This window comes from Anopheles ziemanni, chromosome 2 (assembly GCF_943734765.1).
Source record: "Anopheles ziemanni chromosome 2, idAnoZiCoDA_A2_x.2, whole genome shotgun sequence".
NCBI classification, from domain to species: domain Eukaryota; kingdom Metazoa; phylum Arthropoda; class Insecta; order Diptera; family Culicidae; genus Anopheles; species Anopheles ziemanni.
Genome location: NC_080705.1, coordinates 48651034 through 48723122, shown reverse-complemented (window position 1 = coordinate 48723122; position 72089 = coordinate 48651034). Strand labels below are relative to the sequence as shown.

The 72089-nt window shown below is 43.7% G+C and overlaps 1 protein-coding gene and 2 pseudogenes across 1 annotated transcript; all 3 read right to left on the bottom strand.

The window, feature by feature from the left end:
- The window catches only part of LOC131293718 (uncharacterized), a 2935-nt pseudogene extending 894 nt beyond the window's left edge, over positions 1 to 2041 (bottom strand).
- Positions 2042 to 7202: 5161 nt separating this feature from the next.
- LOC131293717 (uncharacterized) lies at positions 7203 to 9563 on the bottom strand (annotated as a pseudogene).
- A 28994-nt stretch (positions 9564 to 38557) lies between these two features.
- Positions 38558 to 46033, bottom strand: LOC131293715 (uncharacterized). Its single transcript, XM_058321788.1, has 2 exons — positions 41474 to 46033; positions 38558 to 38587 (listed from the first exon to the last, which is right to left on the bottom strand). The coding sequence occupies exons 1-2, from the start codon at positions 46031 to 46033 to the stop codon at positions 38558 to 38560; spliced, it is 4590 nt and encodes a 1529-aa protein (XP_058177771.1).
- Between the last annotated feature and the right edge of the window lie 26056 nt (positions 46034 to 72089).

Here is a 72089-nt window from a genome sequence, read left to right as displayed (position 1 = left end):
ATTTCCTCAAAATTGCCAGCATCAAATCTAAATAATTGCGTGAAAAAAAGACCTACATTCCCCAAATATTTTAAAGCCTCTTGTAATGTTTTAAAAGAATCTAAGAAGCTATACGCTTCTGTCCAAAACTTTTCAGTTGGCCCTTCAACACCGGCTTCATTTCTGTGTCCAGCATTTTCTTCGGCACCATCAAAAGCATCAGCGTTAGTATTGCTATTTATACCATCTACCCCTCCACCAGTATTCTTAAAAACGATTTCAGGACATACGGTGTTAGTATTATTAATATTTACATCTACACACCTACTACCGCCACCAGTACCTTCAGAATCATCATCATCGTGCAAGTTATCTGAAAAGATAAAAACAAAAAGGTAGAATTAGTAGAGTGGCAAACAAAAGTTCTTTAACACATTTATTTGCGTATCTTGGAGCCTTAGGTAGTGCTGCAGAGTGTTATTCAACAAGTTTTATGCTTATAGTCAAAAACTTTAAATGGTTTATAATATTTGGTACAATGCACTGAGATATGCTTATCCATATGACTTCAAGCAGAAAAAAGAAAACACGACAGGATGCACAACTGTAATTCTATCTTCCGGACGGTTCTAGTGAAACGAAAGTCGAGCGGCCAGGCAGAATGGCTCCTAACGACTTTCAACTTAAACTTCGTGGAACTTAAACTTAAACTTCGTAGAACTTAAACGACGAACTAGCGGACTTAAAAGACCTCAAATGAAACGCGACGCGCGAGTTGATCTTATTCCTGGCACCTCCAGGTCAAAATTGCGAACCTTTATTCAACAGTTGATTGTTCTTATATACTAAAGTCATCCCTGTTGTCCCATCAGCTCTCCGCCCTCTTCCTTTGGTCATCACCTCGCCTAAGCCTCAACTTCGCCGCTTCGTCATCCGCATTCCAGAATGGAAAACATTCCTCGGTTTCCGCGATGCTTCTGTGATGTTTTGTCATCAGCTGTGCTTGGGTTGAACAACATCTTAACTTCCGCGATCAACATTTCTTCTTCCGCTGTACACAACTCATAACAGCTCGTTGGCATTGTTACGCGATCCTACCGTTCGGTGACTGTGTGTCGTAGGTGCGCCGCTGCATTCTGCTGACAATGGGCTTTCGGCTACGCCGAGCCATGCGAGCTGTGCGGGTTCCGACCTTGGCTGTGTTCTGCTGACGCGATGTTAGCGCTTTCGCCGCGCGCGTTCGCGATGTGTCATACCCAGCGAGCTTCCGTGGTTGCGGAGTGTTCTCTCTGCTGACGTCGATGTTTGTTGGCGATCTTGGCTGGCGGTTGGTGGCTTGAGGTGGAAGACGGTTGGGGCTAGCTGTTGGACAAGCTGGGTCGCTTCACTAGTAAGGGATTTGTTAAACTCCGTTTTTGCTACCCGTTACCGTAAGCTCTTTAAATAACACAGATAAACCACAATGGTACCAAGTTTCGCACATGACGCAAATTTTTTAAACTTAATATGAACTAAATTATAACCCAAAGCATCGGATATCACCGGAGAGGACCCGGGCATGAACATGGAAACATTACATTCCGTTAGACAACAAAACACAAAAACAAATCTTCCGAATGATGGGCACTCCCCGGATGGTGTTGAAAATCCACTTTCAATGTATGAAACAGGTACAAAATAAGTGAAACTAGTTAGCATCCTATGTAATTTTTTCCCAAAAGGAAAATAAACAAGATCTTTCACATAGTTTGCACCCCCGACAAGCTTAGCATTTTAATGCACAACAACGCCAACTAGAAATTCTTCACGGGTAAACGATTTGCGATCGAAAAGATAATATTTAATGTTTTAACACTACACATAAAACGCATATTCACGGTAGCAATTTTACAATAAAATTGTAAAACAAAAACACATAACACTTACCTAAGACTAAGCCAGCAGGTGCCGGAGCCGAACCGGAGCCCGACGGCTGCATTTCAATATATTCTGCATCGCAAGCTCGTTCTTCTTCCTCTAGATATCGGCGACGCTTCCGACAGATGGATGATTTCGAAGTCATGTTGAATTGTTGCCTCGGGATTGCTCTTTTCCTAAAAAGATTCAAAACATAGGCGGTGAATAAAATTTCACCACTTTGGTGAAAGTGGTGTATGAAGGTGAATATAAAAATGAATATTGTTAACGGTCTCTTACGTCACAAAAGGAACGTGCGAAAAAAAAGTTTTTTTTTTGTCGTGTTTGCTGCTGTGTTTTGTCGTGTTCTCTCCTGTGTGTCTCCCGGTCCTTGATTTATTGATAATCTGTGAAGGTAAGAGAAGAGAAGGAAATTTTTTAGATAGGTACTTACGTGAACTGTGCCTCGAGCCGACGGTGTGTGAATCATTGCTGCTATGCATCAGGCTGACTTGACTACGCTGCAATGTGAGCGTTATAGCCCAATAAAGTGATACTAAACTACATTGCTTTGTTTTAGGAATGGATCATAATTATTCAAACTCATCACGGATTCCAGCTCCTACACACAAGTCACCGTCATCCATTCCAGTTTCCCAACAACCCCTTCGAAAGTTACCTGTTAAAAATAATTCCTTTATTTCAAATAAACCTGTTTGCCAGCCACCTACGCTTCCTACTTTGCCTACAACTTCCGTTCAAGTGCCTCAATTACCTTCTTTACCATATCGACCGATTTCTGTTTCAAATACTCCCACTAATTCTTTTTAAAAAAACTTTATCATACCACCGATAGAAATCAAACTGCAAGTTGCGGCTATAAGCGCCCATGTCCTACTTAAAATTAGTTAGGTATTATTAGCTTCTAAATGGATTTTAATTAAGATTGATTATAATATTGAGTAGGTAATAGATTGATTACTACCAATGTTTTCTTGATTAATAATGAATTAAATTCAGCTGTGAATAAAAACTATGAAATGTTAATATTTTTGAATAAAATTTGATGCTTTTCTCATAGCGAAACTACACATTGAATCACAATTGTACTAACTCTAAAGCGCTCCCTAAACGCGGGGCGAAGTTCGCCCGATGCGAACGAATAAAAGTAGCCCGGTTTTGCCAAATAACCAGCGCGAACGAACTTATTCGTCCGATCTGTCAAAGTGGTATATGAACAGTTTGTTTACTTTACGTTAACGTTTACCAGCAGCAGGTAAAAGTGAAATTGTGAATCGTTACTAAATATACAGTTAAATACAATGTTACTTTCTTCTAGATTAAGAAAAATGAATCCAGGCAACGAAAAACTAATGGGTAGTGGAGAATATTCCGGAAGAAAGCGAGTAAGTATGTATGAAAAACAACACACGAACAATTGTTTGGTTGTAGGTACGTGCGGGTGTGATTCCTCGACGCAGATTGCATTTCGGAAGGAAGATAGGATATTGCGAGCGGCAACATATAAAGATGTGGTACTAATTTTAGTTTTTTTAAAGTATTCTCAATAATGCATTGTCGATTAGATGCTTGTGTAGATTTACGCTGATTAATTTTGCTTCATTTGCATTAATATTTCGGTCGGGGTCCGGTCTCATCATTTAACTGTAGCAGGTTAACAATGCACGAATTCCCATTCAGCTTGGTTATGCAAAGAAAAGGCTATGCACGAAGTTAGTTGTTTTAAACAGTTTATGAACTTGCTAGTAATATTGTTTGCTGAAGATTTGCTAGTAATATCGTTTGCTTTTCTTTTCAGACTGTTGATATGTCCAACGAAAAATGTTTAATATTTATAAGCAAACTACAAGGCAAAGAATGCATTTGGAACAAAAAACACGCAGGATATAAGAATGTATTGACGCAAAGAGATGCGTGGATGGCTCTGGAAGCGGAGCTGAAATTGCCGTACGAGCAGCTTCGACTGAAGTGGAAATCACTTCACAGCTCGTACCGGCATTACAGCAAGAAGCACCAAGACAGCTTGAGAACCGGATCTGGTAAGCTTAGCATTAAAAGTAATGTTTATACAATGTTGTTTATAATGTCCAATTCTATTTGCAGCCACAGAAGACATAGCCTACCCTACGTGGTTTGCATATAAAGCCATGAGCTTCCTGTCGGCGAATTACCATCCCGGATCAACTTTTGACTCGGTGAGTTTGTTGTAACCATTTAATTGTGTAATTTACCGTAATAATTGTGGCAAGCCAAAACTTCGTCATTTACCAACACGTAGCGAAGACTTTTCTAACTGTAGGTTTATTTGTTTCTAATTGGCATTGTTAACAAATTTATTCGCTAGATATAAACGGATTTGCATAAGCTGGTTGCTTGTCCGGGTTGAAATCCCACGCAGATCCAATGGACCGTGCATGTTTTGGCTTCTTTCTCCATTAACTACCCTGTAGATATCTCGATCATTCAAACGAATTGACTCATGCCTGCGTATAAAGTTATGCAAGTAAACAGTAGCGAGCACAATTTTGGATGCTATAGTCGGTTCTAATTCGATAGCTGTTTTAAGAACTCGAAATCTACTGCTTAGAATTCCAAAAGCCATCTCTACAGTACGACGAGCTCGCGAGTGTCGCTCGTTAAAATTGCGTTCTACTGACCCTGCATTGGTAATACCACCAAAAGGTCTTATACAATAAGTAGTAAAGGCGAAAGCTTTGTCACCTAGCAAAAAATAAGGAATATTTGGAGATGTCGGGTCCGATCGCAGAACTCGGGGCTCGGGAATGTTCAACAAATTATCCTCTAACAAGTTGAATAGACGAGAATGTCGTAAAACTCCGCCATCAGAAATTCGTCCTTTTGCTCCAACGTCGACAAACATAAAGTTACAATTGGCATCAACAATTGCCAACAAAACGATACTGAAAAATTGCTTGTAATTAAAGTAATCTGTTCCACTGTTCTTTGGAGCTTTGATCTGCACGTGTTTGCCATCGATAGCGCCGATAGCATGTGGGAAATTCCATTTAACTTCAAATTCATCCGACACTTTTAGCCATTCTTCTTGTGACTCTGGAAGCTGGAAAAGAATATTTGAATTATTATTAGTAAATATAGTAATCAATGTAGCGTTGATACTTAATGCTAGTACAAAAAATATATTTAGCCTCTTAGTGTGAGCCAATAATGTGATCCCAGGATTTCATTCAATATAGTTTCTGCCTAATAATATTGTTCCTTTTCATTCTAGCTCCACCCGCCTCAGCTATTGGTTGAACCAACAGGTAGCAAAGCTCCACCACTACCTGCAGCACCACTATCTACCTGCAGCACTAACTATCTCCGCAGCCAACCATCAACCCGCACTCCTTCACCGCAACCAGGACCAGCAACCCGCACACCTTCACCGCTACTAGGACAAGTAACCCGCACACCTTCACCGCAACCAGGACCAGCAACCCGCACACCTTCCCCGCAACCAGGTCCGTCAAGCCGTGCCCCTTCCCCGCAACCAGGTCCGTCAAACCGTGCCCCTTCACCGCCACCAAGACCGTCAACCCATGGCCCAACGCCATTGACCACTCCACCCGGTCAGCGCGGTCGTGGCGCAAAGCGAAGATGGGACGAGGCAAACCTTAAATATAATGAAAACGTTTTAAGGGCCTTAGAAAAAGTGTCGGAGACGTCCGACCGGCTTATGCAGGAAAGACGGATGGCTCGAACTGAGGGAGCGGAGTTTGGTCGGTGGGTTGGCGGAATACTCGACGAGTGGTCGCCGCAGAGGAGGCAAGCCGTAAAAGTGGCGGTGCGGCAGATAATCTGCAAGGCAGATGCAGCACGATTCCGGGAGAGGATGGGAAGGAGTGTTGAGGAGTTTTTCGAAGTAGAAGAAGACGTTTAGTTTCTCTTTTTTTAATTAGTTCAATAAGTTTTCTCATTAGATTAGGCTTTTAGATGTAGTTTTATATTACTCCTAGGCTATTTAGGTTAGGAATTTGCATTTTTAATATTGTTAAGTTGTAAATAGTTTTAGAATTTTGGAGTTAAGGTTAAGAAAACATAAGTTAAGGCTAGAATTATAATTTTTTTTCGTCTTCTTTCTTCTACCTGATGAAATAAAAAGAGTCATCTTAAAACTGCAACTTAAATTTCGGACTCGCCTATGCTCTTTGCAAAAGTCAACGTATGGCTGTCACGTTGATGTTGGGGATCGATTGATTGTGCTGATCTCAAGAGTGCACCATCAGTAGGTATTCACTTTTTCAATGTGAGTGCACCATCAATAGGTTTTTTTGGTTTGGTTAGTACCAATTCAAATGGCCAAAAATGGTTTTGTTAAAATATAAAAAACAAAAATATATATTACCTTCACGTAATCCCGAAGCAACAGCACCAGTGAGTCACAAACTTGTGGAATGAACTGAGAAATAGATTGCTCGGACACCTAAAAATGGATTAGCAGAACAAATACCATCATAAACTGAATCTAATTCGTATATGTATATTGTTGGTATCTCACCCTATATGGCTGCATACTCTAGGCTCTTGTAGTTATCTCCAGCCCCAAGAAACCTGAGAGTGATAATCAGCTTGTCTCGAGCTGTTATTGCCGGTCGCATGTAGGTGTCCTGTTTCCGGATCTTCGGCGTTATAATTGTTAACAGATATTCAAACTCCTCCCTGGACACCCTCATAAAATTAATTATGGTGTTGTCGAGTTCCTCCTCCAAAATTTTTCGGAGTAGGTTACCCGCATTTTCACTTCGCTCCAACAGCATCGGCCGCATCCATATTCGTTTTCTATATCTACGCTGTTGGAGCAAGTGCAGCCTCATGAACGAGCACCATGCTTCGGACCAGTCAATCAAAGCGTCGTCCGTATTCATTACACTCTGCTGTCAAAAAACACAATGTTGTTTTAACTTATTTTAATAATTTGAACATTATTACTTACCCTTATTAAAAATCAACGACACCTTCAAGCGTTCACAATCTCGAAATCAATCACTTGTTTACATTCGAATGACAGTTTCAGCGCAACTGAAGCGGTTCAAACCAAATTCAAATTGAGCAACTTCAGTTCAAACCAAGTTGATGATATAAAAACCTTGGTTAAAATTGAACGTTCGCCCTCGGTGGAGTTTCGCAATTTATAAACGCAGCGCGAACGAAATCGGTTTTTTTCATATGGAGTTTCGCGTTGGCCTGCGCAATTCGCGCTGCCCGGGGCGACTTTCGCATTGACAAGCGCAACATTCGCTCAAAGTGTAGGACCGGCCTAACAGATCCCTTAAACTAAAAGTGCGCTAGTCGATTAAAGTATGTAGAAGAGGACTAAAATGCAAAACATGTTCATCATCTAAGGAGACTGCCACTAACTTACATTTAATATCGCTTAAATTTATCTTAACTACTGTTGAACTTAAATGAGAACTGTAAGCTTTAAAATTATAAATTAAAGCTCCGCTGCACGGGTCGGTGAACATGGGACGTTTTTCTTGTAGACGTTGCCCATAAATTAAAACATTGCCTGATAATGTAGTAGCACTGTCAAATCTAATAATTTCGTTAGCATTAGTTAAAAACCAACCATTTCTATTTCCTTTTCTTAAAACGAATTTTGGGCCTATCTTTAAAATTCCGTCCTTTTTTGTACATTTTAATTTAGGATAATCATCATCTTTTTTTCGATCTGCTGCTTGCAACTCTCTCAGTTCAGTAATTTTGCAAACTAGCTGGTTTATACACCTAGGACCTGCTCTAACTAAACGTTTTATATATTGGAGCCTATTTTCAAATGGATAGGAAGAAATGGATGGAAGAGGGCCGAATCTATCTACATCACTTTCTGCGTGCAGTAGATTGTGCACATTGCTTGTCACATGACCACTGCCGTAAATGTTACTAAATTCGCTAACATATTTTTTCAAAAGTTGTCCCGCATACCCCAAAACTGTTTAAATGAACTTGATGAAAAAAGTGTTACAGCTACATGCAATAGTTTTAAATGTTGAAAAGCGTTATCAGGTAATCTATTTTCTAAAAGTGGGATACTAACGAAGTCCCACGATGTATCTCCGAAGGAAATTCGATCTTTAATAATTGCCTTGTAATTGCTTGCTGTTCATCTAGCCTCCATTTAGTGAACGGTGCTAGCGTGCCTGCAACGTATCCTTTTAATGTCTTTCTAGTTATGCCTAAATGTATTAAATGCAAGTCATCGGCTACTGTAATGTCACGTATTATATCTAAGTCCACAAGGTCCAATAATGGAGAAGGGCATTTTTGATGTTGCTGGTACGGTCCACTTCTAAATTCAGCATCTGTGCGATCTTCGGCTTCTCCTTCAAAAACTACCTTCCTTGCATCACGAACGTATCGTCCCACTAACTTGCATTTGATGCAACCATGAAAGCCATTGTGATGTACTACCCCTGAAAACAGAACAAAAAAAAAAGGTTTATTACATGAATATTAGTGAGTGTGAATAGTGAGTGCGAAAATTAATGAATTAGTAATATTTTCTGGTTTTTGTTACCTTTAATAAATGCACGTGCTGGCGAGTCGGCAATAAACGCTCGTAAAGCAATGTCGATCACTTTCCCATTGATTAAAATTCCTTGTTCGAGGCAGAAATAGAGATCGGTCACAAGTGGGCGAAGAAATTCCTCGGCACTGTCTGGTTTTGATGAGCCACAAAAGATTCCAAGAATAAATATTGGAGCATCTTGAATACCGTGAAGCTGCATCAAAATTGGCCAGAGTTGAGTAGGCCCACTGATGTACATTGGCAGACCATCCACGGAAATATTTATTTTGAATAATTTCACATCTGGAGTCACATTTCTGAAACGAATAAGGTGATTGAAAGCATAACTGGTTTTCCATGTTTTTCACAAACATACGTACCGATAGTAGTACTGTAGAGAATTTTGAATCCCTTGGTACCACATCTGTCCACCAGCAACGGTCGCTATATCCTTACACACAAGCACAGGTGTCTTCATAAGGGTCCTTGAATCTTTTGGCAGCGAAATGTCTGTTTCGTCTATCAAAATTGATAGCAGATCATCAACTGCAACATGAGTTATCTTATGAGATAGAGCCCATAATCGCAACCGTTTTTTTGTCGGGCTTTCCTCGGGAGTTGCATCATTGGACTCGTCCTCATCATCAGCATCGTCATCCTCATCATACACTTCACAATCGCCATCTATCCAACCGTTACATACAAACAAGCAAACATCAACATCAACAATTTAGTTTAAAACTATAAAGCAAAAAGATTAAAGACAAGAGAGATGAATGACCGAATAGGTCAAAATCTCTAAAATTAAAAAAAAAAAAATAAATAAAATCTATCCAACCGTTCAGTAAAAACTCGAGAAAATCCCAGTTTTCGGTGTCCTCGTCTTCCTCTGAAACTTCAAAGTGTTCTGCTTCGGTGGATGATTCTGCGGATGGAAGCTCAATTCCGAAAACAAATAAAAACAAGTAGTTTACTTAATACGTTCTATTATTACAAAACTTACCTTGATTTTCCAAACAACCGCTTGTTTCAGGTTGCGGCAGGTTTGCGTCTTCCCATTCTTTTTCATATTGGGCCCACATCGCATCCCAGCCTTGTTGATGGTTCCACTTTTCTTAGTACGCTTTATGTTATCCATTTCGAAAAGAAAACAAAATCACAAAACACTGATGAAAATTTGATATGATGATGAAAACTTTTCACTTCTTGCTGTACGGATCGTCACTGCAGCTTTTGTTGTTGTACAACACAATTTTGATTATTTCTTTCTGCTTCTTCTTTCAGTTTTGTTGTTTTTCCTTTGGTTAATTCATACTGCCATTCCCGCTCATTTTTTCACCAATACCTTTCCCTGTACGTTTCGCACCCCCTCGGCCTATGAACTAGTCATCGAAATTCACCATTGCGGATTTCTCTTCGTTTCCCACCCCCTCGGCCTACACTTTGCTTGTCTAATTGTTACGTGGGTTCTTTCCACGCACGGTTCCACTAACACAGACAAATTTTTGAATCGCTGTGTCCAGACACGGGAAGTTATGTTTATACCACCCGGGTTGGATCCGACAGAACGTTCATTTGTACAGATGAGCGGGACAGACGATGACGAGCTACACGCTAAAAAGAGATAGCATACTCGACAACTTGTGTGCAAAGACCAAAGTATGGGCCAACAGGGATCGGGGGTGGGAAAACTTGTATGGTAAAGGATAAATTGACTAGTGGGATAATAGAAGAGTTTGACACAAGTATAATCGACCAGTCCTTTTTTACCTGGTACCTTCGAATTGAAATATTTTTGCAAAATGATTCCTCCACATTCAAGATAACGGCCTGATGATTTCCAGAAGCTGTAAAGAACAGAGTACAATGATAGCAATAGTTAAAGTTAAACGCAAAGCAATCTGGCTATCCCATTTATTACTTACCATTATGTTGAGCATTGCATCGCAAATCCCTTTTCTTCTTCAATGGCATATCGGCTCAACAGAAGTCACCCTTTGCGTCCGTGGTTAGTCGGACCACTGGCACATGAGGGCAGTCGGGTATAATTTGATCAATTTTCGTGGATCTCTGGGAGAAACAAAAGTGTAATGTGATATTGATTAAATCATCAACAATAAGTATCAATTTTAACACACAAGACACTCACTTGAACGGGTTTGTGGTTAGGACTAACCATCACCGCAGGCGAAGGCCTTGATCGTCGAGCTCCAACGGAAGCCGTCATATAATAAAACTGTTAATCAAATTCCTGCGATATTTCCCTTTTTCTAAATGCAGCAAACTGAGTACTACTTACCAGAAGTTCTTTTAACTCTTTTTAAATGCAAAACTCGTTACGCCCCGGGTTTCCAGCCAATCTTTTTTTGGAATTACGCAGCCGGGAGCGTGCAACAGTTCCAACTACTTCCGCTGATGGCAGACTTCAGAATGTTCTTTAACGAACAAAAAGCTATTTATTGTGCACTCCGACTTTACCCAGTCCACGTGCCTTCCGCGAAGAGTTGCCGGCTGAAGAGGATATCTAAAACGCGCACTATGCGTGTTTTATGATCGCAATGTACGTGCAGTTGCTCCCGTGTTTCTAAATGCACGAATTCGAATTGCGAACAAATACTGCAGTCGATCATGAGGCGCTCGACGGACATTTCCAACATTATCCGAGTCACACCATGGTCGTTCCTCAATCTGTCCAACTTCTCGTCCATCCGCGTCAACTGATGGGCCAGGTCGGCGTTGAACACGTCGGGGCCCGTAACATTTGCTCCTTGACCAAAACACTGCACACTGGAAACTGGCGGGGTGTGCACCGGAGTGGGTGGCAGAAATTGGGCTTCGAGGTTTTCTTGGTCCAATCCCACCATGGCGGATGGTACGGCACTGTCTTTGTCACTTACCGTTACCGTTGTTTCTTGTCATGCAGCGGATTGATCGGCTTCTTCGATTCTTGCGGTGATGGTGAAATCTGGAAGCTTCTGCTTCAACCACTCGAGAGAGTTATAATATTTATATACCTTAGAATACCTGTACCCAGGTTGCTATTCGAGCAAATATGCGGAAACTTTCGGGCACGCACATCAATAATTCGATCGTTTTGAAAATTGATTAAAAATCGAAGTGCTCGAAAATCGTTAAAAACTGTATATTTATATACCTTGGAATACCTGTATAAATACCCAGGTTGCTATTCGAGCAAATATGCGGAAACTTTCGAGCATAAACGCGGAACTATATCATAATACACTCAAATATTTCAGGCGGCCGTCAGCATCTTACCAATGGATTGCGAAGCTGGACAAATGAGTTCCGTATACCTCAGGCCGCATTAAAATCATTGGTTGAACTTTTAAATACCACCCTGGATCTAAATCTGCCTAAAGATCCTCGTACGATAATTAGGACTCCAAGGGTTTTAAAGATTCTAATGGACGCTATTGGCATTAAGGCGTTGAGGCTTGCCTAAGAAAATCATTGGCTCAGATCGATCGCTCTTTAACCATTTCATTAAATGTCAACATTGACGGTTTGCCTCTCCACAAAAGCAGCTCTAAATTTGTTTGGCCTATTCTATGCAATATTTATGAATTACCCGCTATTTCGCCTATGGCAATAGGCATATATTGTGGATCGTCGAAATCGAATAATGCGGTTGAATTTCTAAGTCCGTTTATTGAGGAGTTATTATCAATTTTAGAAAAAGGATTGAAAATAATTAGTTTTGATGTTGCTGTTATCGTAGAATAATGTCGACTGGGAAGCGAGCGAGCGAGATGGAAGAGAAAGACGGATAGATCTTCGAGCGGATCGATGGAGGAGTAATAACGCTCGGAGTAGAGGCAATAGCAGACAAGATATCGAGAGTAGCAGAAAGTAATCCAACTAGAAAACAGTAAAAGATCGCGACAAAAAGACTAAATTTTAAGCCACCGTAAAGTGCTATAAAATAGTCGAGACGAAAAAACCGCTTCGAACAGTAATTAAAATTTACGCTTTAATTACTTACGCTTACGCTAGATTCGTTGTTTTGTGTGCGATGCTCCTGCTCGATCTTTTATAAAAGGAGTGATGAATTTCAACGGCAAACATCACATAACTGGTACAGTGGTTTTTCTGCAAGTAGATGCAAAAGCTCGCACAAATGAAAAATTTCGAATGAAATAATATTTAGAACATCAAATCGGCGATACCGGGGGTGCAGACGACGTGTGCGCGTTCTTCGGGGCCGAAGAACGCGCAGACGACGTGCGCGTGTTAGCAAAACTCCTCCCCGAAAGAAACTCCTACAGCGAGAGTGAGCGGCACTATACTACTTTCCTTTGCAACCATACAGGAAGCAACGTAAAATCTGAGCTGCACTCCGGATTTCAGGATGCTTACGCACACAATCTTAAAAACGCCTTACATCCCTAGATGCGCAGCTTTGGGTTTTCTCTAGTGGGTTGGCCATGAAGGAATTTTAATTATTTTGGTAGCTGTTATCTCTTGTAGAGCCAACAGACCAACAAAAAACATTTTATGAAAAGGGCATTTGAAAGCGTTATCGAAAAACATAAGCGCTGTCATGAGTTCATTGCAATTAAATAAAAATCATTGGGCTTATAACATTATGGTTGAAGGACAATAGATCATGTGGTAACCGAGAGGTTGAGCCCTTCAGACAATCGTGTAACCAATCTTCTCAAATGCCCTGTTTTCATATCACTTTCAGAGGAATTTACTGGAACTACAGGTTGGATCGCCACAGCTTTTCATGTATACTATGTAGGTGGTAGGGAGTACCAAAATGAATAAATTTTGAAGTTGATATAGATACACAGATAAAAGTTTTCCTTAAAATTCCAATCAAACAGGTTTTCTGATACAGGAATCGTATGATAGGTAACTGTTGATCAATATAGATGTGCTTCCCTGTTTCTATTGTTTTTTCGTTAAAGAACGGAATTTAAACGTTTATAAGGAATGTTTGCTTTGGTTATCCTAAATTGCAAGATAGCGCTATTTTTACCAGTTATATGGTTCTGTATGACCTTGCGGCTGATACAAAGTTCAGGCATTTTACTCTAGCGTTGGTCTAGTTTGGTGTGACCCATTTCGTACTCATACGAAAAGTCCTCTGAAGGTCATATCAAAATAGGGCAGACTTGCAACTTGAGACCCACAGGAGTACGAGAGGCCATTCAAAAGTTTGCATACACCGTCAGATTAGAACAGCAACCAGAAACCTTAGCGCCCAACTAGGGGCTCTAGTATTTGGTGACAAATTAAAAGAAACAATTGTAATACTCATTCCTTTCCGGGTCCTCCAACAGTAACAGAAAATCCTGCCTGCAGCGGAAGTGAGAGTTCAGAAAACCCCAACATTTTCTTATCCTGTCGCTCTTCTGGTAGGCAATGGATAACACGAAGGTTGCCGAAACCGGCCCGAAAGGTTCCGAGCAATTTTTTTCACTACCACTGCTTTGATTTGTGTACGTACACGCCGAACTCGTTGCGTCTCCCTTTTTCAAATAATCATTTTTGTTCTCTAAAATTCGCTTCCCTCAGGAACTTTATAGAGGAATACGTTCATTAAATGACATATCCCTATGGAAAGGTCTGGAATACCGAATTTTTTTGAATTACATTGGATTTGTTCTACTAAAAGACCATTTGTCAGCAAAATATTATCAGCTCTTCCTTTTACTTTTATATAGCGTAAGAATTTTTTCTGTTGAAATATATAGAAAATTCCGCCCGGTTGCTAGGGATCCTTCAATAATTTTATGACGGATTTCAAGATTTTGTATGGCATTGAATACATTACAAGCAACATTCATAATCTCTGTCACGTAGTAGATGAAGTGAACAGGTTTGGTCCGTTATGTACCTTATCTGCATATCTGCGTTTGGAAATTTTCTCCATAGTATTAAAAAAAATGCTTCGTCACAGACCACTTCCTTTGAGTCAGATAGCAAAACCGCTCACCGAAATTAGTTATGAAGGAGCAATAAGTTTTAAAAATACTTGCATAAATAATACTAGATCATTATTGCCTGTAGAAAAAACAGAAACAAAAACGACTGTAATTTTCTCAGATTTTGTTTTGAGTACAAACTTTGAGGATAAATGAGTCCTAACAAAGGTTCTTCGTAAAATTTTCATAAAAAAGATCAAAGAAATTAATTGGAATTGGCAAATTGATTGCCGTTTCCTGCTTAACATGTATGATTTTTTCTCAAAGCCATTTGAATCCCCTTTTATACATGTTTTTGCCAGTCACGATGAGAAATTTAATTATTCTACGATGCAAGAGATGAAATTGTTTTGTTCCTTGCTGTAAAATAAATATTGTATACCCGTTTATTAATGCCTCATAATTGTATACGAAACATTAATATTTAATTCAATGAACCTTTCTCTTCCGTGATTTCAGTTTCATTTAAGCTAGTTATTTTCTTGATTCCACTTTGCTGTTTGCTATATTGAAAAAATTTTTTGTTAGAAAAGTTTTTTGTTCGTATACGATGGGTCGCCATTACGAACAACTTCTAACATTATCCTACTCGTGACTCTCGACTGGTACACACGCACTTTTCTTCGCTCCGCGGTTTACTGCTTTCACTCGCTGGTTTTTCCTGGGAATCATCCCGATTTTCACACTCAACACGCCATACTGGATTGTGTTTCGATTCTTCCGCGTTCACCGCTTGATTACCCAAAGTTTGATCAAATTGCAAGCGCGTCGCGAGTTCAGTTCTACGTTGAGTTACGGTTCGCCGCGGCTGTTGACCCCTGGTGTTTTGGCGATGGCTGACCTGTGCTTGTCCTGCGCCCGTTCTTCGTCGCTGGAGGACCCGAGTTATACCTGTGATGGCTATTGCAAGCGATGGATTCATCGGACATGTATGGGTTTGAGCTATACAATGTTTAAAGAGTTGACCAAGGGCGGCTCGCAAATCCTGTGGCAGTGTACAGGATGCACCGAAACTCGCTGCAGCGGCAGATCGTTGGTATTGGAAGAGCTCTCGGCTGCCCTGGCGGCACTCAAAAGTCAGCTGAACGAGAAGCTTGAACTGTACGGAGCCAGACTGGACGCAGCCACAGCATCGATCGACATTACACTGAAAGATGCTCTCTACCAACAAGCGAAAGCCACTAAGACTGCGCCAAGAACTGCTGCAAACAGAGCCACCGATGGACAGGCTGACGCACTAACCCCTCAAAGCGTCGCCTCATGGACCGTTCCCCTCCATCACCACTGGTTGATGTCGACACTCTGCCCCTTACCGGCACTGCACCATTGAACGTAACTGCACCACATGCCACTATCTTGCTGCCACCGGAAGATGATAAGTTTTGGCTTTACCTCTCAAATTGCCGTCCGACGACAACGCCTGTGGAAGTTCAGGCGTTTGTTAAGCACCAAATTGGCGTTGACGATACCACCGTAGTCAAGCTTGTACCGCCCTCGAAGGATGTTAATACATTGACCTTCGCGTCATTTAAGATCGGAATGTCAGCTGAACATAGAGAGAAAGCACTTCAGCGATCCACTTGGCCTGTAGGAACGGTTTTTAAGGAGTTTGTGAATCGTAAGCTGTCTAAGAACGCGGTGCTTGCGGTCACGGACGATCGCCACCCTCCATCTTCAATCACAACACCAGTTAGTACAAGAACCGAAAATTCCGTACTATCCCAGAATATTACCGACACACTGACCACATGTAGCGCGAACTCACAAACACAGCAATAGCAGTTTAGTGCCACCACCACAACGTATCCTTCCCCAGCACCGCCTTCGATACCGTTATTATCCAACGCACCACTAACACCACTTACCGCTTCTCCTGACACGCCGCTTTCGCCGTCGCTAACGGTTTATTACCAAATCGTTCGGGGACTGCGTACCAAAACTACCGATTTTTTGCTGGCCGCATCTGCTGCCACCTTTGATTTAATCATCCTAACGGAGACATGGTTAAACGAGCAAATCCCGACGCCGCTCCTATTCGATGACCACTACAACGTGTTTCGGACTGACCGGAATGCTGTTAATAGCGCATGTACACGAGGCGGAGGTGTACTAATAGCGTGTACCGCCACACTTTTGGCACACGAGGTACCGGTTCATTCCAGTCTGGAGCTTGCAGTGGTGGCTGTGAAACTACCGGATCGTTTGCTCTTCATTTGCGCTCTATACATCCCACCTACACATGCTTCGTCAACGGATGCCTTCACCCAGCTAACAAATGTACTAAATTTGCTAACTGACCAGATGAACACAAAGGACATGCTTCTCATCATGGGCGACTTTAATCTCCCGGGGCTTATCTGGTCGATCGGGGATAACCATCCCTTCAAGCATTATACGGCCACGTCGACCTCTGCATCGTCATCCTGTTTTATTGACTGCCTGGCATCGAACGGTCTATTCCAGCTTAGTTGTGTCCGCAACAGCCTAGACCGTCAACTCGATCTGGTGATCGCCAACGAAGGGTTGGCCGAACTATACCCAGCAATCCAGAAAAGCGTAGTTCCACTGCTCCCTATTGACCCTTATCATCCAGCCCTCGAATTAACCCTAACTCTTAAGATTAATGTAGCAAGTAATGCAAATCGATCTTCCCATTCTCGTCCTAGTTATAGTCCTGTTAGGCAGTTTAACTTTAACTTTAGTAAGATTAATGTTCCAAGACTTCGTTCTTATCTCTCAAATGCTGATTGGAGCCTGTTCCATGAGGCCACCTCTGTCGATGTTGCTCTACACTCCTTGAACCACATCATCACCTCCTCTTTCCCAATGTGCTGTCCCCGCCTGAAACCCCCTCCCAAGCCACAGTGGTCGGACCGTACGTGGCAAGTGTTGAAGCGTGACAGACGGCGGGCGCAACGCGCATGGAGTAGTTCCAACACGCCGCATAGGAAACAGGTGTACAAATACGCCTCAACTGCATTCCGCATACATAACCATGCTCGCTATGGTTCTTATATAGCCAGAGTCCAACACCAACTATCCCATAACCCCGCATCTTTTTGGCGATTTATAAATTCCCGTCGGAAATCCTCGTCCATCCCGTCTACAATGACTTTGGGCAATGTTAGCGCCTCTTCACCCACCGAAATCTGCGACCTTTTCAAAATTCATTTTTCGGATACCTTTGTGAATTCCACTGCAACTTCAACTCCTCGAGCTGATGGTTTGCCTAACGCGCCTGTGGGTGTCTTGGACATTAATAGTGTGGTGCTTGACGAGGCCTCGATACTCCGGGCTATTCGCAAAATTAAGGGAGGATGCTCCCTTGGTCCTGATGGTATTCCTGCCATCATATACAAATCTTGTAGCGATATCCTTGCCCCTCATCTCTGTAAATTGTTTAACCTTTCCCTTTCCTCCTCCTGCTTCCCATCCTTGTGGAAGTCTTGCTGGCTGGTACCAATCCTAAAAAAAGGAGCGCATAATTCGGTCTCTAATTACCGCGGTATATCCAAAATTTGCACCTGTGCCAAGATCCTTGAAACTTCTATCCATTCCCATATCCTCTCCCATACCAGCAGAGTCATCTCGTTCAACCAACATGGCTTTCTGCCTAAACGTTCTGTCGTCACAAACCTTATGTGTTTCGTCACTCGGGCCTCTGTATCTATCGATGCTGGTCTCCAATTCGACGCCATCCAGACGGATTTTAAAGCTGCCTTTGACAGGCTCCCCCACGATCTGTTGTTGGTCAAGCTTGAGAGACTGGGATTTGGCAACCCGATGTTGGCCTGGTTCGAGTCGTTTGTATCAGATAGGGTATATCACGTCAAGTTGGAATCTGCCTTATCCGATCAGTTTTCTAGCGGCTCTGGTGTGCCTCAGGGTAGTGTCCTTAGCCCTTTGCTATTCCTCTTGTTTGTAAATGATGTTAGCCACGTACTTCCTCCTGATTCATTCCTTATGTTTGCTGACGATCTAAAACTGTTCAGTCCTATATCCTCTGTAGCTGATTGTCTTGCTTTTCAATTCCTTATTGACCAGTTTTCCATCTGGTGTTCCGCAAATGGATTATCCCTGTCCCTCCCCAAGTGTGCTTCGATCTCCTTTTGCCGATCTGGCCGCCCGCTGCAGTATGAGTACAAGCTTGGTAATGAGCTATTATCCAGAGTGTCCGTCATCAAAGATCTTGGTGTCTGGATTGACGATCGGCTTTCTTTCACTTTGCATCATGACAAAGTGATAAGTAAGGCTTATCAAACTCTTGGACTCATCCGACGCATGGCATCTGATTTCACAGATCCCATGTGTCTCAGAACCCTCTATTGTAGCTTGGTCAGGTCCCATCTGGAGTTCGCTAGTGTCATTTGGATCCCGTCCTCTCCTTCTGCCATTGCAAGGTTTGAAAGCGTCCAGCGAGCTTTCACGCGCTTTGCGGTTCGTAGAGTGTTTGGTCCAAGCACCCCGTTGCCCCCCTATGCTGTCCGTTGTCAGGTTCTGAATCTTGAACCATTGGAGCTGAGGTGGCGGGCCTCTCAAGCTCTCTTTGTAGCCGGCCTGCTATCCCAATCGTTGGACGTTCCCTTCCTTTTATCCTCCCTAAATTTTTACATCCCATCACGCCCACTTAGACCTCGTCCTATCCTTTCCCTGGCTAGGCGTCGAACCCAGTTCGGCGCCAATGACCCGTTTCTCCGTGCAGTGCGGGAATTTAATGAGTCTGCTGATCTGTTCGACTTCAACACCTCCCTCTCCACCTTCCGTGCCAACCTTCGCCATTCTCCTTCCTCATAAACTGTATCCGTTCTATTCCCTTTCCATTTTTGCAACATCGCCATTTCCATCACTGTTCTGTTAAACTGTATGCCCCCGCTAAGAATTTGTTAGATTTAAGACTTTATAGAGTGTGAAGCTTGAGGCAGACACCAGTAAGCCAATAAATACAATACAATACAATACAATTAGTTGGAGCACATTTCCATACCCCTGGAAATCTTTGGTGGATTTGTTTCCTTTGTTCATTCCTGTACATGTTAACAATGTCTAAAACTTCCTTTTGCCACCACATAACAAACTGAATCACCAGTTTTCGCGTATGCGTCGGTAGAAATTATTTTTTTAAAAATAATTTAGCTGTAAAATAGAATGTAAGTGAATAAGAATGGCGCATTCAGATAAAAATAAATTATTCACTTACGTTATCAGTAAATATTTCTTTGCGCGATAACAACCAATAAAAATTCACCACATCCTGCTCATTATTGATAAGATCGTGTGTTTCGGCTACATTAGAATTTTGTTGTTGCGGTGGTTCGGCTACTTTTGAAGAGTTCACATTCAAAATTGAGGCAAGACGAGGAATATTCGCTTCAAAGTAGCTTTGTACTGCTTCTGCTTACTTCGGTCAAAACGAGTATAGAAGATCTTTTTTAAATGTTGCGAAAGCTGCCTCAAACTTATTTGAATTTTCTACTTGTACGGCATCGAGAATATCGTTTTTCATATTAATAATAGGAGAGTTTAGATTGGAAATCTCGTTCTTTACATCCAATGCATCCGTATTTCTTACTTTTAGAAAAACGAACAATGCAATGGGACGATATGGCATAAAAGTTGAATGAAATTTGGTTATCCCATTTTGCGTCTTACGGGTGTTTGATTTCTCGTGACTTGGCATAGTTAATGAAACATTTTTAGGTGATTTGAAGAAGTGCCAATGATTTCTAGAAAATTCAGAATAATAATTAAATTTTGTTTACCGATACTTATACATCTATATTACCTTCGAGCCGGTTATTGAGATGTCTCGAAGCAAAATCTCTTCCACGACAGTTTCTGCTCCACTCAGGTTCTTAAATTCGGCGACGAACTATATAGCGATCGGCTTCATCCCTGTCCGTTGATGTTGCATACAACTGCTCGCTACGTCTTTCCTCCGGAGAATAGCCATCCTTCATCTGCAGCTGCTCTGCTTTCCAAAAACGCTCGATGCTCTCCTCCAGTGAAAGGACTGATGCACAGACGGTGATGGTAGACGTTTCCACACTTGATGCTTCCACCGAACCTTTACCCGCAACCATCCATCCAAATACGCTCTCCACCAGCTGAGGAAGATCGGGTCCCAAACGAGTGCGTGCTGCTTCCGGGAAGAATGAAAAATAGTGCTCGATGCCGATTACTAAGTCGATTGGCTGCGGCTTGTTGAATTCAGGATCGGCCAGTAATATATGCTGCGGAATTTTTCAACCTTCCGTCGATACAAACTGAGTTGGCAGCTCTGCTGGAAACTTCGCTATTACCAGGAAGTTCATGCTGCGTTGGAAATCACCTCGATTCGAGCGGACTTTAACATTCAAACTTTCTTTTATCGTTTCAGACGCCTTGAATGCTTATGTTTGTTTTTAGGCTTTGATGCGCAATATGTTTGCCAGCCGTTGGCTAATGAGATTGGGCTGTGAACCACTGTCAATTTGCGCTCTTGGGGAATGTTCCATTCCAAAATTGTCTACTACCTTTACTATTGCGGTTAGCAAGAATACCTGATGCCGCTTTCGTGCTTCTGCGACCGCGCTACTCACGGCTATGCTGCTCGATGGGCAAGGCGGACTACTTGTCGCCTCTATATGCAGCAGCGTATGATGCCTTCTTTTGCAACGTCTGCACGTATGCTTACTCATGCAACCACTTTGGACATGCCCCATCCGCAAACAGTTGTAACACAACTTCTTTTCGCTGACAATTTGACGTCGGTCAATTGGCGAAAGATTTATGAATACAGCACACTCGTTAAGCGGATGATTTTTGGATCAACGTGAACATCTTTTAGCGGCCTCCATGATAGATGGATAGGAAGCCAGATGCGCTGTTCCTGCTTTTGCTTTGGGCTTTTCTTCGGCTGAATGGTACATGGAAATTGACTCAAACATGCGCATACGTCGCTGCAGGAATTCAATTAAATTGCCGTATTTGTGGTCCTCTACCTTAGAAGCATAATCTTCCCATAGCTGCAAAGTATCATCGGGTAGCTTGGTGCACAGCAAATATTCTAAAATGGTGCTCCATTCTTCAGTGGCTTCACCAAGCTGATGCACAATTTTGCGATGGCGGTCGAATTCATCGACAAGCTTATTGTAGCATACGCTACGCACATCACACAATTCCCACGTATCCTTATCACATCACACACTATATTTCAAACCCACATCTCATCACACTTATCACACTTTGTAACAACACAACACAACACGCTAGAACCACACAACGTTCTTAATCCACACTTTGTAACACAATGTACAGTCAGGAAAGTTATGACGAAAGTCAGAACCCAGAACCCAAAACACAAACCATGTAACTGTTACAATGTTGCAGTCACCAACCACTTGTGACCCATAGAAGGAAGAACCTTGACTTAGGTTACAATGTTGCATAACATGCAACGAAAGTCAATGTCAACCCACTCTTAAGCTAATGAGTCATAAATTAGAAAGAACACAACGCCGACCTTCGAGGCGCTAACGGAGCATAGGCATGTGTCATACGACACCTAGGGAAAGCGTGAGAACCGCGCGTCGAACCGAGCGCATGACGAAGTGACTCAAAGCGGAACCAGGAAAAAGGTCTTTCTCCAGGCAAACCAGGAAAACTCAGAAAAGGATAACATTAAACAGATGACCATTGTAACAAAGAAACCTTTACTATAAAATAAAGATGAGGCTGAACGAAAGGAGTTCAGTCCCAGTTCAGACGACGCAGAATCGACAATTGTGTTTTCTTTGGATCACCACAGCACCAGGATTCTACTACAGCACCTCTACCTAAACTCCACGTCAGAACTTTCACCCCAAGCGTGCGAACTCACCACATTTCCGAGTCGCCGTTGCGCCATGCAAATTCATGCAAGAATAACTTCAGCTCAGGCTCATGAGGCTGGTTAGTCTCTTTAAATTTAAGTAACGCATACGGACAATCACACGCTGCTTGACGAAAGATTTGACGATGTCGGCAGGTATGTCTGGCATTCTCGCTTGAATCACAGTAGCTATTCTGCGCACAATTCCAAAACTCTTCAACAAACTTCCTTCCGGATTCATCCTCAAAAAACTATCCTCCATTTTCAACCCTTGATTTAAAAAAAAATGGTGAAGGCTCATACAGTCCCCCCAAAGAAATATGATGCATAAAAGATAACGGTTGGCGATATGAATGCTCTGGAGTCATCGTAAACGTTTCCTCACCTAAGGCCAGGGTCGAGTATTTTTGTTTATACTTTTTGGCTAAGAATCCCATGATGTAGGTTAGACCGTCACTTTCTTGTTGCGATTCTATGTCTATAGCACATGTTGATTCTATATGTTCTACAGACGAGGTGTCATTGATTTCTTCCATCTCGGAAATGTCCGGCAGGGAAGGTACAATAGCTGCCTTCGCAAATACTGTCACTGAAACAAATTCCTCATGGCTTTCCTCGTGTTCTTCTCCAGTATAGGTTTGGTTTCGCAAGATAGTCGGCGTTTTCCCCAGTATCATCATGCGAAATCGGTAAATGCAACTTCTCCTATTTGCCGAATTTGAGAGAAACAATTTTCTAAAACTTCTTGATTAACATGAAAGATGCACATAAAATTAATTCTATGCATCAGCTTCATGTCGTCAAACAGCATTTGCACCGATGTTATGTGCATAAGAATGAATTTTTGAAACACCTGCAGTGTTGAACTTCCATTGACCCTCATGGTTAGCACTAAATCAAACATCTCCTTGAGTGCTTGCTTCGGGTGTGCATTAGCTACATTAGCTTTCTTAAAGTCATGTTTCGCAACTGGAGAATATGAGTTCGATATACTGAACCAGCGATCGACTTTTTCAATGAATTCTGCCAAGACATAAGCTGCACCGTCGTCGAGAAAATATTGCCTCAAGCAGACTGCAGTGATACGCGACAACAGTTGCACGGCTCGCCGTACGTTTTGACGCTCCTGAGGACTCATAATTAAGTGATCTTTAGTTAACTTAAATGCTGGAGTCATTTCGACATGATAGTGCCTATTACGAGACTCGAATGTTCGAGAATTTCCGACTCGAACGTCACATTTTCATTATGCCTCATCTTCGAGTTTCCGTTCGGCTTCCGTTCGAGAACTTTTTTGTCGATCAAAGTAATCTGTCGAACAATTTGGGAAAAATTGCATTACGGTTCTCGAACGGGAACTCGTATTCGATAAATTTTTATCCGTAAGTCTAGTGTTACGGGAAGTGCCAAAAAGTTCAATCGAAGAGACCTCATGAGAGTTCCAATAGTAAATTCTGATACATAAGATACACTTGAATATAGCGTTTTTATAATGCGAAGGTACCTTTTCGCTTTAAATTGGAGAAAAAACACACACCGAACTCTTCACACATTTTTCATTGTTTACAAAATGCAACAGTCGATTCACACCACTTTGACAGTTGCGCTTGGAAAAAAATCGATGCAACTTTCATCGACTCGAACAAATGACCATAATGCAATTTTCTCTAATGATCGAGTCGGCGGTTTCCGAGTGATGAGAGAGTTGTTCGAGAATCGTACTAAGCCCTGATGTCTGGCGTGTATGAGCTTGTCCACTGGAGCAGCTGTTATAGTTATAGTTTCTTAGCAATTTGATAAGGTGAGGTGCATCAGGAAAAACATAAATATGTTTTCCAGTGACCGGATGAGCAAAACATGGTTTTTCGTAATTATGTACACCCAACTCTTTCCAGCAACCAATGTTTGACTGGCAGTTATCGCTCACAATAGCCACATCGTTAACATTTCTATCGTGCTTCAAAATAATTGCCAAATAATTTGCCTAAATCTTTCAACAAGCTTCAAAATAATTGCCTTCGTCATCTGCTGATCGAATCCTATATATACGGGTTGCTTCCAGTTTTTAAATAGGCCCCGCGCCATCACTACTTGTAGGTAGTTATGGGGCCCGATAATTTGATCGGCTGCTAGATCGTATTCTAGAATTTTTAACTTTCATTTCACCAAATGAAAGGACGCATACGCGATCTTTCGGTAGAAGCGTGTTGGCTAGGTCTATTAAAGCCAATACGTCTTCCAATATTCCCTGCCGCAAATTAAGCCGTTGAGCATATTTCTGAAATGTCGAGATGGCTGGGAGCGGGTATTTTAAATCAGTCGCTAGATATTTATGTAAAGTAATAAAGTGTAGAAAGAGTAGACACAAAAACTTCCGCTTGCTTTCTAGTCGCAGCCCGAACTCAGAACTGCCGTTTATTTCTCAATCCACTCCTTATATACGCAAATCCTCTTAGGGTTCGGCTAGTTCCGATCGCTAATAATCCAGTTCATTACTCCTCTTACGCGCACCTCTATTCGTACAGCAGTACAGATACAGCGGCACGGCGTATTTCAACTTCTGACTTACATTCGGCCTTTCCTGACGCCTAACGCAGACCCTTGCTAGGCACTATGCTTCTTCCTCTGAAGATTCTAGCTCCTCTTCATTGACAGCATATGCCCACAGCTTCATGTTGTCAATGCTAGTCGTTGTCATATTCGGCCCTTCGCATTCAGCGGCTTTTCTAACTTTAAAACGACCGTTTCGATTCACAGTCACAATTTGATAGGGCCCCAGATATTCGCTTGCCAGTTTCCTACCAGCCACAAACTGCGTTCTTCGTATAGCTACCAAATCCCCGGTCACATAACCCGATTCTGGTTTCCTTTTTTTATCGAATTCTTTTTTTTGAGCTAGCTGCGCTTCTTCAATAGCCTTTCTTGCATTGTACCGCATTTCCTGTCTATCTCGCTCAAATTCCTCATATATCTCCTGCTGCAATATTTCTCCCAGCTTATCATCAGTTAGATTCTTCATTCGCACGCCAAACAATAACTCAAAAGGTGATTTACCAGTAGTTGCATGCCCGTGTGCGTTAATCGCCCTCTGAACCCTTGGGACCTCCTTAAACCACTTGCAGGGATTCTCGGCAGACAACTTGGATAACATGTTGAGCAACGTACGGTTAACTCGCTCCGCTTGTCCGTTACCCCTAGGCACCCCTGTTGTGCAAACGACGTGTTCGATACCGTTGGTGTTCATATACTCCGCAAACGAATTTGCCGTGAACGCCGCTCCTCGATCCGTCACCACTCGTTCTGGGTTCCCGAACACAGACGACCATTCTTCTATCTTCCGCAGCGTCTCCTCCGCACTCGTAGTTTTAGTCGGGTACAGCCAGACAAATTTGCTGAAACCGTCCACCATCGTTAGTATGTACCGGTATTGCTTCGACGTTGCGTCCATTGGGCCGACGTGGTCGATGTGTAACGTGTGCAGCGGTTTGTCGCCCTTCTCTATAGGATGAAGATACCCTTCCTTCAGACCCAATTTTTTATTGTACAATATGCACTTCACACAATTTCCGATGACTTGTTTCACTTTCATTTCAACCTGAGGAATCCAATACTTCTGTGTCAACGTATGGATTGTTTTCTGACTACCGAAATGTCCGTTGTTATGCACCTCTTGAATAAGCTGCTTTTGCATACTTCGCGGAGCCACTATCAAGTCTTGTCCATCCTTCAAATAATATAGTATGCCACCTTTCAAGTGGTATGCTCCATAAGGTTCTTTTCGTAGGATCTCACAAATTGCTTTCACCATTTCATCTTTCTGTTGACTGTTCTTGATGCGCGCCGTAACTTCTGACGTCACTACCATTACACGATATGTGTATCTACTGAGGCAATCCACGTGTCGAAGCCTCGATCCCGGTCGATGTTCCACTTCAAACGTAAAATCCTGCAGGTACATTACCCACGGTAACACTTCGCTAGGTACCTCAGCCTTTTTCAATGTCTGTTTAAACGCATTACAATCAGTCACCAGCTTAAAAGGTACACCCAGACTTCTCTAAACTTCTCTTCTTCTAAACTTCTTTGTTGCCAGGAACACAGCTTTCGCTTCTAGAACATAGCTATGTTTTCTTTCCTCTGCGGCCGTCGTTTTTTTACTCCAAAACGCTACCGGATGCAGTTTTCCTTCAAAACGTTGGAGTAACACCGCACCATATCCCTCCTTCGACGCGTCGGTATGCAATTCTGTCTCTGCTTCACGGTCGTACAATCGTAACACTGGTTCACTCGCAAGTATCTCCTTCAACTGGTTAAAGGCTAGCAGCTCTTGACTTCCCACCACGAACTCCGTATCCTTACGCAGAAGATTGGTGAGGGGGCGAGCGATATGAGCGTAGTTTTTCACGAATTTTCTGAAAAACCCGGTGAGCCCAAGAAAAGCCTGCACAGCCTTCACATTCTTCGGTACACTGAACTTGGTCACAGCATTGATCTTCTCGGCGCTTGGCGAAATCATGCCAATTTCTACATAGTGGCCAAGGAAATGGACTGAGGACTGCATAAACTTGCATTTTTTCCATTTCACCGCGAGTCCATGTTCTGCAGCCGTCATGAGCACTTGTTCCGTTTTCCACAGACACTCCGCCGCCGTTTTTGCGTAAACGATCAAATCGTCCATGTACACTTCTAACACGCCTTCGTTGATAAGGTTCAAAAACACGTGGTTGACGAAGCGCATGAACACCGCAGGAGAGTTACACAACCCAAACGGTGCTCTATTAAATTCGTAAAACCCCTTTTTCGTCACAAAAGCGGTGTATTTCTTACTCGCCTCGTCGACCGGCACATGGAAAAATCCATTTTCTAAATCCATCACCGAGAACCACTTTGCACTCTGAAGCTTCTCCAGCACCTCGTCGATCCGCGGAATTGGAAATCCGTCTTTGAGTATCATCGAGTTCAGTTTCCTGAAATCGACGCATACACGATTGCTGCCGTCTTTCTTCTTCACCACGACCACCCGGCTGGCGAAATCAGACGTCGAAGCTTGCACAATCCCTTTTGATAGCCATTCGTCCACCTGCTCGTTAACGGCTTTTTCTTCCGGGTACGCAAGTCGCCCCGGTGTATGTCGAAAAGGAACAATGCTTTCGTTTGGGACTATTCTCAATTTCACTGGACCGTCCTCCAATTTTGGTTCGCACCACGCTTCGTTGTATTTACTAACGACACTATCGATTGCCTCCTGGAATTTGGGTGGTACTACTATTTTGTCCGGCTCGCAAATAAACACGTCACCGCTAAACACACATTCTTCCTCCTTGTTCTTACCACTTGGGCGCACTTTTATGCCGTCTTTCGTCACCGTCGCTTCCATATCTTTCAAAGCCTCTCTTCCGATGACTGCCTCGTAACACATGCTTCCAGTAGGAACAACATAGAACTGTATTTCCTTGTACTCATTCTGGTCGATCGTCACTGTCGTCACTATTGTTCCCAACGCCGCAGTTCTTGTGCCGCCGAATCCGTTGAGGGTCATTGTTGTCGGAGTAACGCTTGGGCATCGTATGGCCTGTTGCGCTTCTTCGGACAAAAGATTGTATTGGCTGCCCGTATCGAAAAGGGTGTTTAGCTCTTTCGTTCCGATTCTCATGGTGATCGTTCCCCCTTTGTCGCCGCTGACTAAATTGGTGTTCCCGGAAAAACTCGGTCTGTCTTTGCATTCGCGTGCTCGGTGACCTGGTCTGCCGCAGCCAAAACAAACCGGTCCTGCTACTTTGTTAGGGCACTCTTTGGCAAAATGTCCCATTTTCCCGCAGGTACGGCATTTTACGCTGGCCGCTGTTATTTGTTTGGAATTGTTGCCATCCGTAATCTTTGTGATTACTGGTCGCTTCTGACGTTGTTCGCGAATTTGGGCGACCAATTTTTCGTATCCCTTCATTTGACCTTTCAATTCTTTAATTGTTTTCGCAGCGATCAGGCAGGCTTTGTTCAAGGGATCGTCGTCTATCCCTTTCACTATGTACTCGCAAAGGGATTCTTCTTCCACGTGTCCCTTTTTCCCAATTGCACACATCGCGTAAATGTATTCCGTAAATGTTTCTTCTGTCTTCTTCTTCCGGTGTCGTAACGATTCGTGGACACTTGCGCTCGACACTTTTTCCTCGAACTCTTCCACTAGCGCACACTTTAGCTCCTTCCACGACGACACTTCGGGAATGCTTTTTACAAAAGCCTTGGCTGCGCCCTGCAGCACACGTTTAGCGTAAATGAGCTTGTGGAGTTCATGCCACTCGAAAAGTTGGCTACTCGTCTCGAACTCAACCACCCATGCACACACATCTTCGGCTCCGGAGAACGTAGGCAAATAATCTTGCACATCCTTAAAGTGAATGGACACACTCTGGACCTCGTGATTCACGTTCTCTCGTGACGATACACTGTCCCTTTCTATGGCGTCCGCATAGTCATCCACCCCCGTGATGTCTTGACTTCCACCTTCCCGATGCGCCATTATTCTACCAGCCAATTCCTCCTTCGTGCCGTCTGTGTTGAGTCCCAAGGTCTCACACCTTTTCACCAAGCCGATACGGGTAAATTGTTCCACTAATTCTTCTACACTTGCCATTGCGCAAAATCAAAAGGCACAATCACTATTCGCAAAACTCGAACGTGCAATGTTGAAGCGCAATCCCACTTCTGACACCAAATGTAAAGTAATAAAGTGTAGAAAGAGTAGACACAAAAACTTCCGCTTGCTTTCTAGTCGCAGCCCGAACTCAGAACTGCCGTTTATTTCTCAATCCACTCCTTATATACGCAAATCCTCTTAGGGTTCGGCTAGTTCCGATCGCTAATAATCCAGTTCATTACTCCTCTTACGTACAGCAGTACAGATACAGCGGCACGGCGTATTTCAACTTCTGACTTACATTTATAGGATCTGATTCCAAAGTACCTAAGCATAGACGCTGTCTTTAATTCGGCCTTTGTCCATAGAACGCGTCGTTTTTTCTTTAAAATTACATCTATTTGATTTTCTGATAGCGTTCCTTTTAGTGCCTGTTTAGTTTTTCGTCCGATGAATTACCCGATAAAATTAGACCTTTTTACTTTTTCTGAATCGCGTTTAAGAATAGATATATCTTTTTTTAGTTGTTGAGATTTTCTTGTTATTTCCTGAAGCTTCTGAATAAAACCTTGATTAATTTTAATAATCAGTTCTTTTTGGATCGAACTTTCGTTATACTTAAACTCTAACATGACACACTTACCTGTTCAGCTCCGATTTCTAATAAAAAGAAAAGAAAAAATCAAACATATTAGACAATTATCATTCGCAAACAGGAAGATTATCTTACCACTTATTCGAGTATTATTGTTTACGTCAATGGGTGCAAGTTGTACCGTGGAAATATTGTCGGTTGAGTCAAAGTTTTCATTTCCATTGACACGAATCGTAGGAATGGCTAAAAATAATGATACAGTTAATAAGGCAAACAATATTACAATATAATATATTACTTACCATTAGCTTCAATCTTTTTGAATTTATTTAAAACTTGCCTGTTCTTATCATTCAACAAATGTCTCATTTGATAGAAATCTGCTGCAAAATGTTGCGAGCAGATTCGGCTATTTTTGTTTGGTGAATAATTATCTCGGTCGCAAAACTTCGAGGAACTATGGAATACAACGCTCAGATTTTCCTTTTTCACTGTATTTCGTGCGATCCAGAACCCCGAAACAGCACACAATTTTTTTTCCATCGTTCACACAATTTCGTTCCAATCGGAATGCTATCGCACCAAACCAAAACAACGGCAGTTCTAAAAGTAAACATTAACCGGACTGTCAAAGATTTCTTGTATTTTTCTTTTGTCGATTTGTCAAAATGCTCTGCAGTATTTGACCAGAGTATTACATTAGACCATGAGTATGTACGTGAGTATGGCCGTACCGAGAACGTGTTTATATGTTAAGTGTGTTCCAGACTGCACAGTCGCGTAACGCGACGTCGCCTGACAGGCGCTGAACTTCATGCAAAAAAAATCTAGCTTGATTCGCGCGACATCGTGCAAGGTTTTTTTTTTATATGGAGTTCAGCTCCTGTCTGGCGACGTCGCGCTGTAGTGTGGACCCCGAGTTAGGGTTAAGAGCGAGTTGTCTTATCTTTATCAGTCCATTGTCCTCGCTCTATCAGTAGCTCTGTTTTTTTATAATCGTTAAATTTATTTTAGTGTATGTGCTAGGGACACCGACGCGGGAAACCATTTTTGTAAATCTCTCTTCTTCGTCAACTCCCGCGTCGGTCGGACGTTCGTCGCTTCGATGTTAAGTTAAGTAATTTATCATGAAATAAAGTAAAGGTCACGTTGGACAAAAAGACCACAACGTAGGGTAATTGTCCAACAGATACCATAAATAACAGCCGCTACCGGCCAGCTCTGTCGCACGCTCCTCGAACTTTGTCTTGTAAGCCCGATCGTTGGCTTCTGTGCCAATATGTTCAGCTTTCGCTCCGATTCGCTCGTCTTATTCGTTGCTGAACAAGGTGACTAAACCAAGCTAAACAACTCGCGAAGGTTTATAGAGCATCAAAGTCAAGGTGTATAGTTTTGGTGTCAAAAAAATAAAAAAATAATGGCCGTCGTAATGGCAGAAGAATTGATCGAAGTAACCATTTTCATACGCATCATTAATCACTTGAAAAAATCTTTAACAAATATACAATTTGGTCAATTCTACTGCCATTACGACGATCTTTGATTTTTTATTTGTTTGATACCAAAACTATACACCTTGACTTTGATGCTCTTTAAACCTTAGCCAGTTGTTTAGCTTGGTTTAGTCACCTTGTTCAGCAACGAACAAGACGAGCGAATCGGAGCGAAAGCCTTGTTGATGGTTATCGCGAAGCACAATTGCACCGGAAATTGTTTGCGACGGATCTGAAACGGCAAGGTCGCATCATTGCTGTCGCTACAATATACAATAGATACGGGGCAACAATACGTCTTCACCCTGCCGCTTGCCCGTCAGAATCCGTGCACGTAGGCAATGCGATCTAAGTGACACGATCTGCAGCCGCGTTCCGTTGCACAATCCACGCTCGGTGTTGAGATTACGGAGAAGTAGTACCGGCGAATACCGCTTCAACCGTAACCTATGCATCGGAATGCCGCTCATGTTCAGCGCGTTAAGAAATTCGGTCAGCAGCATTAGCGTTTTTTGTTCCTCGCTATTAACTAATGTATCGACAGACAGATACACCTCTTCCGGTTCATTTAGCCCTTCCAACACGCTGTTGTTGATTGCGGTCACGTCGATATTCCGTGGTGACAGGATAGCTCGGTCGGTAAAAAATCCGGAGTGCTTATATTGCCGACCAAGATCTGGGTAGACGTGATTGATCAACGATAGAACGTCGCCCTGCAGACTGTCTGTCCGGGGCAGCATCATGTCACGTGGCAGCTTGGCGAAGGTGGCGTCCAATCCCGGAAGCGTTTGATGCCGACCTTCACCGATGCGGAGCAGAAAATCGGCAAACTCCTGAAGATCATCAGCATCTCGTACGTTCGGAGCCGTTTGGACGCGAATGTTCACCCGCAACCGCAACACACAGAAGAGGTTCCATAGAGGACTCCGTTTGGTGCAGTCGACCACTTGCGCATCCGTTCCTCTTGGCACGATCGGTAAGATTTGGCGAAAATCCCCACACAGCAACATAACTTTCCCTCCGAATGGACGACGTACTCCAACGATGTCCTGGAGCGTGCGGTCCACGGGCTCGAGCGCATACCGGCTGCTCGTCGATGCTTCGTCCCACATGATCAGTGTTGCCAGCTGCGACTGGGCGGGTATGTTGCAATGGGTATTTTCGTCCAAAATTAGAGGGAGTTTAAACATGGAGTGCACTGTTTTCCCACCAGTAAGAAGCAGTGCGGCGATTCCACTGGAGGCTGATGCGAGAGCAATCTTCGCTTGACGTCGGGTGTAAGCCAGGAGGTTTCCACTTTGTTCCTCTGACGCACGTCCTCCGGTCTGTTCCGTTTGACATCAGATCCACCGCTTCAGTGATGGCGTTGTACACCGCACGCTGTTCGGCATTCAACCGTTCCACGTTACACGAAGCGTTCTATCCAATCCAGTGAAGCTGTAAGAGCGCTCTGCATCGATTAAAACGTTTGCGTTGGTCGCTCGGTCGAACTGCAGCAACTCGGCCGGAAGGTGGGAAAACTGAGCCAGCTGTGGCATACTGGGAAACGTTTCCAGTGTTTTCGGCGGCGTCGTCCCAAGTGTTCCGTCGCACGCAAAAGTCGATTTTGTTCGGAATCGTCCCCCGGGTAGCGCTCTCGATGTTGCCGATGGTAGTCCTCGCACAGATGATCGGCGTATGCTTCCCACAAGTTCCCACAACAGGTGACGCAGCTGGGATAGCATCTGGAATGATACGGCTTCCTGGAGCGACCGATCCCACTTTTTCGTCATGCAGCAGCCTGGAGGGAACTGGCGGCTGCCTCCTGGAAGGAACCACACACGGAACTGCTTACAGTGCGCAAACCTTCGAAGAAACTAGGACCGTTAGGGTAGCAGAGCAGCAATCGCAGGCAGTAACCATGCCGGAGATAGGGCAGTAGACCGATCGGCCAACCGTTCTGTTGGATACGGTGGATCCTCTACATTTATGTGGCAATTATACTTATGCGACAGCCACGGGTTGTACGGCACTACGTGGCGGTTGTCCAGCGCTACGTTTTCGACGACAACGGTCCGGCCATCGTTTCGACGTCGGTACATCGGAAACCCGTCCTCCGTTTGCAGCGTTTCATCACAAAACGGCTTGGGAAACCGTTTCGAGCACACACCATCTTTAATGCAAGGAGCAACCGGATTCCAGCTACCGCATGGCCCGTGCATCATCGACTTGCAGATGGTTTCATGGAGCTGTTCGTTGGCAGGATCCGTAATTTCGGCCGACACCAGTAGTCCGTGACGAGCAAGGATCACCAGGCAGTGTGCGAGCGGAAGACCACGTTTCTGGTACTCTATCACGTGGATTCGCGCTATTTCGAGACCAAGTACTCCGGCCGACAGGTCCTCCAGCAGGGATTTTAACTTTAGCCGAAACACACGCGTCGTTAGATCTGGTCGATCGGTGGCCTTCTGGCGGGGCAGCAACGTCTCAGTAATCTCCGGCCAGTTCAGGTTACACGTGACCGTGATGAAGAGGTCGGGTTTTCCGATCGCCCGTACGATGGCCATTGCGTTGCCACCGGGGAACGTGGGAGGTAGAATGATACGCGTACCCATCTGATCCAATGTTCGTGGCTCCTGTCTTTGCTGCACGGTGACTGGGCCGGCCAAATCCATAAGACCACCGTAGGCGTCGGCACTTAGCTGAGCCCGATTTTCTCGCTGGAACTTCAAGAGCTGCTCCTCGATCTTGCAACATTGGTCCACGCGGTATTGCTGCATAAGCCGGCCGCCACGGTGAATGAGAGACATGTCCTCTCGCCGAAAACACAACCGGTACTCGGCATATTCGCCGGGAGAAACTTGCCTCGATGATGCCCGGATGTCTCACGATTTTCACCGTCCTGGTCACCATAATCGGCGTTCTGGCTGTCACGTTGGGTCCGTTGTGAAGCGTTTACGTTGCGTCTTGTCTGTTTTGGTATGCCAAACGTCCATCCAATTTCACCGTGTGGATGCAGGAGCGGATACTGCATGGTGTCGAACAGCTGGTGCGACTCGTATATCAGGTTAAGGTATCCGGTGTCACGATCTTGCAGCGTCGTGCGATCGTCTTTATCGGTATTCGAATTACATCGACATTTCTCTCACTTCGATCGCCATCTACGATGCTACGCGAATAACGACAAAAACCAAAAACTGATGCATAAATACATATCTCATTTAACATACATTATTTTTTATGTTTTAGTACGTTTACAGAAAAACTTTAATTATGAAAATTTATTTTTTCAGTAGATTTATTATATACTTTTACGTATAACTTGAACAGCGAAAACAGGATATACTTTTGTATATGAAAATTGTCATTAAGTTAGTTGAGGCGGAGTGTTATAAATCATTATCAAACTTAAGGAAGGAGTAGAAATTCACTGCCTGTTACTGCAGGATCTGGCGCAATTCGTTTTGCTTTGCTGTGAACAGGATCGCGATGTGCGAGTATCAATTTTAAAGGAGTAAGAGTAAGACTGCATTCTGTTTTAACGTTTGCAATGAACACTGAAGAAGTGCTCTCGTTTTACAGCTCTGCTGCGAGAGAACACAACATTCGATCTCTCAATGTCACACAGCGCTCTCCCGGGAGAGAGTGCCAGAACGAGATCGCCAACGCACAGTTATAATCTGGGAGCGAAATATGCGGGTATTGCTAGCACACTCTCTCATTATTGATCTCCTATCGTTTATCTCTGTTCGATTCATATTTTGCGACTTCCGGGAAGGTGTATGCATAAAAACTTTTTTAAATAGAGCTGCGCGTACCTCGGCGCATGCTCCGCACGATGGCCAAGTCCCCAACCAAGACATTACGCTTGCCAAAATCTAGAAATCTGTCTAACCAGTCCTCCAGAATTTCGACAAATCGTGAGTCACTTCAACTAGGTGAGTGATACAGAACGCCATAGTTTGCAGCCGCCATGCCTCGAGTCACAGTAAACCCCAAAAACCAGTTGCCTTCCAGCGACTCGTTTAGAATCACCTTCAAGGCAACCGAGTTCCCAGCATAAACCGCAACCCCTCCTGTGTGTCGTGAATAGGACAAACAGGACACGGCCCTGTACCCCGGAATACTAAACTGATCAAATGCTTCGCACTCCGTTATAAGCGTCTCAGATAGAAGGACCAACGCGGGTTGTATCCTTTCTACCTAAGAGCGACGGTCTTGCTGTAGGAGAGCACAGACCACAGGAGTGGACACAATGCGGTTCAAGTCCGCGTAACAGCTCGAGACATGAGAATGTGTAGAAGGAAGAGAAGAAAAAAGAGGGAGGGCCCCGATAGGAGCTTCTATTTTTCGTTTTCGCCGCGGCAACTTTGGTTTTTTCTTCGGCTCGAGCTGCATATTTCCTGAATATGCACATGAGTATGCATTGAATATACAGCATCAGTTTCTATAGCGCTGATGTATAGAAAGATTTATCTGAACCACTGAGCGAACCTGTAATAGTTTTCGAGGATAATCAAAGTTGTATTGCGCTCGCAACTTCTGAAAGGACAACAAATAAGTCAAAGCACAAAGATACAAAGTACAACTTTGTAATGGATTTAATAAAGAAAGGGATAATAAAATTGAAGTACTGTCCAACAGAGCAGATGGAAGCTGATCTGTTAACAAAGCCGTCAGGAAGGGAGAAACTCCAACAACTACGAAGATCGATAGGATTGAAATATAGTTATGACAGTGACCCAGCCAGACTCCAAACACAACATCGCGTCAGCAGATTCCAGCGTGAGCGTGGGAAGGAATGCCACGTAATAGGAGCTAGCTAGCGTAAACAAAATAGGAGCTGGTTAGGACAGTCAACCGAGTGGGTCGGGAAAAGATTAGTTTTTAGTTAGAACTCAACGAGTGAGGACGCGCCTCAACAGTAGTTAATGAAGTAGAATAAAAATTAGTTTTATTTTATTAACTCGGCGTCCAACTCATTATTGGCGCAGCCGTCCGGTGTAAATCGAGTGTAGTGTAACGTAAAAAGTGGAAAACTGTTAGATTAATAAACTTCCAGTAAAGAGTTCCCGCTACGGCATCCGGAGCAGCGAAGGAGTTTATAGCAAACTCCGCCGAGGAATCGAGGATCCCCCGCGTATGCACACACCTGGACTACCAGCATCGTCGATTTACGAACCCGCGACACGACAGCGAAACAAAATCGTAAGTAATTTTTATTTTCTCTTAAGTGCAGTAAAATTAAAGTGCTTACGTCCTTAAGAAACACTTCTTGGGTTTCTTAAGCAGAAAAATACTTACTACCAGATAGGAGTATTTTTATCTTGCCGTCGGGAGTACTACCAGATAGGGCCCACGGCACTCAACTTAAAATAAAATCGTGACAAATTTTAACACAACTGCTATTTACAAATAACTATAGCGCACTACCAGATAGACGCTTTAAATAACAGGTATTTAGCTAAGTTAGTGTGAAAATTTGTTCACGTCCTGTAATAGTCAGGTAGGGAAGTACAACCGTTTGTGTGAGCTTCCAATATTTAATTCCGCACTACCTTCCGGAGATTCAACCCTTTGGTGTAAAAAAAAAAAAAAAAAGTGTGCTGTGTATACTTTTTTAATGAGTAGGAAACTTGCTGAAGCCCTATTCTCAAACCGTCTGATTAGCAGTGAAGACGACTCAAGTGAGTGCAGCGTAGATTTTTCGGAACAAATGGCTCACGAAAACAACAATTTTATCCAACAAGTGTCAGAGCAGCTTAATAAGCTGACTCTTGCATTAAATGCGATGACTACCAAGCAGGCGCAGTATGACGCGACGCTCGCGAGCATTGCCGCTCAGATCGGAAACCCGAGTACCCCCCCGTCTCATGAACAGTCCGCCGCACAAGTTTTGTCGTCGCAAGAAACACCTAAGTTGCAACTTGATGCGTTCCGCATTCCGGACCCGATCAAGGGTATACCGAGATACGATGGGAACCGCAAACAACTTAACTCATGGCTAACGATGGTCGAAAATACATTGTTAATTTTCGAACCGTTAGTAAGTGAGCAAGCGTTTTCCTTTTATGTGCAGGAAATCGCGAACAAAATTGAAGGGAAAGCGAAAGACATTTTATGCCTCGCTGGAAACCCACAAAGTTTTGAAGAAATGAAAATTGTGCTAATAAATGCTTTAGGTGACAGACAAGAATTGTCTACCTATAAGTGCCAATTGTGGGAAAACAGGATGACCGAGCATCACGGCGTCCACAAATACTACCAACGAACAAAAGAAATTGTTCAAAAAATAAAAACCCTAGCCAAACAGTCCGAAATCTACAACCAACATTGGGTTGGCATCAATAAATTTATTGATGAGGATGGACTTGCCGCTTTTATTGCTGGACTGAAAGAACCATACTTTGGCCACGTCCAAGCAGCACGCCCGAAAGATATAGAAGATGCTTATGCATTTATATGTAAATTCCAATCTAGGGAATCTACAACGTCAACTATTCAAAGGAAAAGTGTAAGCATGGCAAAATCAGCTGACTTATCACAGCAGCAAAACCGATTTAAGCCAGCACACAGCAACAAATTTAACTTTCATAATAAAAACGAAAACAGTATTCATTCATCTCCACACGCGGAAGGCTCCAAAAAGAACCATTTTGGCAATCCTAAAAATGCAAAAAATTTGAGTCGGGATACGCCTATGGAAGTTGACCCTTCAATTACAAGCGGTCATACATTTAATAAAAAACAAATAAATCACGTCGAACTGCACGCAACGAGCAGCGACAACAGCAACGGAAATTTTCGGATAATCGAAAAACAACCAAATCTAACATAAATGGGAAGTGTGATTTTCTTCCGTATTTGTTGATTTTTGATGAGTCGCAAAAACGGCACATCCGTATGTTGATAGACACGGGTGCGAACAAAAACATTATAGCAAACGGAATTCTAAAACATTCACACATTAAACAGGAATGTACAGTGCGAAACATGTTTGGTGTGCATAAAGCTGATGAGATAGTAACCTGTAAACTTCTCGGACCAAACATAAAGCAACAAACGTACAGCATTCTAGACTTTCATGATTATTTTGACGGAATCATTGGGTCAGAATTTATGTCTGAAACTAACACAAAGATTGATTACTTTGATGACTCTATTACAATACAGGGAATCAAAACGTATTATAATAAATACTACCCTAACAAAAAGTATTTCAACCATACAATAACAGTAGAAACTGACAAAAATGGTGATTGGTTTGTACCGGAATTTCAAAACCTTATTGAAGATACTGTAATACAACCAGGACTCTATCGATCGTCTGAAAATAAGACCACCTTTAATATAATTTCTACAAACAAACAGGCACCAATCATACCAAAGTTAGAGTTGGTAGTAAATAATTTCGACACTATCTCTCCGATACCGATAAATGAAGGGGAACCCCCCAGTAAATCGTTAATACAGGAATTAATAAGAACAGACCATTTATCTCCACTAGAGCGAGAAGTTCTTATTACAACAATTCTTAACAATCACTCTGTTCTTTCGAAAACTAATGAAAAATTGACAAGCACTAGCTTAATCAAACATAAAATCATTACAAAAGATGAAGAACCAGTTTATACCAAATCATACAGGTATCCACACCACTTGAAGAATGAAGTGGAACAAGAGATAAAAGAAATGTTAGAAAATGGTATAATCTCGCCATCTAAAAGTCCTTACTCCTCACCCATTTGGGTCGTGCCTAAAAAAGCAGACGCTTCAGGAACGCGTAAAATAAGAGTAGTAATCGACTACAGGAAATTAAATGATAAAACTGTAAACGATAAATTCCCTATTCCTGAAATTGAAGACATCCTTGCAAATTTAGGAAAATCCGAATATTTTACCACATTGGATCTCAAGGCAGGATTCCACCAAATTGAAATGGACCCCGATCACAGACAGAAAACAGCGTTTTCCTCGGCACTAGGCCATTTTGAGTTCACTAGAATGCCTTTTGGACTCAAAAATGCCCCAGCGACATTTCAACGAGCGATGAACAACATTCTGGCAGAGTACATTGGTACCATCTGTTACGTCTACTTGGATGACATAATTGTATTGGGAAAATGTTTAAATACTCATGCCAAAAACCTCAATAAAATTCTAAAACGGCTTTCCGATTTTAATCTAAAAATTCAATTAGACAAATGTAAATTCATGAAAAAAGAAACAGAATTTTTAGGCCATATCATTACTCAACACGGCATAAAACCGAATCCTGACAAAATTAAGGAAATACAAAATTGGAAACTGCCAACATCAGAAAAACAAATCAAAAAGTTCTTAGGACTCTTAGGTTATTACAGGAAGTTCATAAAAGACTTCGCTAAACTTACCAAACCTATGACAAGATTCTTAAAAAAAGAAACAAGTATCAATATTAATGATCCAGAATACATAGCAGCGTTTGAAAAATGCAAGCACATTCTTATCTCAGATCCTATTCTGAGATACCCCGATTTTGCAAAACCCTTCGTTTTAACAACAGACGCCTCAAATTATGCATTGGGAGCGGTTTTGTCTCAAATACATGACTCGAAAGACCACCCAATAGCTTTTGCTTCGCGTACACTAAATAAACACGAAATCAATTATTCCACAACTGAAAAAGAAGCCCTTGCAATAATGTGGGCTGTGGAAAAATTTAAACCTTATCTTTATGGAAGTAAGTTCACGCTTATTACTGATCATAAGCCTCTGACCTTCATAAAAAGCTCCAATAAAAATCAGAAGATTATTCGATGGAGATTAGATTTGGAAAACTATGACTATGACGTCATTTACAAAACTGGCAAGACCAACGTTGTAGCCGATGCTTTAAGTAGAAAAGCTGATATTAACGTGAACGAAACAGGTAGACCACCATCATCGAAAGATTCACAGGTCAATAACCCTAATGAAACTGTGCCAGAAACAATACACTCTGGGAACACATCCAAAGATTATTACGTACACTTTACCGAAAGACCCATAAATAACTTTAGGAATCAAATTATATTCCGTGAATCAAATACTAGTTCAGCAAGCTCTGAAGAGATTTTCCAAAACTATAAAAGAACTTGTGAACGATGCCCCCAACCGTATATTAACAACGCTACTTTGTGTTGCAAGCGTTTTAAAAAACGCGGTGTTTATTCGGGCTATCTTCACAGTCGAATCAAGAAAAGGAACCGCTTCCCTTCGTATCTTATATTTATACTCTCCGTATCGCGATGCCCGTTTCGCGATGGCCGGTTCATTTTCAAAATGCCCATCGGGGCCATCATGCGCGCATCTTGATCGGGCGAAATTTCGCCCAACCAAGGTAAGCAGTTAAGGAGTGTTTCTTCGACCTCTCTTACTCTATAAACCCTGCCTGTCACTGCCTGTCACTATTGTTTACTACTCGATTCCACTACCGCGTGGATACCAATCTAGTTTAAAAGTCGTCGGCCAGTGTTACTTTGTAACATTCTCCCCACCGGTATGCTACGTGAAGTGGCCTACCCCTGTTTCTGGCCGACATCTAACACAGCGATATTGACGGCCGGCCGTTCGATTATTCCGCTCAAAGTTTTAACTTGCACGCGTCGTACTTGCCCATCCGCGGATCGGTATGTTTTTATCACGTGCCCCCGTGGCCAGCAGTTCCGAGGGTTGTTTGTATCCGCTACGAGGACTAAGTCTCCCTCCTCAATTGGTTTAGTGGATTTGTGCCATTTAGTCCTCCTCGTCAGATGGGGTAAGTACTCGGTAACCCATCTTTTCCAGAAAAGATCTGCGAACTGTTGTGCTGACTTCCATGACCTCCGGAGCGACGGCGGCGAGTCGTCAAATGGCACTGCTGGTTTACTACCGTTGGAACTCCCTAAAATGAAGTGATTGGGAGTTAGTGGGGCTTCGGCTTCATCTTCAACTGGTACGTCTGTCAACGGTCGCGAGTTTACAATCAACTCCACTTCACTCAAACTAGCTCGTAGCAGCTCGTCGGACGGGTTATGTGGAAGGGCCAGTTTGGTAAGCGTTTTCTTAATTGATTGTACCAGTCGTTCCCATGATCCTCCGAAATGTGGCGCAGCAGGTGGATTAAAAATCCATTTCGTTGTAGGTTGGATGAATTCTGTCATCAGGCGCTCTTGATCCACTGCTGCCATCGCTTCCCGTAGCTCACGTGAGGCTCCTACGAAGTTTGTGCCTCGATCACTGATGAACTCGAGAGGCATTCCCTTCCTCGTGATAAAGTTGCGGATCGCAAATATGCAGGAATCTGTAGAGAGGCTATGTGCGATTTCGATGTGGATCCCTCGCGTTGTCAGGCACGTAAATATGACTCCCCACCGTTTTTCAGCTCTTCTCCCCACTGAGACTAGCATCGGACCGAAGTAGTCAATTCCGGTGTACGAGAACGGTCGCTGAAATGCTGCTAGTCGCTGGGGCGGCAGATTTCCCATTGCGGGGTTTTGAGGGAGCGCACACTTTACCTTGCAGTATTGGCATCGGTGCCTTACCTGGTTGTACGTGGCCTTGAGCTGCGGGATGTGATACTTAAGGCGGACCTCATTGACGACTGTTTGGTGATTGGCGTGCTTGTACTTGCTGTGGTAACTGTGAATCAGCAGTTCAGTGACGTAGTGCCGTCGGGGGAGAATTATGGGGCGCTTGGTATCCTCGCCGACCCATACACATTTCTCGATCCTGCCTTTGATGCGTAGCACTCCATTCACATCCAGCATCGGGCTTAGCTTATACAGCGGGCTCGATTTCTGCAGTGGTCGCTTCCAAGGGTGCTTCACACATTCTTTACTGCTGAGTACATGTATCTCGTCGGCATACTCAGATCTTTGTACATCTCGATAAATTGCGTTTTCTGCACGCTCCAGCTCTTCATGCGTCAGGCTATCAAGTTGCTTATGCTCTTTGGCTATGCCCTTCCTGCAATTTCCCAAAAAGCGGTATACATAAGCTACCGCCCTTAGTAGCCGTTGCCACTTTGAGAATCTGGTGAACTCGATATTTGGCGTCGTGACCGTGTGATGTAGCAGGCTATGTCGAATCTCCTCGCTTGTCTCTCCGGGTTTTTGTTCGACTATGGGCCACTGATCCTTTGGTTCCCATAGGAAATCAGGCCCACGGAACCACCTACTCGAGGGGCTGAGGTCTGGTGGCTTTTGCCATTTTGTTCCTTCGTCCGCTACGTTGAGCCGTGTAGATAGCCAGTTCCACTCTTCCGGGTTTGTAGTATCTAGTAGCTCACTGACCCTAACTGCCACGAACTGGCTGTATCGGCGATGGTCGGATAGCAACCAACTCATAACGGTGCGCGAATCCGTCCAGAGGAATCGGTGAGTTATAGCAATTCGGTGGGATAACTGTATCGTCTCTGCTAAGCGGGCACCTATGACTGCGGCCTGAAGTTCGAGTCGTGGGATGGAAACGAACGTAATAGGGGCCACCTTCGTCTTTGAGCCTACTAGGGCGCACTCGATCACACCGTTTTCCTCGAATCGTAGGTAGGCGACGGCTGATGCCCCATTTTCACTGGCGTCGCAGAACATGTGGAGCTCTACTCTTTCTGCGTTGGCCGTCGTCTTACTCCGATAACACCTTGGGACGCTGACTCTTTGAACATTGGGCAACGCGGTTACCCAGATTTGCCACTTAACGGCGAGGTGTCCGATAACCTCGTCATCCCATGGGCTCTTAGCGCGCCAAAACTCCTGTAGAAGTATCTTCAGATACATGAGGAAGTTTCCTATTAGCCCCAAGGGATCATAAATTGCCATAAGCGTTTTTAGTACTATCCTCTTCGTAGGTGCTCGCTCACCAAGCAACACTCGTGGATCGTACCTCGGGGATATTTTAAACGTAAACACGTCCGTCGCTGTGTTCCACCACATTCCAAGGACCTTTTCCGTCGTCATTTCGCTCTCGACAGGAATGTCCACTCCGTTGTTCTCGTTGCCATTCAATAATATTTTCACCGTGGTGGAATTGGACAGCCAATTCCGTATCTCAAACCCGCCTTGGGAGTGTATATACTGGACGTCACGGGCTAGATTTATGGCTTCTTGCTCTGTTTCTACGCTCGCGAGCATGTCGTCCACGTAATGCTCGTACTTTATACACTCCACAGCTTTGGGTAGTGTAGCCTCGAACCTTTCCGCATTTACGTTCTTGACGTAGTGCGCGGTGCTGGGTGAACACGCGGCACCGAATGTCATCACTTGTAGTACGTAATGCTGTGGGTCGCTACCGAGTTTCCCGTCGTTCCATAAGAACATTTGGCTGCGCTGGTCGCGAGGGTTCATGTCTACCTGGAAGAACATCTCGCGGATATCTCCCGTCACTGCCACCTTGTACTCTCTGAACTTAAACAGGACCATGAGTAGACTCACCAATTGGTCCGGGCCGGTGAGTAGCATGGAGTTTAGGCTTACTCCGTTCGCCTTTGCCGCCGCATCGAACACTACTCGAATCTTCCCAGGCTTATTCGGATTGGTCACCGGGAAGATCGGCAGGTACCAGTCGTTTGGCGTTCGAGTAACCTGCTCCTCGGGAGTGAGCTTTCTGACGTACCCTTTCTGCTCGTACTCCACGATCTTGTTGTGCATTGCTTTAGCCAGGTCGGGATCTCTTCGCAATTTTCTTTCGAGACACTCGTGTCGCTTTAGGGCCATTGCTCGGCTATCAGGCAACTTAACATCCTCGTACTTCCACAGCAGACCAGCCTCATAGCGATTATCCTTTAAGTGAACGCTGGTTCCAAGCAACATCAGCGCGCGTTCCTCATCCCGCGAACGTAAACTTGTAGTCGGTCGGTATATTCCAAGTGACTCTAGCGTGAAGTAGTCTTTCAATGCCATGTTTATTCTATCATCTCTTTCTTTGTTACACGGACAGATGTGGGCATTTACCGATGCCATCTTTACCTCTTTAGAGCCGGACTGTTTGTATGGCCCATACAACACCCAACCGAGACGAGTTTTTGAAGCGGCTGGTTCGTTCGGCTCTCGTTCCACGGTTCTCAGCGCCTGTCCAACGAAAATGTTGTCGACCCCGATAAGGATTCGTGGAGCCTTGGCGGTGTACCCACGCAGCGGAAGTCCCTTGAGGTACTCGTACTCCTCGCTTATGACCGAGGGCGCAACCGACTGCTTCCTCAGACTTAAGCTGGCAACGGTGTGTACTGAGTGAAGGTCGAAAATTGCCGAACTTTCAACTCCGGAGATTTTTAGTGACACTTCAACCGATTGCTCCTCTCGACGTCCTTGGTTTCCCGTCCAGGAGATACAGAGCGGACGGGGTTGTCCGACAAGACCCAGCTCTTCCACCAACGAGTGGTCCATAAAGGTCGCCGTCGAACCGTCATCCAACAGTGCGAGCGTATTGATGGTTCTACCCTTTCCGTGCAGCGTCACGGGGATGTATTTGAGGAGCACACCATCATACGGACCAACGTGGAGGTTGCAGCTCATCGTTTTCTCGGCGGCTCTGCCCGACTGGCGTTCTCGTACAAAATCCTCGTCGTGGAGCAGCTTGTTGTGCCGTCGGTTACACCCGTTCACACCGCACAACACATCCACACGACAGTAACGCGGATGTTTCTTCAGGCAGGTTCTGCACACGGCGTGGGTCTTGATGTGCCGCCATCTCGAATTGACGTCCATGCCGAGAAATTTGCCGCACTCTGCCAGACTGGAACACTTCCCTGAACACGCGGAACAGGGTTCCCCATGATTTACGGTGACGGGCTCTGCAGACTGACCTGAGACATGGACGTTTACGTTAGCGTACTTACGCGGGTGGCCTGAGCGACCACCACCTTCGCGTTGTAAGTCCCGGGAGATTGGCTTAACACCCTGGCAAGCTGCGCTGACTAGCTCCTTCATCCAATCGTTGAAGGCCAACAGTGTTGCCCCCCCGTTGATGTTCCGTTGGTAAAACCAGTTCAGCCTCACCGTCGGTGGCAGCTTCTCCACCAGCTCGTTCAACAGCGATCCTCCGCTGAGATACTCCTGTAGACCGCAGCTCTTCATCGCCGCACACAGGTTCCTGACCGCGACACCGTAATCGACCAGGGTGTCAAATCGGTCGTCCTTTGGTGGTGGCATCCGTCGAATTTTGGTCATCAACGACTCCACAATGAGCTCCGGGCGGCCATAGCACTCTGTCAGGATGTCGATTGCCTCCGGTACGCTTGACGGATGGTATAAGCAACTTTCCACGGCGTCCCGTGCCTTCCCCTTAAGGCACTGCTGAAGTCGAAGTAAGTTCTCCTCGTTGGTGTACCCGCAGATGGCCGTAGAGTGTTTATAATTGGCAATAAACACCGACCACTCCTGCGGGTCCCCGGAGAACGTTGGCAACTCTCGGCTCGTGCACTTTCTTGCCGAAAGTTGGCTTTGGTTCAGCAGCTCGAAGCTTTCGGAGTGGCTTCCGTTTACTGCTGGTTCCGGCTGCCTCGCAGTGACGCGCGTAGGCTGCCGGAGTGAGGCGTGAAGTAGGCGTCGTTTTTCCTCCTGCCGACGCTTTTCGCACTCCTCTATGACGCGCAATTTTTCTTCGAGCATTCGTTGCTCACACTGCTCGTCGATCCGTTTGAATTCCGCTTCCAGCGCTACATTGGAGTGTGCGGCTGCAGCACTTAAACCGCGATGGCGGATCTGTTCGTGATGGCGCACTTTCTCTAGTATGCCGCCATGCTCGCCTGGCGCGCTTCGCGCGCGCGCATCTTCACATTCAACGTCCATCGCTCTGTATTCGTCGTCGAGCTCATCTGCGATAGACGACGCTGAGTCAATGACGATGTCGCCAAGCTCCTTCATCACGGCCGCTAGCTCACGCTTGGCGTACCGAGCTCTCCGCACTAACTCGTCCACTTCGCTCACGGATGACCCTCTTGACGTTGGCCTTTCCGTGGCGGGCCGCATGATCGTTGAGCTGGCCAACGGGTCCGAAGTGGCCGGCTGCACACTTCTCCTGCTTGGTGGCCTCTCGGTGGCGGGCGGATGCTGCTCCTGCCCTGTACCAACGAACTCCTCGGTGCGCGGGGCCACTGGACGGAACATAACTTTTCTCGTAGGTTTGTAACACGATCCGCGAATGATCCTTCTGGTCACTATGCGACTCAATCGCGTTTACCTCGAACGGCGAATGTTCCTGGGTGTAGTCGCGACTCAATCGCGTGAACTTATCACCTCTCGTTCGGCGGAAAACACTCGCGGGTTCACTTATTACTTATCCCGTTCAACGGGAACCACTACGCGCGTTTTTTAAAAAAAATGTGAACGATGCCCCCAACCGTATATTAACAACGCTACTTTGTGTTGCAAGCGTTTTAAAAAACGCGGTGTTTATTCGGGCTATCTTCACAGTCGAATCAAGAAAAGGAACCGCTTCCCTTCGTATCTTATATTTATACTCTCCGTATCGCGATGGCCGTTTCGCGATGGCCGGTTCATTTTCAAAATGCCCATCGGGGCCATCATGCGCGCATCTTGATCGGGCGAAATTTCGCCCAACCAAGGTAAGCAGTTAAGGAGTGTTTCTTCGACCTCTCTTACTCTATAAACCCTGCCTGTCACTGCCTGTCACTATTGTTTACTACTCGATTCCACTACCGCGTGGATACCAATCTAGTTTAAAAGTCGTCGGCCAGTGTTACTTTGTAACAGAACTATTATTTGCCAACAATCATTTGATAAGCAAAGCATTAGTGATGCTTTAAAGCGTTATCACAACGGAAACCAGACTGCTATTCATGCTCCAGAAAAAATGTTTCAATTAATACAAGATGTCTACAAAGAACATTTTGTTGATTCGAAAATACATTTTGTGATAGCACAAAACATAGTTGAAGATATAACCGCTGAAGAAAAACAAGACCAAATCATTAAAAATGAACATGAGCGTGCCCACCGTGGTATACAAGAAGTCGAAAGGCAAATAAAAAGATCGTATTTTTTCCCTAGAATGGTGAAGAAAATTCGTAAATATACAAATGCATGTTCTATTTGTGCACAGCATAAATACGAAAGGAAACCATATAATATAAAAATCTCTCCTAGACCTATCGAAAAAGCACCATTCGATAGAGTGCACATGGATATTTTTGGAATGGACAAACACAATTACTTGTCACTAATTTGTGCCTTTTCCAAACATTTACACCTTGTAGAGATTAAAACAAGGAATATTATCGATATACAAAAAGCTCTCTCTCAATATTTTCTAAGCTTTTGCACTCCCAAGACTATTGTTTGTGATCACGAAGCTTCATTTACAAGTCTACAATTGAAGAGTTTCCTATCTGATCTTAACATAAAACTAGAGTTTGCTTCATCATCAGAATCCAATGGTCAAATTGAAAAAACTCATTGTACAATCATCGAGTTGTACAACACTAACAAGCATAAATTCTCCGACCTAGAATCTACAGAAATAATGGCAATAGTTGTAGCCTTATACAATGACACCGTTCATTCTGCAACTTGCTACAAGCCAAAAGAAATTGTTTTCAATCAAATGAATGTTCTAGACCCAAATTATGTAGTACAAGCTGCACAGAACATTTTCATAAAGGTTCAACAAAACCTTACTAAAGCTCAAACAAACATGGTGAATCACCACAAGGGTAAAGAGCAACCCCCAGAAGTAAAACCAGACGAGAATGTCTATATAAAAAAAGGCACAAGAAAAAAATTGGATCGAAGATACAATGAATCCAAATGCCTAAAATCAAACGATCGTACCGTAACGATCAATAGAAACGTAAAGAGAAATAAAAACAAACTTAAACGGTTAAGAAATTTTAAACAATAAGATACTAATACTTTATTTCTCGTTCCAGGAAAGCAAGAAGGTATCAGAGAAGTCTCAAGGATCAACAGAAGAAAGCAACAGGAACTTTCTAAAAAGGAACTGGGATTAAAAAAAAAACTGATCAAATGAAAACAAAATAGAAAAAGAAACGAATTATAATTCTTTTACTGTTTTTCTTCCTCTATCATTTCAGGAAAGATGCTAAGCATGCAGTTCATAATATTATTATTATTACTCGCGTTTGTAGGACCCACTCAGAGTCAGAGTTTAGGGATAAAAAATCTCAACAATGATCCTATAATAATGTTAAAAGTAGGAACCTGCAAAATACAGACAGGGTATACTAAAGTAATACATCCTATTAATATGACCGAGATAGAAATAGCAATCAATTCAATTGCAAATGTAGCATACGTTGAAAACTCAAAAATCGTAAACCCAATAACAGGTATAATGTTGCATAAAGTTAGAACAGCGTATAATAATCTATACAAAATCAAACCATTAGCTAGGGCCAAGAGATGGGATCTGTTAGGCACTGCATGGAAATTCATAGCAGGGAATCCAGATGCTGAGGACCTTCGAATTATAAATACTACAATGAATCGGTTGATAGACGAAAATAACTACCAATATGCAATCAACGAAAACCTCAACAAAAAAATGAAACAGCTTAGCGAGACGGTAAACCACTTGACAGAAAATTGTAACATGAATCAAATGGCTCTCAACGAAATCGATACAATGGCACTGATATTGCACTTAGATATCATGAACGATGTACTACTAGATATTGATGAAACGATAACCTTGTCGAAAATGGGCAAAGCCAGCGGAAAGTTGCTTGACCTCAAGGAAATCAACAACATAATAGACTTGTTGAAGACACAAGGGTTCGAAATTCACATCCCAGAAGAAGCAATGTCTTACGTAACGCCAAAAATAGCTCGAAACAATGATGCTATACTGTACATTTTAAGTGTACCTATACTGAGCAAAATAGAAGCAATCATACTAAGAATTTTTGCTCTCACACATAACGACACCGTTATAGCAGATCATCCGGCTTTTTTGATAAAAAACGGCGAGGAAACGTTTACTACGCTACACCCTGAACAATACATCCAAGTAAGCAGTTTCATAGAAGAGTTTAAAGACAGATGCATTAACCCTCTAATCAACGGCAGACATAGTCTATGCGCTACAAGACTAGATACAACAACAGAGGCGAAACTGGTCAATGATAACCAAATTTTGATCACGAATGCAAAAGGTGATTTGTTAGAAACCAACTGCGGTCCAGATAATAGACCATTGAGAGGCAATTTTCTGTTAACGTTCTCAAACTGCACTGTGACATTCAAAAGCCAAGAGTTCACTTCTAACGAAATTTCCGTTGAACTCCAAATTATTGAAGGCGCTTTTCACAACCTGGTAATAAACAGGCAGTTACAGAAATTGCACGACATCGAACAGATTACCAACGTAACGTTACAAAACCGAGATCGATTGAGCCACGTTTACCTACAACAGTACTACCACAATATCTGGAAATGGAGTTTATTCGGTGGTGTGTCACTAAGCACAACATGTTTGATAGCCCTGATTGCATTTCTCTTACTATCATACAAACGATCGCAACAACAAAGAGGAACAAGATGCGACAGGAAGCGAGGAGGTACATCATCATCCAAGAACCGGAACCAGAGGCAGCCTGCTGTAGAGGTGGATCCGATCATCGTGTAAAGTACGAGGACGTACTTTTTTTTCACCCCCGGAGGAGTTATGACAGTGACCCAGCCAGACTCCAAACACAACATCGCGTCAGCAGATTCCAGCGTGAGCGTGGGAAGGAATGCCACGTAATAGGAGCTAGCTAGCGTAAACAAAATAGGAGCTGGTTAGGACAGTCAACCGAGTGGGTCGGGAAAAGATTAGTTTTTAGTTAGAACTCAACGAGTGAGGACGCGCCTCAACAGTAGTTAATGAAGTAGAATAAAAATTAGTTTTATTTTATTAACTCGGCGTCCAACTCATTATTATATATTGAAGTTGAGGAGGAGTGTTAGAGTATACAACTTAGTATTGAAAACTGAACAAAATGTCAGTTTGTTTTTGTCATTATTCGCGTAGCATCGTAGATGGCGATCGAACTGAGAGCAATCTCGATGCAATGCGAATAACGATAAACACGAAAAACTGGTACATAAATACATATGTCATTTAACTTACATTATGTTTTATTTTTTAGTACGTTTAGTGAAAAACTTTTGTTTTGAAATTTTTTTTTTTCATTTAATTTATTTCTTTACATAACTATTAGTTATTAGTAGTTATTAACATAACTTACATCTAATACTAAATTTTTATTTCCCCCCACCTCTCTAACTATACTTCTTCTTACTTAACTTCTTAGATGTACTTAGAGAACTTCATAGATGTAAACATTTTTTTTGTAAAAATTAAATCTGTTGCATCGTGCAATCGATTTGCCGGGTCTGTTCTGGTTACTCGGCTTTTCAAAAAACTTATTAATTTCTCTCTATATTCTGGCTTTTAGAGACCCATTCAACTGCTTCAGTTCATCGTCGCAGTCAAAGGGTGGAAATTCAAAATCAGTCCACCTCATTATGCCTTCAAGGGGACAACTTGCAGCGACTACTTCTTCTAAAACTACATTTACCAGTGCAGTATTCCTCAACACTGCGTCTAATTTGGCATTGCACTGATAATGATGATGAGTCCCACCTCTTACCGCAACACAGGTTTGAGAATGGCGGAGTTATCATAAGATATTTGTTTAAACTTCAAAGCAAATCACGAAGTGGTGGAATCAAAGTGACCCTTCACGAAAAAGACCAGTCAGCTCTCTTTTCCTTGCGTACAGCGGTTAGCACAACTTCTATAAGACAGGAGTCGTGGAACCGCTCTCCGGAGTGCACGGCCAAAAAATGCTCTCTCCTATTCGTGTAGCCGGTATCTCCCTTATCCAACATATGGAGGGGAGTTACCACTTTCCAGGATTGGCAAATTAAGCAAACCTTATCCGTGAAACAGTTGGTCACGTCGAAAATATCATCAATGGATGAATTCGAGGCGCCTGCCACGTGATTCCACAAGAGCGACTGATGCAGTTCCTACAGAAAGATCAACTTCAAATTTCCACTTTTACGCGCGCGTGTCTCAAAGATATGTTGTTCCATTTTTTTTATTTACATTTAAATTTGCAAAACAAAAATCTCATCATCATCATCTGTGAGATCGTGATGACAAGTGCGATGCATACAAACATTAAATATTCACAATAGACAACTACGAGACATTTCACATGCTACTGGGTTCTACTTAACAACCTGCTTAACGTACACGGCACACAAGCGCTTGAACTCGCGAACGTTTGCAGCCTCGGCAATCTCTCTAGGCATGCTGTTATACCATTGTATACCTTTACAAAACAAAGAATTTCTGGCAAATACTGTTGAAAAGTTCGACGTTCTAGGATCATGAGCCCTTCGAGTGTTGTACCGGTGAACGTCAGAACCCCTAACTACTCTTTCTCCAAGGTACCCCGGTAACAAGCCCCTCAGGAGTTTGAATATTAGTATCATAGTCTGATACACTATCCGCTGCTCTACCGACATCCATTGCAGGACATCCAGCATAACAGCAGATGGCGTGTACCGACTACAACACAACACTAACCTCATTACCCTATTTTGCACTTTTTGCAACCTTTTGAGCTGTGTCCGATTGCCGAGGAACAATATTGATGGACAAAAATCAAAATGTGGTGAGATAATGGATTTGTAGAGGTGAACTTTCCCAAAAAAATTTAGGTTGTTCCCCAGTCTACTTATCACCCCACACTTCTTTGCCACCTTAGCGATGACCCCATCAATATGTGCACTGAATGTAAGTCCGTCGTCAAGAATGACTCCCAAATATTTCACCTGGGAGACTCGGTCAATTGGTTCCGTGTTGATGGCAATGGAAAGCTAGCCGATCCACTCCCTCCTCGACATCACCATGTAGTGTGTTTTACTAATGTTTAATGCGAGTTTCTTGTATTTCAACCAGCCATCCAGAGCCACCAAGTATGCATTTAAAAGGGACTCTGCCTGTTTCACGTCCTTTCGCGATATAAATATTACTGTGTCATCAGCAAAAAGATTTATCTCGCAGGAACGTAAGACCTGCTTCATGTCATTTATATACATGATAAACAAAATTGGTCCAAGAACACTTCCTTGTGGAACCCCAAGGGTGTTTTCAATGGAATCTGAAACAGATTTTTTGAAAATTGTCCTCTGGGTTCTAACTGTCAGATAATCGCTGAACCAACTGAGTTCCCTCCCCTCAATACCGAATCGTCAAAGTGTTGTGAGCAACAAGGGTCTCGATATTGTTTCAAATGCCCGTTTTAGATCCAAGAAAACGGCAAGTACCGGTTGCCCACTGTCCATCAACCCCTTCCACTTCGCAAGCACCAGGTTCAGTGCAGTTTCACAGGAATGTCCTTCCCGATATCCCGACTGCTCCCGGGCAAGCAGGCCGTTCTGGTCCAGGTATTGCACCAATTGGTCTTTGATAACAACCTCCAGGACCTTTTCGACAGTGTGAAGCATGTTGATGGGGCGGAACTCTTCCGCTTTGATAGCTCCAGTCAGCTTTGGAATAGGTACAACCAATGACTCCTTCCATGTCTCCGGAAAAACACCCCTCTCCATCGATTGGTTAATCAAATCCAGGAGCGTCTCCCCCGCCACATGAAAGCAATCCTACAAAGTTTTTGCATTTACATTCCCTATTCCTGCCGTTTTAGTCAGGTCAAAACATATCTGCCTAAGCTTGCTCATGTCTATTGGTTGAAAAGAAAATCTATTCCTGGGAGTATCAACTTGTCTTGTACCGTCGGAATGTTGCTGTTAACAAGTGTGACGCTATTCACAAAAAAGTTGTTGAACCCTGCTGCGATCACCGCCTCATCGGACTCGAAACAGTTATCGAATTTCACGCATGAAGCTGTATTCCCGTCGGGTTTCAACATGCTTTTAAGAAGTTTCCAAAGTTCCCTACTATTACCCTGATGCTTGCTAATTTTCCTACTGAAGTATTCCTCACGAGTAGTTTTTAAAGACCTACTGTACTCGTTTCTTAGCTTAGTGTACTCACACCAATGTGAAGCCAGATTAGTCCGAACAAATTTTTTGTACACTTTGTCTCTTTTCCGCTTTAGACGTTCCAGAGCCAACGTATACCATCTGCCAGAGTATCTAGTCTCCACGGTCCTTTCATAAACTAAACTATTCATAGCACTTTCTAGTGTATCCTTCAATAGATCTGCAGCTTCATGGAAATTTGTAGTTTCCCTCTGTAGACCCAAAGTGACTGCCTGACAAAGACCCTCCTTAGAGTACCTATTCCAGCATTTAACTTGTTTTTGAACTGTCCTGAAACGTTTATCATTCAAGTTTAAAAGCAAAGTTTCATGATCAGATATTTTTGCACAAGCATCTGTTACCACGCTAATTGAGTCTGTGTTGCAGTACACATGGTCAATCAATGTCCTGCTATTATTTGTAATACGGGTAGTTGCACTAACCTTCTGCTTCAGGCACACCGAGTCCATAAGCTTCTTCAATTTTTCGGACCTCGCATCATTGAACCAATCAATGTTGAAGTCACCAACCAAGACATTACGCTTGCCAAAATCTAGAAATCTGTCTAACCAGTCCTCAAAAATTTCGACAAAACGTGAGTCACTTGAACTAGGTGAGTGATACAGAACGCCATAGTTTGCAGCCGCCATGCCCCGAGTCACAGTAAACCCCAAAAACCATTTGCCTTCCAGTGATTCGTTTAGAATCACCTTTAAGACAACCGAGTTTCCAGCATAAACTGCAACCCCTCCTGTGTGTCGTGAGTGGGACAAACAGGACACGGCCCTGTACCCCGGTATACTAAACTGATCAAATGCTTCGCACTCCGTTATATGCGTCTCAGATAGAAGGACCAACGCGGGTTGCATCCTTTCTACCGAGTCGCGTAACAGAACATAGCTTGACGATAGGCCAGCGACATTGCAATACATGAATTCATATCGCTGTCCTATCCCCAGCAATCTCTGCTATTGGGAATGCTTAGCAATCTTTGATACCTGTTTTTTGTATACGGGGCACTCGCTACTAAAAGCAGCATGTTCCGTGCTCCCCCTTGAACCCGCCAACACGCAGTTCACACATTTTAAGGCCGCCGACTTACATTCCGACGTCCTGTGTGCACCACTGCACCTAGAGCAGGCTGCCCGCACCGGAAACATCGCAATACATGAACAGAAGTGCTTATCGCACAACTGTCAAAACCTATTTTGACCTTTTTGAGGTCCTCTAGACATTGTGCCGATTCCTTGTCTACATCGATCACGACATTGTACTTCTGGTACTTGTAGAACCTACTTTCGTACATTCCAACAAGCTCCAGTGTCGCGAACGGGATTCCTGCATTCTGTTCCTTCAGAAGTGCAATCACATCCTCACCAGAATACTTCTCCGTCATCCCCATTATCCTTACTGTGGACAACGGTAAACGAACGGAATAAGCATCCCCGAGTTTGGACTGCACCTCCTTGCTAACTTCATCTAACGCGGATGCAGGACACTGTACAAAAACCTTACCTTTTCTACCATTACGGAAGTCCGAAACCTGCTGCTTCCTCGGATCCAAACGGGCGCGTAGATCAACTCTTGTCTTGTCGCAAGATTGATCCACCTTCGGTACAATTACTAAAGACTTGGAGAGTTTTTGCTCTGCCACTTTAGCCACATCTTTTTTACCTATTTTGGGCCCAGAGCCAGCCTCCTTCACAACACTCTTGGTTGCTGTGGGCTTGGTATTAGCTCTTCCCACGTCAAAATTACTAATAATAGTTTGAACCTTATTTTTCAAACTATTATCTGCCCCACTTTTTTTGGCCACTACTGTAGCAAAGCTCTCACTCCCCTTCTCCTTAGCCCCCGGCGAAGGCTTCTCAATGATAACCTTCGGTACAGGAGGGGCTCTCAATGTAGTGGTGGTGGCATCGCGCAAAGTTGATGTAACTTGGCGCTTTACCGCCTCACACACTTCTTTTTTCATTCCTTCCAGTCCCTTCTTAACAGCACTCTCAATCAGTGCACACAATTTAAAATCTGCTGCTTGTAGGGCTTGGGATTGCTCTCCGCTTGACGGTCGGCTTTCTCCCACCACTACATCCTGCATGCCCGGTTTCTTATTGCAAGCGATACAAGTATCGCACATAAACACAACATTTTTCGACTTTTTAACCGCCTTTGCAACCGATTTAGTCAGATCGGCGCACAGGTGGTGAAAATGACCGCCGCAATCATTGCAGACGATCGGGTCATCGCTAGTTGAAACGACCACGGAGCATTTTTTACACTCCATGGCCGTAAAACAAAATCCGAGCAAAAACGCACGCAAATAAACACCGTATACGTACCGCCCGCTCCACACGCTGCCGTCTCACCCACACGAAACACAAATTACTCGTTTGGCCGGTTAGACCACTACAAGCACACCGTTACGATAACCGGCGATATGGATACCGCTCCAGCTAACGCCACTGATAAGCGACGCCGCCAAGAACAAAACCAACCGCTATCACCGAACGATGCACCATGAACAAAAACAAACTCTACCAAACACTAAACAGACACTTCGGACACATTTGCACAGCGAAAACAAATGTTAAATCTGCCCTCGACTGAGCAAAAATATCCGAAAACGTAGAGCACTTCTAAAACACGCACTGCACTGTCAACAGTCACTCACACTGCACTGTCGTAGTTCGGTTCGCAATTCCCGGTTCTCTTATCTAAAATGCTGCGACGCTTCTCCCTGGCCTCTTCGCGCTCGTTAAACACATTTTTAATAGCCCTATTTTCATTCATTACGTCCAGGTTGGTGGGCAGATTTGGCAATGTACTACTATCACACACTGTGGAACACTGGGAAAATGCTAAAGAGGAAAAATTGGACGTGCTATTACACATACAAAATTATTATTTTACTTACGTAAGCTCGTTGATGGACTCTCATCTTGCTGACGAAGCATTCGCTCGAATGCTGTAGCATCTTCAATTTCTATTAGCATAGCATTAGCATATTCTTTTCTTGGCGTAACGACCTCTTGGTCATGCCTGCCCATTAAGGGCTTACGAGACTTGTTTCCCTGTTGTAGTCAGTCCTCTCGTACAGGGGAGGGGGCGGTCTCGGTTGGGATTCGAACCCACGCCGTCGAGGTGGTGAGCCCCGCGCAAACAATTCCACAATTAAGTTTATTAATTCGAACGGTGCTGTAAAACCGAAGGGTTTGCATCGCGAATAGATGTTAAAAGTTATCCGGTCGTTTTTTAAAGTGTTGCGTCACGAATTCGTACGGTGTAGTAAAATCGGTGGGTTCACAACGCGAGTCGCTAATTAAAGTGACGAAATGGAGAACACTCGCGACGAAACGACACATAGTGACGCGGTTTCTGAAGGAAGCGCGAGCGCAGCGTCGCCATCGCGCGTAGTGTTGGGTAAAGTAAGATTTGCAGTGTGCACCACACACCTTACTGTGCGCACCGCACAGCACAGTGCGCACTTCAAGCACAATACGTACTGCGCGCTTTCAGGCGCACTTTAAGAACTAAGCTATTACAGTTTTTTGAAAATAAGTAAAAAAGTAGAGAAGATGGACCAACATGATGTTGTGCAGGGTTGTTGGGAATAAAAAATGCTATTCAGATACTAGGAGCATTGATAATTGCAAACCACTACAGTGACTGGAGTTACTCTCAGTTACTCTCTCCGAGTTGGACCAACCCAGAAAGAACTTGGTTGAAAACCGATCTATCAAATAGAACTTTCGGAGAATCGCCTGACATGGCTTCAAATAAAGCAATTTTCATCCATTTTACACAGTAAAAAGTTTTATTTTTTTCATAATCCTAATGTATTCAAGATTCCAGAATGTTACCGAAAAAAAATGTCGGAAATTCTTTTTGTACATTATAATTAAAATCAAATAAAAATTCATTGTATTAATGAAGTTGGCAGTGAAGCATACATGTTCTTAAATAAATAAAAACCGATAGTATTCGATCTAAAAACGAATGACAAAAATAGTTTAAAATCATTTCTAAATTTCGATGGACTATTTCCACTCATTCATATCACTTTCCGGTCAGCTTTAAAAGCAAGCTCATTTAAAGAGCGGGAGACGTAAATAAATTTAGAATAACAAACCAGGATCGAAGAAAGGAAGGAACACCTCACCGGTTCCCCAAGGTTGGCTAGAATGGTGAGCAAAGAGACAAAAAGTTCTCCAGACTTTTAAATGTATGGGCGATCGTGGACGGATCGGGAACGAATCGTCCAGGTTCCCCCATGCTTTTGAATACAAGTCAGTTTTGAAGTCAGCGAGAATAGTACCAAACGTCCCACAGGTATAGACTTCTCCAGGTGTTTGAGTGTATGGGCGATCCGACGGATCGTGGACGGATCGTGGACGGATCGTGGACGGATCATCGAGCGATCTCCCTTTCTAGTTCAGTGAGAAAGAGGCAAAACTTCCCACTGCCAAGCTGTCTGAGGTTTTTTATTGAATGATTTCGTGATTAAGAGAATGGAATTGTGCATCCGTCTCCCTTCGCAGTTTAGTGAGTAAGTTGGTTTGTGAGTAAAACTGCGGTGCCTCATTGGAATGCCGTGGGGCACTGATACAACGAACGATACGAACGAACGATACGAGTTTGTGAGGTGAGAGTGAAAGAAAACTATCTCACTTGGCGGCATTTTGGCTTGGACGGAAGATCCGTCGGATCCGCCGGATCTCTGCTTGGTGAATCGGGATCCGTCGCTCACGCCTAGGATGGGATCGATCCGTATAGTTCCCGCTCTTTGGACTGATCACATCACCAACCGGCCCGTGAACACGTACACGAATGATGTTGTCTTGGACCGCCTCACTGTCCATGAGGAACGCGTTGTCCCAACTGACTCCACGAATACGTCAGCTTCACTACCCACGCACACCGTCAACGAAAACAACTAAAACACTAAGGACCCCAATTATGACACCACGCCGAGCGTAACCCCAGCAATCGGGCACACGGATCTTTCGTGATCACCTGCCCAGCCTGCCCCGCGGCTCCTTCATGGTACGATGCCCAGCTTATTTCAAACCGTGCGAAAAAACCCCCTGCGGTTTTGACTATTCATAACCAAGATCGCCCCGTCGGTTTCCGACGCTGAGGTTGATACCATGGTCAAGCAACGCATTGGCACTGAAGACATCGTGACTATTAAACAACTGCCGAAGGAACGCGATCCGTACACAACGTCCTTTAATTCCTTCAAGGTCGGCGTGCCGCTCTCTTACCGCTCGAAAGCTCTGGCTCCGTCCACGTGGCCCCTTGGCTTGGGATTCAGGGAATTTGTGTTCCACCGCGCTCCGCGAGAGAGATTTTGCGACGCAGTGAACCTGCATGACTCAGTACAGTCATGACTCACGGGTCCTTCCGTCACCGCCACACACCCCGTCGAGCCATTTAATCCCCGCACTATCGGTTGGGTATGTTGGGACCCCTCAGCCCGCTGCTTCGACCGTCGTTACTCACCTGATCGATCGCCACACGGTTGTTCGCGAATCGTCGCAACCACACACTGATCCTGCCGTCGCTTGCCCGGTCACTTGACGTACCAAAACGACCGAGGCTTAAAAACAAAGGTGCATGACTTTCTTTAGTAGCGCGTTTAAAGCTTGGTCGATTCTCGCTTTACCTTGGGGTTGTTTATATCCCCCCCACCACTCGGCGATTTCAACTGCCCATCACTAAAAGCTGGCACCTCGTTCCATCCTCACCGACCTCCTACGCACCGCACCGCATCACTACCGGCAACTTCCGGCTTGCCGATGACATGGCCCACAACGATCTGCTGCAACTATCGGGTGTCGCGAACCAGCAAGGCCGGCAGTTGGATCTAATTTTTGCTAACGCAAACGTGGCCGCTGTTTGCTCTCCTGTTACCACCTCACCGCTTCCGCTCGTCCCTGAGGATCGCTACCACCCGGCCCTCGATGTGACTTTGATGATACCGTCCGTCTCCATAGCGAAGCGTGCGCCTACCCGTCGTCGTGAGCCACGATCGCTTTGCTTCCAAAAGCTTGACAAAGCGAAGCTTAATCGATTACTCCTCAATACCGACTGGTCTTTCCTGGATGATGCTGCAACGTTCGATGATGCTGTCTCCACCTATAACTCTGTGTTAACATCGCTGTTTCCTCTATGTTGCCCGCCTCTGAAATCCCCTCCTAGTCCTTTGTGGTCAGATAGACATCTGCGTGTGTTGAAGGCCGACATGAAGCGTGCTGAACGCGTTTATCACGCGCGTCGTAAAGTGTTTAAGTACGCCGCCTCTGCTTACCGGTCATACAACCGCATCCGTTACGGGTTGCACCTTTGTCGGTTGCAGGCTCGCTTCACATCTAACCCCCGGTCGTTCTGGCGCCTCGTAAACTCCCAAATCCCTCCTTCCTTATGCTCTGGCTCATCTACTGCCTCCACCTCTTCCAGAATTTGTGAGCTGTTCGCAACACACTTCTCACAGGTGTTTGTCGATCCCGCTTGCTCTACGGCGTCCCTCTCATTGGGACTTTCTCGGATACCTTACTCCGACATGTCCCTAAATCACATTACATTTTCTGAGGAGTGTTAAAGAGCTGCAAGACTGCTTTCGCCCCGATTTTGGTTCGCCTTTTCTCACGATCTTTGCGTGCAGGGGTGTTTCCGATGATGTGGAAGGCAGCTTGGTTAGTTCTGACGCATAAGAAGGGATGTCGATCAACTCCTTCCAACTATCGAGGTATCTCCCTCCTATCTTCCGTTTCCAAAGTCCCCGAGTCTGTCTTTTATTTATTTATTTATTTATTTATTTATTTATTTCCTAATTGCATGGCACACGCAGGGGCCTCAGCAATGCTTAATACTATGCTTAAATATAACAGAACACGTAACAAAAGCAACAATACTAAACATTTGCAAAAAGACACGTCGATTTTAAGACGGCTGACGATACATGGAGGTCAAAAAACTGCGAGAAGGTATTGAAGGCTGAGCACATGGAGGTAAATGGGTCGTTGGCACCCCTGACCGTTCTCGCTAGATCTAGTCTTAAGAGGTTGTGGCGGGGACGAAGTGCATGGTCCGGAGTATAAAAATTAATTCTAGCTAGTAAATATGGCGCGTCTATTTCTCCAAATATAACTTTGGCAATAAATACTGCTTGTGTCACTTCCATCCTCTTCTCTAAAGATTGTTGACCTAGGAGGAGCCTTCTAGTTTCGTATACCGAGGGTTGCTCCATACGCCACCTTAAACATCTGATTGCCAGCTTAGTGAATTTCCGCTGAATTTTTTCGATCCTAGCAGACCAAGTCATATTGTGTGGCGCCTAAGTTACAACATTAAACTCTAGGATGGATCGAACAAGCGCGACAAATAATTGTTTCAAACAAATAGGATCTCTAAAATCAGTGGTTAGTCGGTGTAGGAAGCCTAGCTGGCGATATGCTTTGTCGATAATAAGCGAGATGTGATCTCGAAACGAAAAAGAGTCAAGTAACGTACCGAGATCCTTAACTTCTAAGTTACGTGATAAAACGCGCGAGTTCAGCCTGTAATCCTTTAGAATCGGGTTCTGTCTTCTCGTAAAGCTAATGACACAACATTTCTCTACACACAATGACGAACAATTATCAGAGCACCATATGCTGAACCTGTCGAGACTTTCTTGAAGCATATCGCAGTCACGTTGAGATTTTATGACTGAGTAAATCTTAATGTCATCAGCAGACATAAGTAACGACTGATTAGGCAGGGCCAATACCACGTCATTAACAAACAGAATGAACAACAAGGGGCCAATATTACTACCCTGCGGTACACCAGACGAGCTAATAAACGGGTCGGACAGCGAATTATTTAACTTCACACAGTAAGATCTTTGGTGCAGGTATGAATTGAGCCAGGCTATTTAATTAACATGTACTCCGAGTCGGTTTAGTTTCGCTAGCAGAATCTCGTGGTTGATGGAGTCAAAAGCTGACTTAAAATCAGTGTAGATTGTATCTGTCTGATATCTTTTGTCCATAGTTTTGACACAATCGGACACAAACGTAACTAGATTAGTCGAAACAGATCGCTTTGGGATAAACCCATGTTGCCTAGAGGATAAATATTGAATTGCATGTCTACTTAAAGCTTGGTGAACGATCCCTTCCAGGACTTTAGCTGTAGCACACAATGAAGTAACACCACGATAATTGGAAACTAAATGCTTATTGCCTTTCTTGCACACTGGAATCATCCAAGAGAATTTCCAGGCAGTGGGGTACGAACAACTAAGTAGTGATAATTTGAAAAGGTTCGCAAGAGGTTTTGAAAGAATATCAGCACACTTAGAGAGTACTATGGCAGGAATTCCATCGGGCCCAGGGCTAAGCGACGGCTTAATACAGCTAATTGCTTTTTTCACTATATCTTCCGTTATTATAATGTCATGTACTGATATGTCCAGCACATCAGCCGGCGAGAAACGTAACGCAGCTGGAACATTAATCGGAGCTAAAGTTTCATTAATGAACACGGAGCTAAATTTCCTAGCGAATAATCGACAAATGTCTGCTTCGTTGTCGGCAGATTCGGAATCAAGGCTCATAGTTGACGGCATTTTACTACTTTTTCGCTTTTGATTTACAAATTTCCAGAAGGACTTAGGATGATGAGACAACTGCTTCTCTGTTTTGTCTACGATGACCTGTAGAGGTGACGATTAAGCCTTCTATGATTGCCATTGAGCGTATTGAACAGTAATTTGTCAACATATCGTTTCGATTTTTTGTAGCGTCTAAGCGCTTTGTTTTTGGATGATTTCAGTTTTTTTAAATGTATATTGCTCCAAGGCGGATCTGAGTGAATACGAGCGCGAACCGTTGGGCAACATTCTCTGAGAATAAGCCGGATACGACAATTAAATAGCTCAATTGCGTTGTCTATGGATAACGAGGAGTTAGGCTCGCAAAACGACCAGTCCGTGTTCGCGAGCATATCAAGCATCTTATTGAAATTCGCCTTCTTGAAATTAAGATTATCCCTGGTGCATGGAGTACTGTGTTGGGGCAGCACTGGGTCGGCCGTGATGGTGGGGATAGAAATGTCGATCAACAAGCTTGGATGATACGCATCTTGTTCGACTAAACAGTCAATAGAAGCTGTGATATCAAAGCCATTCTCGATTATAGTTGAGTCCACTAGAACCAAATCAAGGATTGAGTCATGCGTGTTGTGGTTACTGTTGATCTGATGCAATCCGGCAAGGCTGAGCGAGTCGAGTAGATGGGTACACGCTGTGGAAATCCGGGAATTCGAAACATCCACGTGTAGGGCACCCGAAGAATCCGATGCCCACGACAGAGCAGGTTGATTGAAGTCGCCGAGTAACATGAATACGTCCTCCGGGTATTCATCCGCAATCGCGAGTAGGGACGAGCAGAATGAAGAAATCGTCTCGATGTTGTTGCTGCGATCGGGAGGAAGATATACGGCGCCTATGATGAAGCATGTCGAATTCATCCGAGCACGCACCCATAGTGATACGGTGGATGAATTTCTTGTCGCTCATGGCTCGGTTGTACCCGGCCATCACCTCTGGACACCAGGTAGATGTGGTTTATACAGATTTCAAGTCTGCATTTGACTGCCTACCGCCTAACCTTCTGTTGGCAAAACTCGAGCGACACGGTGTGGGCAATCTATTGCTTTCGTGATTCAAATCCTTCCTCACATGTCGCTCCTATAGGGTTAGAGTGGCGAATCACCTCTCAGGGGTCTCTCAGGGGAGCGTCCTAAGACCTCTCCTGTTTTCCATCTTCATCAATTACTGCGTGGGTGTCCTTCCTGGTGAGGGGCACTTACTATATGCCGATGATGTTAAGATTTTCCTCCCGATTTCCTCCTTCCTTTACTGCCATTCCCCCCAAAGATCCCTTGACGATTCCTTCTACTTCCCACTCGCTGGAAGACTAGCCTATTAGAGTGGCCTATTTGATTTCAACATTTTTCCATCTCCCAATTCCGTTCCCGTATCCTCGCCCATATCCCGCAATCCACCTAAGCTAGTGTTAAGTCATGTTTTGTATAGCCCAAGCGGCAAACAATTGTTCAAAATACAATGTAAATGTAAATGTAAAAATAACTGCAACCACCGATGACACGAATGTTTGGGCCCAATTCGATACAGATCAGAATCTTCCGCAAATCATACTCTACGCGGAATTCGAATATCAAATAGAGCTTGATAACTATATTGTAGAGCCTTTATCGCACCGAAATGATGACTCATTGGAATGGTGGAAGTGTTCATGCTTCCTCAGTTCCTTGCGAACGATTTTTTTCTAAAGCTGGGGACATTGAAACAAGTAAAAGAAACAGATTGAAGCCCAGCTAATTGAATAAAATATTGCTCATAAAACACAATATTGCTTAGGTTAGTATCTACACGATCCCAATGATGGCTGGTTTTGCATGTACAAGCGCTCTAGCATGTAATATGTGATTGTTTTTTAAATTTATGTTAAGCTTAAGATGGAATTTGCATGTTGTGTTCTTTACTCATTGAATTTAATTTGTGTATTGTTTAATGAAAAATCAATGAAATCAGTGTGTTATGTTATATAATCGTTGGCAATCTAACGAATATAATTTTAGTTCGGACTTATTTTTGATAAAATAAACTGTTTGTGGCGGAAAACTACCATTATTAGAATCGATCTGATATAAAGCAAGTTAGCTTTAGAGAGTTTTATAGACAAGAAGAAGAAACTGGAAGTGGGACACGCGGTACCTTCACTACTGAACGTGTTAATATACTTTTTCAAGTTTTTTTTACTACAGCGAGTCGAAAACGTTCTTGATTTCAAGCCCTGTTGAATTAACTAGCCGCTGTGTAGCTCACGGTGGTGTCGAGAGGTGCTTTATTATATTTCATGATGGAGAGTTTTTAGTCGGTAAAAATCCCACACTGCCCAGGAGGATTGGGCGTCTTTTGGAAGATCCTCTCTCCCTATAAAAAAAAAACAAAGGGAATAAAATAGGCCGAAAAATATCGGAAATCCATAACTATCAGCAATAGCGTGTATTCGATATCAGTATGGAAATAAAAAACATTGCTCAAAGCAAGCAAATGCGTTATTTTTATGTATTTTCATGCAGTAATTTTTGAGCCAGCACAAACGCAAGCAGTACTGAGTGCTTACAACTTCGTGGAACTACACATTTATCTATCTCTTCTCTTTTCATTAAAAAAAACCGGTCGGTTTTCTGGTGGTCTTTTAATTATGGTGCGCAGTGTAGCATACATACAATTTGGCAACGAAAATGTATATGAAATGACGTTCATGTAGGTAAAGCTCTGCTGCGGCAAGCCTGGCGACGCAGAGAGTGATAGCGAACAAGAGGGAGAGAGAGAGATAAAGCCAGTAAAATGATTACGCTGTATAGCATACGTAACATTATGCAGCGAGTATGTGAAAAGCATTTTTTATTCCCAACTAGGTTTTTTAGGCCAGGAACCTGGTCCGTCGACAGTCCCTGGCTCCCCTACCGCCCCATTACAGGTGGCATGCCATCTCCGTTACAATTTGTAGGTCTTTCTGTAGAAGGTCTATTGTATCGGCAATTGCCAAGCGTTATAAGCGGGTTCAATAACAAATACGGATAGCGTATTAAAAAATTGGATAAGAAACAATCTAACCCTCTACCTGTTCGACCATTACCTGATCTTGGCGCACAGGATGTCTCCATGTAACGGAAGCTCCAATCGATAAAAATGCAAAAGCACTGTTATATCACAAAAAGTTTCCAAAAACCAAACCAAACGGGTCTTTAAAGTGCCGGGTTGTTATGCATACATGAAGCACAAAGCAACCTTTGCAAACGGTAAAATGTTGTTAGTTAGTCAGTCAGCTGTCAAAATCTGCGCAAATTTGTTTTTCGGTCGTGGAGTGAATAAAAGGAGTATGCAAAAATGTGTGCACCTGGTATTGATTGCAAGAGGATGGAAAATAGTTGTTTGCGAAGATGTTTAATGTGTGTTGATAAGATTTCGGTGGACACATTTCCTCTCTGATATTGTTTTACAGTTAAGCACTCAAATCAACACTGAATGCGCTTTCATGTAGATCGGCTCACGAATGGTAGCGTCGACACGGAACGACAAAAAAATGACAGCAAAACTGACATTTGCGCGTGTTTTATCAGGCTTTTGCGTCTCGTGTAAGCTAAGCACTTAACTCCTGCTACGCATGATAATCCATATTATTGCGATGCGAATTTGGCATGGTTTCGACCAATAGTAAAAATCAACTCAAACAAGAATGAATCAATCCAGAGAAGTCATGAGCACTGCATTGATTACTCGCTACTTGAGCTCACAGAAAAGCGAATATTGCCGGGGCACATCCTTCTCTCTTTGTGCCAACAGTGATGCATGCGCTGCACGTTCTGCGGTTTACTATTTCCCACGTGTCGATTTTTTATTTCTTTCGTATGTAATGGAGAATCCTTCCATGTGTGTGATGATTCATAAAAGGCGCAGTATCGACTCGACAGCCTGTCTCCCATCCGTGTCGCATTCGCTGCACGTTCTACGACGTACTATTCACCACGTGTCGGTTTCTCCTTTGTTTGATTTGTAGTGTAGAATCCTCTCATGTGTGTAATGAAAAAAAATGCGAAAGGCACTGTATCAGTTCGACGTCCGGCACACTGTGCCCCTTGGTATACCCCACCTTCTGTGTTTCACGGAAGGAACTATCTACCTTCTCTTGCCTTGTTCGTTTCACGGAAGGTAAAGTTTCCTGCTCGCATAACTGCAGTCTCGGCTCGGGCCTCCGCATACTCTGCCGCGTATAGCGATCCGAACTTCTCACGTTCTTGTTTTGTTTTCTTGTAGTGGCAGATCCGTTAACACACGCATAGAGATGGGAGTTCGAACCGACTGGATGCGTTGTAAGCTAATCCTGTATGCTCTCACATAATCGCTGAGTCAGCTCAGACATACCGTCCTATGCCGTTCACTTTCTCTCTCTCTCTCTCTCTCTCTCTCTCTCTCTCTCTCTCACTCAATTTTCCCTATTTCTCCTCTCATTCTCTCGGTCTCTCAATTTCGCTCTCTTTCCTTTTTTCTCTTTCTCTCTCTCTCATCTTCGCTCTCTTCCTTTCACTCTTTCGCTTTTCTTTTTCTCTCTCCCTCTCCTCATCCCGATCTTTCTTTGTTTACCACTCTTTGTCTCTTACTTTCCCATCTCCCATCTCCCATCTCCCGTTTCCCGTCACCCGTCTCCCACCTCACACCATCCCTCATCAACAATCTCTGTTCTCCCCATCGTACTCTTTCTTACTTTGCCTGCCATACCTCCCATCCCATTCACACTGTCTCTCTCTGTCATTATCTCTCTCTCTCTCTCGTTCTCTGGCTATATCTATCCCTATCCCTATGTCTCTCCTAGTCATACTTTCAATTTTTGGCTCTCTTTTACCCACTATGTCTGCCTCTATCTTTACTGTATGTCTCTTTCTTTCTCTCTCACTTTCTCGTTCCACCTCTCCCTATTTCTTTCTCTCACTCTTACACACACTAACAGCACAAAATTAAAACAGTTACGCACAGAAGGGTCGGTTTTGCTTAGCAGGCCCATTTTTCTGATTTTGCATTAGTAGCGACATCGAATCAGACTTCGATCGAATGAGGGTAACTTTCGCGCGCGTGTTTGTTGGGCCATGGTCGACCCTAGGAAGGAAAATTATTATAAGGGATTTAGTTCCGGGTGGAAACAAATTCAGACTGACGAGTGTTTTCAATCAGTATTTTGAGTTAACGGGAGCGGCGCCCGAGGCCGTTTTGTCGCGCAATACGCGCTCGAGAGCATCGTACAAAGGAGATGGCATGGGTTTTGCGAGCGGTTGCTGCTCTAGAGCGGGTGTTTCGCTGCTCTCGAGAGCATGTGGTACTATGCACATAAAAAAAACTGTGTGTGTGTATTTACCAACTCTTCACACACACTCTTTTTATCTGTGCTGTCTGTTTTAGTTACTGTCTCTACTCGACCCATATATCTTTTCTCTGATTTCTCCCCATTTGTTTGCCACTGCATTCATCCTGCGCGTGCTTCTCTACTCACACGCTTACCCGTTCGCCGTCTTGGGCTAGGTGCGTCACAAACCGATGGTACACATGTGTACGCACTCGAACGTAGGAGCGCTTGCCCTTGCGATAGTGGGGTGTTGACCATTTGTGTTTTACTGCGTAATTTTTGAATGCATGTGATATACTTGCTGGCTGTGCTTCCACTTCTGGTGTTTTGGCCTGTAATGAGGTAGGTTATGGATTTCGTATGAATTTTGTTACTTACACGTTTTTAGTTTTGCACGTTTTTCGAGTGCGCGTTGCGTCGGCTGTTTGGTATTGACGCCAGCGCCACATCATCGAAGAAGTCGTTGTCGTAACCATCGGGACCACGGCTAGTGCCACGGATACCGGGTTTAAAATCAGATTTTGATCTACGAGCAATGAATCGATCAAACCCTCATCCCCCCCCCCCCCCCCCCCTCATTCCACTAGTGGTTTCCGCATTCCATTTTACAAGTGATACCGCACCGCCACCGTGTTCGCAATCACCTTTCGTTTGCCGTACTACCGCTTTACAGTCAAGCGGTATCGAAACACAAGCCTTGACCGGTGGCATCGCACCGCCACCGCGATCACCACCCCCGCTCATTCCACTGGTGGTTTCGCCAATCCGTTCCACCAGTGGTTTTGGACAACCAACGCCTTCACAATCACCCTTTGTTCGCCATACTACCATTTTGCCTTCAAGCAGTATCGCACAATCACCCTTGACCGGTGGCTCCGTAGCGCCACCGCGATCACCAACCCGCCGCATTCAGGTGACCCCCGCTACGCCGTTACAGTGCACCAGCAGTGCACCACCTTTACATTTTTTTACACCGTCAACTCCGGCTCCGCAAGGAAGTAGCAGCTTAGCGAGGCTTGAAGCTGATACGAATTATTTTAATTTTGCCCCCCCCCTCCTATTAGACACCTGCCCAATTCATCTATCCAAATCTCCTCTCCTCCTCCTCACACCGTTCCTAGTCCTCATCCTGCGTTAAGTCCTCCCCTCCGTCCAACTGTGGAATGTTCCTGTCAAACTGAACTCCGAGAAGAGGTCCGCGTCCTTCGCAAGGCCGTGCCCAATCTCCAGGTGGCTTTGGAGCAGACTGTGGAGCTGATGACGGCCGATCGCTCTGCCACAAGTCCCTCAAATTTCTCAAAGCTGGAGACGCGGGAGCAGCTAGAGGAATTTGAGGAACGCCTTGGCAGGAACGATCCTTTTGCTGCGGAAATGGTAGCGCACCTGAAGCATGGAGTTTTACGTTTAGATGCGAAAACTCGTATTGTGAGGACGATAGACTCCCTGTTTTCTCGCTACCTTTTCGCAGCATGCAGTTGGACAGGAGTTGGGCGTCCTACTCCCAAAATTGCATTTTGCTCATTGCAAAATATTTTTATATTATTTTCACGTGTAGCTGCAAACGAACAGCCTGCATCCAAGGAATTCGTTGAAAAGGTCTTGCGGAGCCAGCTTATAGAAGCTCCAAGACGTGTAAACTGTCGCCCAGAGCGCTTAACTTTTTGTAATTTGAAGCGGCCGTAACTAAGGTAAATTTAAAAAAAAACTGGTTTTGGAGTGCCTAGGTTAGCACATAACAACACTTCACATGAACCTTAATCTTTTTTTCAGGTGGGAAACGTATGCAGATACTGAATATTTTAAAAAAACGGTCCTTTTCAGGGCCACCGAATGGTAACAAGGAGAATGGTTTTGTTTTCCTTCGTTTAGATGTTTTTCGGAAGAGAAATATATATAATCTGACTATACCAGTTACAATCCAGGTTTTACCCTGCAGCGTTTTACAAGGCGCGGTGGCGCTCGGGTAAGTGGTACCGTACCGTTTTGTAACACTGTCAAGTCGACTCCCCCCCCCCCCCCCCTCCCTTCCCCCATTCACCTTTCGGTGTTTTTGGCCACTGTCCGAACGGGGCTTTTTTTCTTCCACGGTCGAAGAAATTCCCGAATTTACTCTAAATTTACATCTATCTTTATATGCAATAAGTGCAGTGCAAGTCAAAAATAAAAAACAAAATAAAAATCATCATCATCATCAAGTTGTTGATCAACGCAAGGTACTAAAAAGAACAACAATTCATCTACTTCTATCTACCACCTAAACGATACTACATTTAACGTAGTCAGCGCAAGAACGCCTAAACCCGGACAATGTGGTCTGATTGACAACACGAGGAGGCAGCCTGTTAAAGTACTGGATACCTTTGAACAGAAGCGAGTTCCTAGCATTGGATGACACAAACTGTGGTATCCTTGGTTCATTAGCTCTTCTTGTTCCATGGGCGTGAACATCACTGCCTCGAATTACTCTCTCTTCAAGATACCTAACCACCTGTGTCTCCGTAGCCAAAAAAAGGATAGTAGAACAGAAATCAATGTGTGGGGCTATCAATGACTTGTAAAGCTGAATCTTTCCAGTTAAATTCACCTCATTCCTAAGTCGAGTGATAACTCCACACTTCTTCGCCATCCTTCTTATCGTGTCGTCAATATGGGCCGAAAAAGTTAGACGATCATCGATTGTCACTCCTAGATATTTAATTTCGGATGACAAACTGATCGATTCTCCATCTAAGCCAACAGTTGGTTGCAATACCAGCTTGACTCGTGAAAACACCAGCATTTTAGTCTTTTTGACGTTAAGCTTGAGCTTTTTAAACCTCAGCCATTTATTCACAGCTTCCAGGTCACTGCAACATTTAACTTATATTCTGCCTCTTTTACGTCAGTACATGAGGTGAAAATCACGGTGTCATCAGCGAACAGGTTTATGTCCGAGTATTTCAAGACTTTTTCCATATCATTTATGTACATTATAAAAAGTATTGGTTACAGTACACTCCCCTGCGGAACTCCCAAGGTATTTATAATCGGACTAGATAAACATCCATCAAACAAAGTTCTCTGTGTTCTCCCCTCCAGATAGCTTTTGAACCACATAAGTTCGGTTCCCGTTATGCCGAAACCCTCCAATGATTCCAACAGGAGCGGCCTGGATACAGTTTCAAAAGCTCTTTTGAGAGCTCCAGGATCACAGCAAGCGTATCCTGTTTCCGTTCCATAAACATTTTCCACTTAGCCAATATGAGATTCAGTGCAGTTTCGCAAGAGTGACCCTCACGATAACCGGACTGTTCCGAGATCAGCAAGTGGCTTCTGGTCAAGTCTTCTACAAGTTGTTTTTTTACAACAACTTCCAGAACCTTTTCCAAAATGTTTAGCATGTTTATGGGACGAAACTTCTCTGCTTTGATAGTTCCCGTTACCTTAGGTACAGGAATGACAAAGTACATACATTGTTCATATATGCTTAAATAGAATGGATTATTATTATGCGATGGACGATATTAGAATTGTTTTACATAGGTATTTAATAGATTTACATTTTGTTTGGTTTTTGATAAGACTAACCGTTAAGGAGCAATTTAGTAAAAATCCCCGCACTTAAATGCTGAACATTTTTGTTTTTATGATAGGATCCGTACTGTTTATAAAACAACAACAGTACAAGCAAGCCGCGGTGCGCGATTCATTGCAGCTGTTTGAACGGATGGAGAACAAAACAAACCGGCGCAAAAAAGAATCTCCACCATCGATAGAGCCAAACAGTTATGAGTATTCCAAGCTGCTCTTACTCGCCGGAGTGCGTGCTCGACCAGAGCGGAGGCATTTAAACCTCTCGCGGAGCGAATTATAATTCACCCAATCACTTGAACACGCGGGTTTTGGATACTAAATTGGATATTACACATAGAAAAATTGGAGATCCAATTGAGCCCCTAAACAATCGCCAAATTCAAGATTTTTGGGTGTCGCGGTCGAAGCGCGCCACGTTATACACACACATGAGCACTTGCCATCACCCGATTTTTGCGGTGTTGCGGTGTGTTTAGGGTGATGCCGGATTGATGACGTCACAAACGCGTTGCATAAAAAAAAATCTATGTCTTATTTGTTTTGCCCGTGTTCTCTCTCTCTTCGATTATTTCTCCTGCTTTGTACTTTAGCTCCGTGCTCCGTGCTGACTCAGAGAGTCTAGACAGCTGTCTGCTTCCCGTGTGCTCTTACACGCGCGGGTATATCGTGCCTGTGGGCCTGTGACGGTGGCGTGAAAGGAAGCGTCATATCATATTATTCTAATTGAAGAGCTAACTTGCAATTGTTCCTAAAAGAAGGCAAGTAAGAATTGATTATCGTTATTTGATGGTTTATATTTACCCATGGAACGAAGTGTTTTCCAGTTGTGCTATCGGTTGTTCTTCTGCATGACCACTTGGTTATTCAATATAAATAACGAAATGTTTGAAAGTAAGCATAATTCAGTTTACACTGTAAAGTGCTACGCAATCTACTACCTAATAATTTTTCGAATCTAGTGCCATTACATCGATTCGTGTTTTCTTTTCCGCTTTGTGTAAAAAGTTCTCCGCATTTAAATTGACAATAATTTTACTGGAGCCAAAGTTTAAAAATTTTCGCTATGCAGAACGAAAGAACGGTGGTTCTTAAAATCCACCAACCAATTCGGATTTGCAACAGGTCATTGACTTGTATCAGCTGATACCAGTGCATCCTGATGCATCCTCAATAACTTGTCTAGATACCAGATAGTAGAGTGAGAACGACTGCTCCTTACTCTCTCATCCTTATCAGGAGTTTCCCTCTAGCGGCAATTTGTTCGACTGGTCAACTGTCATCGAACCATGTGTGATCGATCAAGCAGCATCCAAGATCGATTAAGTTACATTATTAGGTTTTCATTATTATTTGTTTATTCAAACCTTGCTCTTCATTTCCATCATCATCACCATCAAACTATCCTGAAGCAATGGATCCAAAAGCAATGGAGTTATTTGTGTTTCTTTTTAATATTTGTTTGTTTTACAGCCGTGTAAATTAATGAGCAGAATGTTATTGTTAAGCAGAATTACAATTCTTTTGCTATAGCTACCTACACCTTGTGCTCTACACAAAATCCAATTAGAATGGACAACAATACAACAATGCAAACT

Excerpts from the sequence above, each read along its gene's own strand:
- LOC131293715 (XM_058321788.1), bottom strand. The coding sequence starts at position 46,033 with ATGTTCCGTCCAGTGGCCCCGCGCACCGAGGAGTTCGTTGGTACAGGG. Across the intron at positions 38,588-41,473 it reads TCAAGGCCACGTACAACCAG|TGGTGTGGATACCTGTATGA; the intron begins GTAAGGCACCGA and ends TCATTCTTCAAG.